We start from the raw sequence: 72,089 nt of genomic DNA, 5'->3' as shown, positions 1-72,089 counted from the left end.
TATGAGTTAATTCATTACATGGTTATGTTTACTATTCAACATAGTTAGTTTACTTTCATATGCCAGTTATAAAGTTGTTAAAGATATTTAGTTTTGGGAAAAAGTTTGTGAAATACTGATGAACACCCCCCTCTTAGTATTTCCTATTTCTAATAGAGTCACCCACAAGATTATGTTCTATGATAATAGTACTAATTGGTTAAGAATATAAAAATGGAGAATAAAAGGCTTACTTACACCTATAGGATTATAACCCAATCTACAAGCACAATGACAAGAGCATACTACTCACAATATAATCTCATTTTTGGCCCTCATTTGGGTTCAATGATCTCATCTCAATTATAGAAAGATGGACAAGAAATTGATTACAATAGAACTAACAAAAAAACATCTCTTATGCCTATAAAGTTCTAATAAAATACCATTCAATTCTCCTCACACCATCCTTTCACCACCACTCTACTCTTAATTATTAAATGATCCCTCATTTATATTGATTGTTAAGAATAAACATCTACTAGGTTGACAAAGACCTATTACAATAAAAGATATAAAAAATATGCTCAAACATTAATGCAACCCAAATCAAATTAGTTAAGACTTAAATAGGACCCAAATATTCAACCAAAAAAACACTACATTATCACTAATGTAGCACTAAGAATCACAACACATTACTCCATCAAGTTAGCTAGGACTTGTTGTCATTCTACAACATACACCCCATTTTTGACTTCTGAAATGGTGACACCTTTTTTCTAAGGCTCATAGAAGCTCATTCATTAGAATAGGGAATATTCCAAGGTGCCTTAGGGAGTAGAAATTTTATAGTTTGCATTTAGGAGTCTGGTTAGTTAGCATCATTTTTAACTCCTAACACTAGTATATTGATTTTTATATTTTGTATAGGTCATCATGACATCCTCATCATCCATAGCACAAAAATTTACCATGGTATTGCATGTGCATTTTCAAAACAAATGCCTTGAGATTTCAGACAGAAGAACTAGAAGGAGTTTAAGTCTATGAAAATGTTGGGCTATAAAGAGGGAATAAATCATTAAAAGGAGAAAAATAAGTACACTCGAGTGCTCCTAGACCATGTCTGAGAAAAACCTAAAAATCATTTTCAAAACTGAGAACTTTGTTTTTTGGGTGAATTGAGCACCTTCTCCTTTTTGAAGGTGCACTTTTCACAAGGTGCATAGGTGTGCAAGATGCACAAGTACATAAGGTGCACATTTCAATTTTAAATATCCATAAGTTGGAGGACTCCAGAAGGTGCACATGTGTGAAGGTGTGCAATTTTAAAATATTGAAGACACATAAGGTCCCAAAGATGCTAAGGTGTGTAGGTGCAACAATTTTAGAATGTTTTGAAGAACAAAGTACATAAGTGTACAAGGTGCAAAAATGGGCCTAAATCATCAAAAGGATCAAAATAAGTACACAAGAGTGATCTAAAACCACATTTGAGTAAAACTTGGAAACCATTTTCAAAATTGAGAACTTTAATTTTTAGGTGAATTGAACACCTTGCACAGTTCCCTGAAGGTTCACAGGTGCACAATTTGAAGATTTGGTGAATGAATTGTCTCTAAAGGTGTGTAGGTGTGCATATCTAAAATATCTAGAGGCCTCTAAGGTCCCCGACATTACCATGACTTCCTCATCTTCTACAGAAGCTAAGATCACGCTCAAACCCATGACTTTCAAGTTTTAAGGAATGCCCAAGAAGTTACACTTAATGATTTCCATAGGGAAGTGAAGGTAAAATATGAAGATTCAAACTTGTTAAATCCTCAAGAAATAACCTCCACCATCCAAAAGTTCAAAGGGGAACATCCGTACATTAGTTTGGTTGAAGGTCAACAAGACCCAGATGATGGAAACTGAAAATTGTGGAGTTAGAAAAAATATCACTTCGAAAAGTTGTGGAGTTAGAAAAATTCTCACCTTGGAAAATTGTTGAGTTTGAAAAATTCTCACTCTTGGAAATTTTTGGAGTTTTCTCACCTTGAAAACTTGTGGAGTTATAAAAATTCTCACTCTTGGAAATTTGCGGAGTTAGAAATTTTTTTGTCAATCTTTTGGTCCTATCATCAAGGTGCACAGAGGTGCACTTTTTCAAGGTGATTTTTTTAGAGGTGCATGAAACTAAGAGGTCCACCAAATTTTTTGAAGATGAAACTGTGTGCTGATAGTTAACTACCAGTTGCTATTTTTGAGCATTCCATGTATCAGAAATATGTTTTGATGATAGTTCAACTCCTAGAAATACCTAGAGAAGGCTAAGCTTACATTTTTAGAAGTCCCAATGACTCTTAGATCATCTCATGACTTCTCTCTTCTTATCTTCTTCTTATTTTATTGTTTTAAGTCATGTAAAGACTCGTGCACCTTTAATTGATATAAACAAGGGTGGAGACCTACTTAGCACCATTTAGAGAGTTAGTTTGTATGTACAATTAGTTTTATTTTATTAGTTTTTTATTATGAGTTTGCATTAGAAGATCTCTCACTCGTAACACAAAATGAGGAGGGGATTTCTTTTAAATACATGGATGTACTATGTACTCTAGGTATTTATTTTGATACAATAATATATTCTATTGGTACTTTCATTCTAAGTGTAGTAAATCTTGACAGAGTGTTATTTTTGTGAATGCATGTTCATGAATAATAATGGATCTAATGGTATTATTGCGTTGTTATAAATGTGGGATCTTTTATTTCTGGTATTTTCCTTATGTTAACGAATTGGAGAAAGGATCATCTTTTTTCTTACTTAGCATTTTTTCTTGTGTGAGCACACTTTCTGTGGCTTCACAATTTGATGAAATGTGAAACATTTTTTGGTTATTATTGAAATTCCCATCGATTATTGCATCAATGGAGTTGAGGAAGTGTTTCTCCTAATTTCATTGGTTTCCTACTAGATCCTTTTGATAATTTAATTTGCAAATGTGTTGTTACTTTGGTTTATGTCCGTTATTTCCCTTTCAGTATTTTTCTTTAATCTCTCATTACTCTATCTTTGTTATTTTCGTTTCAAACACTTGGGTAAAATATGAATTAATATATTTGCATTGATAAATTTCATTCATCATAAAATAGAAAATACAAAAATATATTTCCCTTTTTGGTTACATTTTAGCAAAAGTTGTGCAGATTGGTGGGTACTAGCAAAGGCCTCCTTGTGAACATACACATTTATCTTCAGCTGAGTTACCCAGTAGGTTAAAAAAAAACCATCCAAAACCTTGGAGTTGGTCACTGATCAGCTTTCCAAGATAGAGTTTTGAAAGGATTTCTATGTTAATGCATTGTGCAAAATGATCACTCAACATAAGTGGCGCTAGAAGGAGGGCCTAAAAACTATTCTGCTCAAAAAACCAAGTTGCCATGTGATAGTTTTGCAGTTTTGGATGTTCTATTATTTTTGAAGTCTGTCATTGTTAGAAGGTGCACTTTTAGAAGGTGTTCTTGTTGAAGGTGCACTTTTTGGAGGTGAGCTTTTTAGAGTAAACACAAACGGGAAGATCTTGACCAACTATCTCCCTTTCAGCAAGCATTGAGGTCTTTACTCAACAAGAAAGAGTTCTTGGAACTCAATCATTTTTGCAAGCCTCACAAAAATAAAGGGATACCTAGGCTCCACCCACTCACATTACAAATTCCATCATCATCATCCACTGTACATTCTACTTTACCCCTTCCCATCATTTTGCACCATGGCTTTCTTCAATACCCAAAGTTCACCTTTGAACCTAACTGGTCCATTACACGACTTGCCCAAAAATCCTCAAAAGTTTTTCCCATGGTTGATCTATGGAGAATCAAAAAAAGAAGAAGATCATATTAAATTTTTTGAGGAAATATATAATCAAAACAAGATTCAATATATGGACATGGTTTGTTGCCTTTTCCTTTACACTTTTGGGGGAAATAGTATTCAATTGGTAACTCAATTTCTCACTAGCATCAATAAGAGATTAGAACTCTTTTAAGATAAAGTTTCTAGCACAATTCAAGGTTTATATTGATCTATCTATCTTACATCATCAATTCATCTCAATTAATAGGGATCCCCATGAGACTATTTCATTATTTAATCATCACTTTTATAGGATGTATCAAAGAATGGAGTTTCCTTACATTGTACCACAAGAGGGTACCATCTAGATCTATTTGGGAATAAGGGATTAATTGACTTCTATTTTTCTAAGAAGGATCCCACCCAGAGACATTGATACCATTAAGAAGGTATTCAAAGATGCTATTACATTCATGAAGTAGGTAGATTCCCTTGGTGGAGGGAACTTTGTGTCTTCCTTCACTTTGAATAATATAGTAGCCATACTATCATTTCTAGAAGGAGTGTCTACTATGCCCAATTAAATGCCCCTATTGAATCTAGTACCTTTATTGTGACATGTTACTACTGCTATAATACCAACAATTACATATTCAGGGTATGAGCCCCAAAATACCATATTCTTTGAGCAAAAGACTTCTCCACCTACTAAACTTGAGAACAATATGGCTGTGTCTCTTTTATCCAATGAACTCATCAAAATAAAGTTGAATTCCTTGAGAAACTAAGAAAATCATCTAAGAAACCTTTTTTCCCAAAATAATAATTCTCAAAATCAAAGCAAAAATTATGACCCCTATGATAACACCAACAATGAGAATAATGGTATTACAAGTATGAGTCCAAGTGAAAATGGATATGGGTACAAGCAGGTTTCAGATCAGCCTCCCCAAATCATGGAGGAACAACCTTTGCAATCAATTACAATGGTATTTGAATCATATGATAAATCTTTAGGAGGAGAAAATGATGAAGATGAGTTTGTGTTCCAATTCAATGAAGAGAAAGAGCATGGACACTATGGGATACATGTTTATTGCAACAATAGTATGAACACACAAAGTTTGAAAAGTAGATAAGAATCTCTAATGGATGATGGCTCTCTATGGTTACATCATATTCCTCTAGACATGCAGGTTTGTAACACTCCAATTCATTATGAGGCTCCAACAAACATTAACTTGATAGTTCAAAAGCAATTACATGTAAAGGATGAGGTTTTGAAAGGTTTTATGGATACCATAAAATGAAATTTGAAGTATCTTATAGAAGATCAAAATCCAAATGTTCTTTTGCTTCCTAACTATTGTCACCTCCATCAAAGGATTCATTCAAAGTTAGAACATTCTAGTTTCTAAGATGTAGTATCTAATGTGTTAGTACAGATAGCTCAACACGTTGAAATTTCTAGAAATAATAAAATTGTTTCAAGTTTTGATGTTGCAATAAGTGTGGATATCCTAGGAAATTTTGAGGATGCATAAAAATTGGAAGTTCCAAAACTCCATGGAATTGTTGCAAAAAATGATGGAAATGTACAAGATCTCAAAGTCGGTGAGATTTTTGAAATAGGAAGTCATCAAGAAGAAGATACCAATGCTTCCTATTGTGATATTGATCCCCCATTGGATAATGATAAGATACTTCCCTCAAAATAAGATATGTCATTAGAAGAGATGGATATAGTGCTTAATTTGGTCTTAAGATTGATTGAGGAAATGTCTATTTATGGATATTATACACATATATCAAACTATGTAATAACCAATTCATGTAGTGTTCATCCCTTTGGGTTCCATTCAGAAGTAAGTTATCCTGATTTCTTGTTAGCTTGGGAGATCAGAATGAAAGGTAAGTATGATTTTGAACATGCTTCTTTGGGATATGAGGGAGAAAAAACCTTGATTAATGATATTAATGAACCTTGTATTTCGAAAGGAAGGCTTATGATTGAGTTTGGTAGTCCCTGGGATCCTAGAGGTGATAACTCATGGTTTAAGGATAATGATGGTGATGCTATGGACCATAAACAAAATGTTCTATCTTTTGGGTCTTGTTTTGTTAGCTATATTACATCATCGACACTACTATTTCCATGTGCATGTGGAGTTGTGTACCATGAGATAAGACCACTAGAAGGAGAAATTATAATGTGCGAGTGTACCCCTATGGTGGGGGACTCGATAGATTAGGTGATATCTTTCCATTATCTTTCTCAGTTTGGTGATTTTCAGTTTGAATATGATGCTAAAGGTAAGAAAACATGTTTGTGGATTAATCATAACCATGGAGAGTTATCGCTATTTCTAATTTTGAGTGATTTTCACCCAAAATTTGAACCAAGATTGCCCAAATTTTATTTTTTTGAGTACAAATACAAGTCAATGTTTTTTAGAACTATATGGGTTGGGTTATTACTATCACACATAATGAGAAATCTACTGACAAAGACCCCACATTCTTATTATTTAGGGTTTTCTGTATATAAGTTTTTATTTTTTATTTTTTAGTCTTTTTAGTTAGGTGTTAGGTTTCTTTGTTTTAAGTCTATTTTGTTTGGGTTTTAGTATCTTTTTTCTTCTTGTTCTTTTTTAGTATTTGAGTTAGGGAGTCACCATGTTTTTTTGGGGCTATTCGCAACATATGGTCCATCCCAACTGGTCTCAATTTTTGGAAGAGGTGTCTCTTTGTCAAAGCATTTGGATAACTTTGTTTCTTGTATGAACTAAATAGATGTTTGTCATAGGTAAACAAGACTTTTAACATTAAAATTAGATTCTAGATTGATTGCTTTCAACACTTTTACAAATTTAAAGAATTGGTCATCTAGGTTGCTTTCAACCCCGGTGGATAGTGGCTAAGGGATAGTCAAAATTATTCCAGTTTAAATAGAGGATTTCTCTAGGGGCTTATTAAAATCACTTGTTAGCATGTGAGTTTTGCAAAGTTCATTAAAAGAGAAACACACGAGTCATCAGATTGGAAAAGGTCCATAAGAAATGAACAACAACACCTTGATCATATAGTCTAATCAATGTCAAGAGATTTTTTTTAAAAATGGTGTCATCAAATAGGACTCTAGAACTTGGTATGAACCAAAATAAGGTGATCAATGGGATCTAGCACATTATAATCACTGGCTCACTTCAAATAAACAAAAATTTCAAGGAAGGTTCAAGTAGAAATTCATGAGCTCCATAAAGTTGACAAATGGATCAAAAAAAATACAAAGGACAAGTAATTGATGACTCATTGAGAACCCTTCAAATGGTTTCTCACATATGGTCACATAGTGATTGGAAATTTGTTGATGGGATTTCTCAAACTCTCACTAGTCAGCAAAAGATTCTTTCTATGTTACTACATGCTTGTGGTGGTTGACACTTAGGAGTGTTAATGAAATTAAGATAGTGAACACACACTGAGTGTGAAAATTGGAAACCTCAAGTTTCTTGTTTGAAGTTCTCAAAAGCCACTAGTGATATCTAGAATCAAGTTGCAAACTTGATATAGGTTAAAAATTGCTTGCTAATAAAGAAATGCCTTTTTCAATTTTTCCTTTTGTTGGGGCTATTTGTTGTGGTTCCACAACACACACTCCATTTTTGACTTCAGAAATGGGGAACCCCTTTTTTGAAGGCTCATAGAAGCTTGTTTGTTAGAATAGGGTATATTTCAAGGTGCCTCAAGTAGTGGAAATTTGGTAGTTTGGGTTTAGGAGTCTAGTTAGTTAGCGTAATTTTTAACCCCTAACACTATTATACTAATGTTTATATTTTGTGTAGGTCATCATGGCATCCTCATCATCCATAGCACAAAAAATTACCATGGTATTGCATGTGCATTTTCAAAATAGTTGCCTTGATATTTTTGATAGAAGAAGTAGGAGTTCAAATCCATGACAATGATAGGATATAAAGAGGGTATACATCATGAAAAAAAGAAAAATAATTAAACTAGAGTGCACCTAGATCCCATCTGAGAAAAACCAAAAACTATTTTAAAAAATGGGAACTTTGATTTTTGGGTGAATTGAGAACCTTAGGCTTTTTGAAGGTGTTCTTTTCACAAGGTGCACCTTTTGAATATGCACTTTTTAAATGTGTTTTTTCTCAAGGTGCACTTTTTGAATGTGTACTTTCTCAAGGTGCACTTTTTGAAGGTACACATCTCACAAAGTGCATATGTGCACAAGGTGCGCATTGCAATTTTGAATGTGCATAAGTTGGAGAACTCTAGAAGGTGCGCATGTGCGATGGTGCACATGTGTGAAGGAGTACAATTCTAAAGTCTTGAAGATGCCTAAGGTTCCAAAGATGTTAAGGTGCACAATTTTGCAAAGTTTTGAAGAACAAAGTGCAGAGGTGTGCAAATGAGACTAAATCATCAAAAAGATCAAAATAAGTACAAAAGAGTGATCTAAAATCCCATTTGAGAAAAACCTAGAAACAATTTCTAAAACTAAGAACTTTTATTTTTGAGTGAATTGAGCACCTTGTGCACTTCCTTGAAGGTGCACAGGTGCACAATTTGAAGATTTGGTGAGTGAATTGTCTTTAAAGGCACACAAGTGCACAATTTGAAGATTTGGTGAATGAATTGTCTTTAAACAAATGCAAGTGTACATATCTAAAATATCTAGAGGCCTCTAAGGTCCCCAACATTACCATGACTTCCTCATCTTCTCTAGCAGCTAAGATCACACTCAAACCCATGACTTTCAAGCTCCAAGGATTGCCCAAAAATTTACACTTGATAATTTCCATAGGGAAATGAGGGTAAAGTATGAAGCTTTAGACTTGTGATCTCCTAAAGGAATCACCTCTACCATCCAAAAGTTCAAAGGGGAACATCCACACATCAGTTTGGATGAAGGTCAACAAGACCTAGATAATGGAAACTAAAAATTGTGGAGTTAGAAAAATTCTCACTTTGAAAAATTGTGGAGTTAGAAAAATTCTCATTTTGGAAAATTGTGGAGTTAGAAAAATTCTCACTCTTGGAAAATTGTGGAGTTAGAAAAATTCCCACCTTGAAAAATTGTGGAGTTAGAAAAATTCTCACTCTTGAAAAATTGCGGAGTTAGAAAAATTCTCATTCTTGGAATTTGTGGAGTTAGAAAAAATTCTATCAATTTTTTGGTTCTATCATCAAGGTGCACTTTTTAGAGTTGTGCTTCTTCAAGGTACATTTTTTAGAGGTGCAACAACAATTTTGAAGATGAAACTGTGTGCCAACAGTAAACTATTAGTTGGTGTTCTTAAGCATTCCATGCATTAGAAACACATTTGATGACAGTTCAACTCCCGTAAACACCTAGAGAAGGCTAAGCTTGAATTTTTAGAAGTCCTAGTGACTCTTAGATCATCTCGTGACTTCTCTCTTCTTATCTTCTTCTTTTATTATTTTAAGTCATGTAAAGACTCATGCACCCATTAATTGATATAAACAAAGGTGAAAACCTACTTAACACCATTTAGAGAGTCACTTTGTATGTAATTAGTTTTATTTTATTACTTTTTAAGTATGAGTTTGCATTAGAAGAGCTCTCACTCCTAATAGAAAAGGAGGAGATATTTTCTTTTAAATACATGGATGTTATGTGTACTCTAGGTGGTTATTTTGATGCAATAATATATGCTATTGGTGCTCTCATTTTGAGTGTAGTAAATGTAGCCTGCCTAGTTTGCATTTTTGCTATCATTGCCGAACTCTTTTAGGCTAGTTTTATGTTTGATGATTAGTACTATTGTTTTGAGATTATCAGATATTTTTTTACATTGAGTTTATTATATGATGAGATTACTTGGGTGAACCCACAATACTAGGTACCACTTTTGTGCGAGGAAGAAACTTCAAAAAAATGACAAATTTTCGCATCTCCATTTCTTGTACGTTCGCGCGAACACCCTAGACATGTTTGCGCGAACATGTTTTCGCCGAGTGTTCACGCGAACATATTGTGCCATGTTCATGCGAACAAGTACGCAGCAGATGTTCGCTCGAACATATATTGACAAAATTTTCGACAGCTTAAAACGTCTTCTTCACTTTTCCAAATTCATTTTTACGGCGATCACTGTTCATTGAGCATTCGGGCGAACATGTGACTTGAGCAACTTCCGTCGACATCATCTTCTCATTTTCGTTCTCATTTTCATTATCAGGTACGTCAAAATAATATTAATTTAATGTTTTCAACATTTTTTAAGTATTTTTTTTATATTATCAAAATAGATTTTAATGTTTTCAATGCATTCTTTTTGTGTTTTTAAAACATATTTGAATGTTATATAGTTTTTAATAGTTTTGAAAATATATTTGAATGTTATTTACGTTTTTAATAGTTTATAAAACATATCTAAATGTTAATTTAATATTTTTATTGTTTATTTATATTAATTTAGAAAACAGAAAAATATTATGTAGAAAACATTAGAAAACATTAGAAAACATTAGAAAAAATAGTAAAAAATATGTAATATAAAATTTAGGAAAAATATTAGAAAACAAATTTAAAAAAAAATTACGAAAATATTAGAGAATTTATAATTTAATATAAAATTTACAAAAAAATTATAAAAAAATATTACAAAAACATTAGAAAATTTATAATTTAATATAAAATTTAGAAAACAAATAGTTAAAAATTAGAAAATTTTTTAAAAATATTTTAAAAAAATTGAAAATTTAGAAAAAACATTAAAAAAAAGAAGAAAATTTAGAAAAAAATATTGCAAAAACATTACAAAATTTAGAAAACAAATTTAGAAAAAAAATTATAAAAATATTAGAGAATTTATAATTTAATATAAAAAATTTTAAAAAATATTAAAAAATAAATTTTAAAAAAATAAGAAAAAATATTAATGTCTTAATCTTAGAAGTTTAATTAAATGACATATCTTAAGGGTCTATATCTTGAATTGTACATGTAAAAATATAGATTAAAATGTATAATTTTTTATTTTGAACATAGATGTACATGTATATTTGTTCATGGTTAAAAGTAAATGTATGCACATATTTTTAATAAATTCACATTTTTATCTGTATAATTTGTGTATATGTTAACTATTGATCTTAATTTATCTTATAACTAAGTGTAATTAACTATATTTAATAACACATGTCTTAAGGGAAGATCCTAAATTATACATAGGAATGTAGATTGAAATGTACATTTTATTTCATAAATGTACATGTAAATATGTTCATGTGGTAGATATAGATGTACATACATATGTTTTCAATATTCATGTTTAAATGTACATATGTTATTATTTTTAATGTCTTAATAATTAGAAGTATATAATTAACTATATAATTCAATGACATGTCTTAAGGGGAGATCCTAAATTATACATATATAAGAATGTAGATTAATTTGCATTTCTACCTGTATGAATATAACATACATGTACATCCAAACCCTAACCCTAACCTAACCAAACCCTAACCCTAACCATTATCCAAACCCTAACCTTGACCTTAAAATTTAATTTCTAAACCCAATATTATAAATGATAATAAATATCCTAAATCATAATCTTGAACCAAATCATAAACTTCATATGCTAAGTTCGTGTAAACCTTGACAGTGTCATAAGGTCTTAAATCTTACCCTAAAATTGAGCCTAATTACACTAAAACCCTATTTGAAAACCTAATTGAAGCCTAACTTACATAAAATTAAAACAAGTTGACCCTAATCCTAAATTGTTAAAAATTACATTTGAGATACATGCACATACATGAAGTATGACCCTTGTTTTAAATGATATATATGTAACCCAACTTGAAACCTAAACCTCGAAACATTATTATTATTTTTTAAAAGGGGTAAAAATTTATTCAAATAAAACCAAATTACAGAAGGCCTCAGACCCAACCAACCAAAACACCAACCCAAAACCAATTACATTCTGTCCTTTTCCACTAATTGCTCGAAAGTCCCAACAAGATCAGTAGGAAGATCATCCCTAATAGAAATATCCCAACCAACACCTTTCTTTGATGCCCATTTTGCCAAGACATCAGCCACTCCATTCCATTCCCTAGGAATATGACAGAAAGAGATCCCATCCACAAAGCTACTCAAGTGGAGAATCTCTCTAACAATAGAGGCAATTTGCCAGCTAGATTCATCCACTCTCTGGTTATTTATCATATCACAACAATCTGAGAGTCAGACTCACACACCATTCTCCTCCAACCAAGAGAACAAGCCCGCTCCATAGCCACCTTAATGGCCAAAGCCTCCATCACGTTATTGGATTGAACTCCTTTCTGAATAGAGAATATGAAAATAACATTGTCATCTGCATCTCTCCCAATCCCCCCCACTCCAGCCAGTCCAGGATTCTCACGGGAGGAGCCATCAGTGTCAATCTTTAGGACTGCATCAGGAGGAAGACTCCATCTCCCCACTCTACAAAATTTCCTCTTTCGTGGCTGAGATCTCTTACTGCTACTAGTTCCAAATCCTTTATCCACTAATCCTAAATTCTTGATAATATGAGAATCACCAGGATCTACCGGCTCTGACATATCACATTTAGCAGAGATAGTCTCTTGAAGCCTGGTTAGGATCAACTGCCATAGTTTAGTGGCTCCCAAGTTGGAATTATAGAAGATCTGATGGTTATGCTCCAACCAAAGATTCCACAGAATGAAAGAAGGTCCAATAGCCCAGGCCACTTGAAGGAATTAAGTTTTCGTAGGGGGTCTGCCAAGGCTGTCCCAAAATTTAATAAGAGATTCGACATGAATACGACTATGGCACCACGCCTCCCACCACTTATGCTAGATCTTTCTAGAGAGAGGACATAAGAAGAAAACATGAGAAACATCTTCCCCATCCAACATACATAGGGGACAGAAAGAGGGTCCCTGAAACCCTCTTCGCTGGAGATTATCCCAAGTAAGACACTTATTTTGCGCAACCAACCATAGAAAAAATTACATTTCGGCCAAGAAAATCTATTCCAGACCTTCCTCCACCAGGGAACCACCTGAAATACATTACATTGGCTATCCAACCAAGCATATCCCTAGGCCACACTGAACTTACCTTTTGGGCAAGGACCCCAAGCCAGGATGTCTTTGTCTTTAGAAGAGCTGTAAAGCCTAGCAGAGAGAAGATGCGCCAGTTTAGCCCGAATCTCTAAGGAGACCCCTGTGGGCCAAATTTGTGGATCCTTCCAACTAGCCACCTCCATCAATCCACACCTTCGAATAGTCTTGAAGTGAGCTACCGTGGTCCAACCTGTAGAAGAAAAAACCTGAAACAGAGGCAAAAGGTGGGGAAAACTGGAGAGAATAGGAAGGTGGCCATCCCAAGAGTCCTGCCAGAATAACACACTTAACCCCTCATTATAGATCCAAAAAAGGCCATCCTTGATAAGAGGAGCACCCCTTTTAAGGGTGTCCCAAATAAAGGACCCCTTACCATTAAGCTCAAGTCTAGGAATATCCTGGACCTCCACTCCTAAGAAATACTTATGGGTCAGAATCTTGGCCCAATCCTGATCTTGATTCTTGCACCATCTATAGTATAACTTTGCAGCAAGAGCTTTGACACCGAGAGCCATACATTTAAGGCCCAGACCCCCAGCAAACTTAGGCAAACAAACTGTGTCCCAGTTGACTAAGCTCCATTTAGAGGATTGGAGATTGCCTGACCAAAGGAATTGTCATGACAAAGCATCAAAATCTTTCAAAACTCCCATGGGAGGTGTTTGCACTAAACACCTATAAATAGGAAGAGCCTGAATCACATTCTTGAGCAGGGTAACCCTCCCAGCAGATGAGAGCCACCTATGAGTCCAATCACTCACTCTGCTAATAATATCAATCAATAATTTCAAACCTCAAAACATTATCATTTAAGAGTAATATAAATAATTTATTAGGTACCCTTTAATTGAATTCTCTAATAATACCCTCCAAAATATAATAAAATCTTAGAATAACAAATTAACTCTAACCATAACCAAACTCTCAACTTTAAAGTTATCTTATACTTATATGCAAATTAATCTAGGTCTAGATGTGTTACAGATTATCTAGGTCCATGATGTGTGATGTATGTTTAATTAAATGTGTATAATTTTTAATGTTAAAAATAAAAAAGTATTTACAACAGACAATTTAGCTCTTCATACATTTTCACAAATATGGCTTCACACGATATGCTTGATGCAGCTTCTGGTGTGACACCTGATGTAGTTCCTATTGCGGCTCCTACTACGACACAGGTTGATGCGATTCCTATTGTAGCACCTAATGCAGATCCCGATATGGCTCCTCGTGCAGCTCGTGGTGGGGCTTGTGCTACAGCTTTTGGTGGGGCTCCTCATGTACCTCGACGTAGGGCTCGTCGTGCAGCTCATGTTCTAGGTCCTAGTGCGGCTCATATTCCAGGTCAGGCTGCACCTGCAACTCCTGCTGGAGGTCCTGCTGCACCACCTCCATGCATCGATATTGATGCATTATTTGAATTTTCAGAGCATGAGGTTGCTAGACTGCAACACTCTATATTGAGCTCTGATGATGGTGTTTATAGAGACATATGTACTATGATATGTAGGAGTTTACAGGATTTGACAGCTAGGTTTAGAGGTCACCATTCATTTACTCCTGCCATATTAGCTTCCATATCTCTGGAGCTTAGGGCTAAGGTTTTAGGAGATGCATCATTTGATGACGTCAAGAGGGTAGCCCCCAAAGATGTCATCGAAAGAGAGTTATTTCCAGCTTATGAGGCGACACAGGGTAGGGTGAGAGGCTATAGAGTCACACGATGCAGAGACCCTATTATTGCTAGCATGATCTATCCACAATTTTTAGCTGCATATGGTCGTTATCCTAATAATGACCAAATACCCCTTTATTTTGCACAACAGTTGTACGCTGAGTTCCGTATAGGGCTCAATGTCAACTACTTGGATATTCCTGATTATTACGAATAGGGGCGTGGTTGGGTGGTAGATCGTGACCAGTACTACAGTGTAGATCGTTTGCCACCTACAGATCTTAGATAGTTTGTTGGACCGAGGATGCCTCCTGTGATTCCTACACATGTGCCTATTGCAGATAGAGTTGTCATTGCTTCCCAAAGGGAAGAAATTGACACTATTGGGCACATTGCATCTGCGGCAGCTAGTATCACATTAGATTCTATTGGTCGTTATCTTCATAGTCGACGTCCTCGTCCACTTGGTTGACCATCTTCACAGGCATCTAGTAGCACTTCAGGTGCCTCCTCTAATGATGCATATAGAGCTGCTGGGCTACTACTACCAGGCGATATTCATGGTCTTTCAGGACAGCAGACACATATGGATATGTCATTGTATTTTTTGGAGGATATGTTGCACTTTATTAGGTATATTTTTGATACACAGAGGATTCCAGTACATGCGGTGATGGATGTTGTTAGACAGCATCAGAGCCTCGACACAGTTCCACAGACACAGGCCACCACACCAGTGACAAATGATACACCTGTGCGTAGCTCACAACATTCGGCACCAGACTCAAGACACTCTATAGATGACTCAAGCATAGGAGTTGGAGATGTCCATATCACAGCTGAGGGCCTGGATGATTTTGGTGAGCAGTTGCGAGGCCTATATGAGATTGATACTAGTTCGACCCTGGGTCTTTCATCATACATGGACTTGTTATTTGGACCTGGTAGCAATAATTCTACACCAGATGTACTCAGCTAGTTACACAGTCCACTTCACTCAGATTTACTAGCAGTTGGACATGGAGTTTCAGGCTCAGGTGCATCAGTAGATGATATGATGGAGTCTGCTAATCATCCTCCACCTCCGGAGACCCAGGTACATATATAATTTATTTTTAATTTTAAATATTTATGAAATTAAAAAATATTTTCATTTATTGAAAAATTTAGTTCAGATATATATGCAGATATTTAATTTAATCTTTAACTCGTAATAAATCATGTAGGCACAGGTTGCTGAGCACATGGTTACACATATTGTTGGTTCAGGGCATCATATACATGAGAGAGATGATTCTATTGAGGCACTTGGTAGTGCTCAGGTACTTGAGTTTTAAATAGTTTGTTTAAAGTTATTTAAATATTTTGAAAACTAGATATATATATCTATATATATGCAAATTTGTATTTAATTTGAATGTATATGTACATGATGCACGTGTGTATATATATGTTTTAAAGATAGAACTCTAACACATGTATGTATATATGTATATATATTTGCAGGGCTTGGTTGATGTGCCTCGGTGAGAGGATGTACATGAGTCTCGATCAGAGGGTCATTCTGTTCGTATGCGTCTTGAGGGGTCCTTCTAGTAGTAGATCAGATTTATATATTTTTTGATGCATATATATTGGAGGTCCAGTTTACATGTATACATGTGTATTTCAGTTCCTTGATGACATCCATGTACTTTCACTTTTTATTTGATTATTGAGTATTTCAGTGTTAGATACCATCACTTGTACGTATATATGACTTTTTATATTTTTCTACATACGCATATTTATTCGAGATTTATAGTTTGCATTTCAGATACATAGAGATATATTAGATCTGTAGATGTTTATTCTTGAGACGTGTATATGTGTACAAGTTGATAAATGAATTTAAATTATTAAATTCATCCATGGTACAATTAATTTAAATTATTAAATTATATAATTTTTTAATAAACTAAATTTGATAATTAAGAACTTATGATCATACAATTAAAAATATATTTAATTCAAGATGAAATTCAATAGTTTGAAAAAAAGTTGATATTTAAGAATTGTAACATAGATAATGAAATTGTGTAAGTTCGAAATTGTAACATAGATAATGAAAGTGTTGAAGTATAAAAAATACATTGAGGGTACTATGCAAGACAAGCAAGCAATGTTTGAATTATATGATGCAATCCCTAATTTGTGTCCCAATGAACTAAATTATTTTGGAGTTCCTGGGAAACTTAATTGTGATTTCAAGCAGAACCTCTCCCCCCATGACTATTCAAGAAGCACTTCCGCAAATAAAAAAGTATTGGCCTTCATGGGATCAGACGACAAAAAAAATTCCATAGACTCAAGACGATGTGGCACTGTCCTTATTGATCAACTGAGAGTTATAATTCAGAATGCACGAGGGCAACTGCAAGATAGTGCGCAGAAATATATACTTCAAAAGTGTGAAGAGTGGAATTTGGTATGGGTGGGGCCAGGTGACCTCGTCCCTCTAGAGCTCCATGAGATAGAGCTTATATTAAAATTTGATAGAGATCACACTCGTAGAACTTCTTGTCTGACTGACTGCTTGTGTTGTTTGGGTAATTCATTCCAAACAGATACAGTTGCATATCATTTATCAGTCTTGAAAGCATTATATCCTGATGGCGTCAGAGTACTTTCTCTATTTTTTGGTATTGGTGGAGTAGAAGTTGCTCTTCATTGATTTGGAATACATTTAAGTTGTGTTGTATCTATTTTAAATTATGAGTTTCCTCACATTGTGATGGAAGTGAGAGAAATAATGCACTCAAAAGCCTCAGCTAGTAATTTTTCCTGATCAATGTGTAGGCTCATTTTTTTTGTAAATAAATCAATGTTAATAAACTACCTAAAAAATAGAAAATTGATTTTAACCAGAACAGAATGTTCTCTACTGATTTTAAATTGTCAAATCAAAGGATTACATACCCTAACTAAGAATAGTAATTTTTTTCATTTTCAAATTAATTTTATAAAGGTTTACAATCATACAATACTTTTTTTTTAACGAGAGTTCAATTTTTAGTCATCCAACAAATTTTTTTGAACCAAATCTAAAGTAGTTTGTCGTGGAAGTTTATCGTAATAATAATGTTTCTAATCTTCTTTAACAGATGGTTTTTAATTATAACTTTTGGAGGACCTCCATGGGCTTAGAAAGTATGCGTTTTGTTTTACAATGATACAAAATCACCATATTTATTGTTTGCAACTACTTGAATTTCCTTGGAACTTTTTAAGGTGAAGTTAATTCATCCATGGTACAATTAATTTAAATTATTAAATTATATAATTTTTTAATAAATTAATGAAAATAAAGAACTTATGATCGTACAATTAATCTAAACACATTTAATTCAAGATGAAATTCAATAGTTTGAAAAGAAGTTGATATTTAAGAATTGTAACATAGATAATGAAATTATGTAAGTTCGAACTAACTTCTAGCCTATTTATATCGAGTTGTTAAATTATTAAATTCATCCATAGTACAATTAATATTATAGTTTTTTAAATAAACTAATGATAACTGAAACTCAGATATTCAGATTAAAAACACAATTTCACCAAAGTTGATATTCACAATTTCACCATAGTATGTAATTGAAAACACATTTCACCAAAGTTGATATTCAGATTATTATAAAATAAATCTCAAAGGTCTAATCAACCATGATGTACACTTATAACATGCAATATTTTTTCATGATCTTCACTGTCTAGTCTCCACTTGCGACGTGCATGCTTAAGTTTGACTGGATGCAGACAAAGCCCTGTAGCAACGACCAGGTGGCTATATTGTAAAACTTTGTTGTCAGGTTGATAATCAACAAAGTGTATTCCATATTGGACTATTTTCTCTTGCTTCAAATATGTCCCCTCTATCACAACAGAACCTATACCACAAATTTAAGTGTTTTAAAATTTGGCAGATATGAAGTTACCTAAATATATATATTTATTTAAATATATATGTGCATGTACATATGTATATGTATAATTTACCTATGGGGAACAACATTCCATCACTTTCTTCAGGGTCATATAACTTTGTCCTCTCTGCAGTACATCACAATAAATAATAACTGACACATTCATGATTTCCAGGCTCAGCAATCACTGCAAAGACATCTCCTGCATAACAAGTATACATGAATGCATGTGTACAATATATATAAGACAGTTGAAATTGATAATTAAATAAAAACTTGAGATTAATTTTTATGATGCTCACCCACTTTTACCAATCCAGAGATATGATTATAATCATTAGAAATCAATGGAATATCATCAAAATTTTCATCTTCTTTATCAAATTTATTGGTAACATCAAGTGGTACCGAAATCCATGCACCTGTATATCCATGTGTCTGATTGATGCATTCTTCATAGTTTTCATCAATGCAACTATCACAAAAACATGAGTATTCTCTTGTCTTCAATGTCCAATTGCAATTATCTGTACTCATGACTGAATGTAAAGAACGTGTCTTTTCTATCCTCTTGCAACCATGCATGTTTTTTCTATTGACACCTGAAAGTTCGTTAAATTGAAAATATAGAAAAATTAAATTTAAACTTCAACGAATTCAAAAATAAAACTTAACAATAAATTTTTATAATTTAATCGTGCATAAAAGTTAAATAGACATACACATCCATACCTGTTATCTCCCAGAAGACTCTATATGGTGTCTGTCGACTCATTGTTGATGATGTCCCAACCTCATGTAATGCAAAATGAGTCTTACACCATTCAACAACATCATGTGCATCATTTACACAAACTCCTTGATAATTCATTTGATATTTTTGCAAAACACGTTTGATGCAAGCTCCAGCACCATCATGTTCACCTTTTCCATGACCACTCTCAAAGAAATTCCATGTTTGTTTTATATTCTCGTTGCGATGATATCTACACAATGCATAAAATGGTCTAGATGATTTAAACTGCGCGGCACATCCATCACACCAAACATAATGTTTATCAACATTTATGTTTCTTTCTTTCAAATAAGAAAAGAACGTATTGAAGCAATGTTCTACATAGTGAATGCCATGTTCTTTATCATCACTTATATAAAAATGATATTCCTTTATAAATACTCATACTTGAGCTATACTTTGAACACCATCCAAATCTAACTGTGCATGTCTATAAAAAACATGTACCATAATAGTGACCTGCTTATTAAAGTAATAATCTAATTGAATTTCTTTCTGATGAACAAACGAATAGTTTTTTGCAAAATCAACAACTGATACAATTGTTCCAAGTGGAAAATTGTCTCTCAGAGTTTGAAACTGTTGTGCTTGCCACTTTGCAAAAAATGCATGACAAATCTAAGGTTGAATCAATTTCTTAAATCTGTCCATAAATGTTAGAACAGGAAACTCCTCTTCAACATATTCCAACCTTTTTGTTTCTTTCCCCAACTTTGTTTCATTCTTGACATACTTGTAACTTTTGCAATTCAATATTTTTGTTACATCAATATTTTTAGTTTTCAAAGGAAATAGAGCCAATTCACCACATGTTTCACATAATCCTTTGATGCAATTTATTTGACTAGCTGGATCATCTATGTTGTCACACAAAATGGATGATATAAACTCACTTCTCCTACTAGGAGGAGCAACATGAAAACCATATGTGTCTTCTACAAACTTTCGAAATACCTGATAGTGGAGATCAAACTCAATATGATGACGACAACAACACGTTTCAAACACTTTGTTTGACCTCACAAAGTATGGCTTCAATTTTTCAAACAATGTTTGCCCAACTTTTACATTAGGATGTTGACTACAAAATGACACATATAACTCATGCTATGTTGTGTCCAACCAATGTTTTGTATGATGTTCATATTGACCAGGTGCAATCCTATGCCTGATAACATCTCTACTATTTGATGAAGGACGAGTGTTATCAATCCAAAATGATATGATTAATTTTTTTAATAACTCTTCAATCCTATCAGAACGAGGTGCTCTACACATGATTGCCCAATTGCCCTCCATAGTACTGTCATCCACAATTAATCTTCTCTTAACATATTCTCTCATTATTTTCCTACTAAAACCCATTTTAGACGAAATTGAAGATATTTGTCTATTTTGGGTCATATTCTTACTTACAATAGACATCAACATCACTTTTCTTGCCGCAGACTTATCTTTAGTTCGAGAGTGTTTTCCTATGTTTCTCAAACCTTGTTTAACATTTTCAATCAAATCAGTTTGCATGTTAGAAAATCTTCTCTTTTTTGATGTTGTGTTTACACCTAACAATTTCAATGCCTCTTGCAACTTTTTTTGTGTAAGCAAAAGTGAAAGCAACTGAGCTTGTTCAAGTGTTTCAGTATTATCAAATTGACTCATAATTTCTCTTATCTTCTTCTTCTTCATTGACCTTCTCTTAGACAAACTTAATGGTTGAACACTAGCTGCAAGTTTTTTCAATTTATCTACATCCATTTTAAGTAAATGATCTAAATTCTTATGATAAATACCATACTTTACAGATTGGACAATATTTAAGAGTTCATCCATACTAGTTCCTGCACTTGATCTTGACCCTTCTCTGATTTCTATTACTAGAATTTCTACAGGGACTGATCTTGAGCCTTCTCCAACATCCATTATTTGAGATTCAACAAGGAAAGATTTTGACCCTTCTCCGACTTTTGTTATTTGAACCTCTGTAGGGACTGATCTTGAACCTTCTTCAACATTCATTATTTGAGATTCCGTAGGGAGTGTTCCTGACCTCTCTCCCATAGGCACTACTTGTACTTCTGTTGAGCCTTCTTCAACATTTCCTTCACCTTGTCTAATTCAATGATAACGTGCCACAGTTTTTTGAATATTTCTTTGTTCTGCTTCATCAGATCTTTTCCTTGCATATTTGTTTTGCCTTCCTCTCTTGTTTCCCATTATAAAATCAAAAAAATAAAAATTTATCCCTTGCCTAAAGATAAATTTCGTGCAGTAACCAAATAAAAAAATCACTATACAGATTTGTCTGTCGCTGTCAGTACTTTTAAATTATTTGATAGAAATCAATAGAATGCAGTCGTCTGCAACAAGACATAAATATTTTTCATAGTATGACTAAAATCTATGAGTCGCATTCTTTACAAGTAGCAAAGCACCAAATCCTTCTTAAGCCATCATTGAATCACAAACAAATAACATGGTATGAATACTATAATGTTTGTCCTAAAAAATAAATTTTTCTTTCTTATAAAATATATAATTGTTTTGTCTCTTTAATTTTTTCGTTCTTATTGTAGGACTAGAAAAACGGGTTAAATGCATAATATACTATGAGAAATCACAAAACTCAATCAACATACATTAACACCCACTAGTCTACCATGAAAGCCAAACTAATAAAAAAAAGTAAACACAAGGTTAGAAACCCCCTCTTTTATTTGTAGCTCCCATGTCCTTTTTTCTACAAATGATGTAGCTCCAAAGTTTCTTAAAATGCAAATTTTGAGTGTTTTGAGTGATTTAGAGTGTTTCTTAAGATCTTGGGATGCAATGCACGGTGTGAAAGTGCAGATTAGGGTTTTGGAACCTAGAATACAACACCTAATTACCAAGTGCACCCTAAAACTACCAAGTGCGCCCTGAAACTACCAACTGCGCCCATGAAGTGTGCAGTCCGTAAAACAGGGTTGCAGTTGATAAAAGAGGTCAAAACTTGATAATTAAGATGTGGGTATGCAAGATATGAGTGTTTTTTATATTTTTAAGTGCTTAGGGATGTTATGCAATGTGAAGAAATGTTAAATGACCTAGGGTTTTGATATGCAAAGTACAAATGTCCTAGGGATGTTATGCAAGTGCAAATGCAAGGTGTCGGTTTGAAGGTATGCAAGATGAAGATTTTGGTGTGCAAAATGAAGGTTAGGGTTATGTTTTGGACTTGGTAAGGATGTTAAAGGTAGGTGTACGCAAAGTGGACTATGCAAGGGATGGTTTCCTAGGGTTGATAATGACATTTAGGCTATGCAAAATGAGGATAGGTGATCAAGAAGACAAGTTGGTTGATGGACAATTTGATAGGGTTTGATAGTGAAAATGATGTTAGGGTTTGAAAAATTCAATATGAGGGGGATATACCACTAGGGTAAGTCAAAAATGACATTTAGAAATATGATTATGCTAATGATAGCTCGGTATACATAAGGTTTTTTGAATTTAGGTGAAATCTTTACAAGGTATTAACCTAAGAGTTTAACGTTATGACAATAGACTTTGGATCTTGATCAAAAAAATGACAAAAAAAGATAAGATCAAAATGACAAAGCCAAATCTACCTTGACATAGGTAGCAGTTGGAAAGCTGGGCTGAAACTAAGGGCTTTCTAAGAGCTATGTTTTCCAGATTTTTTGTTGAAAAATGGGTCAAACTTTACTAGTGCCTCTATAGAGATGGAGAAAAGGCCCAATTGGTGAAGGGATTGAGAAGAAAAGGGATATGGAGATAAAAGGAAGAGATAAACAAAGATAGTGAGAATGAAATATATAACTAAGAGAAGGTAGAGAGGGAGATATAGGGATAGAGATGGATAAAGGGAGAGATGGAGAAGAAATATGGATATAGAGAAGAGGTGTATGTGGAGAAAAAAATGGATAGGTGATGAGAGAAGTGAAAGGGGTATACAGAGATGGAGGGATGAATATAAAAATGAGACACAAGTAAATAGTGTTTGTGTGTGTGTGGGAGAGGGAGAGAGCAGTGAGGGAGAGACACATTGAAGGAGTCAATTCAAATGAATGCTCAAAATGATGTGTAGGACATCCAAAATGATGGTTAAAGTAGTCAAGCTGAGGGTTAGGTATGCAAAGATGCAAGATGGAAGATGCAAAGTGATAATTTTTGAGGTGAAATGCAAAGGATGCAAGCTTAAATGCTAATGATTGCAATGTGAATATGAGGGATACTAAAAAGGTGCTATATGAAGTCTATATGATGCAAGTATGAGGCTCAAACTATGAAGAATGCAAGTGGATGCTATGCAAGAGTGAAATCTATGTTTTGCCAAGCACGTTTAGGAGCACAAGTTGCTATGTTTTCCAAGGTTTGAATGTATTGAACCAAAGTTTGTAATGTTTTGACAATGTTTGATATTTTGACAAGGTTTTGCAAATTTTCAAGGTGTAAATTTGAATGTTGGCTTTTATCTTGATTATGTTTTACACACACGCAAGACACATTAAGACAAGAATAGCTGTTGTTAAAAGTGAACAATCACACCACAACCTAGGCTTTAGGACTATATCCACTGAATTCCTACTTGAACCAAAGTTCAACTGTGCTTATCTAGAGTGGACAACTTAGGACCTTGGCACCATAGGCTCCCCCTTACAACGCACTCACTTCTCGGGGCTACCAAAATCCGCTTCCCAAGGGGCATGACTTCCCAAGGGATTGTTGTCTCTACTAAGGACTGCGAGAATGTAGGATGTCTTCACGGGCATGGGTGACCCCTTGAGCTAGTGGATAGAAAGGATTTTGGCCACTAAAACATGGTTTTTAGTAAGGGCATTCCGTTCAACAAGTGAGTGATAAACTTCCTCAGAACGTCTCCCAGCCCTAAGAACTGGGTTTTGACGCACCACAAGGATACTGGAGGAGAGCTATCACTCAGCAATACCGCCGACACGAGTTTCACCGTAATCGAGTTTTATATAGCAGTTGGAACGTTGACCTAGCTTTTGGCCCATTACCACTCTGAGGTCGTCCCTTGGCATACCCAATATCGAGTATCTTGGTCCAAGGCATGCCTCCTATAGAAGTTAGATGGATTTCTCTTACACCCAAGATCCACGAATGGCGAGGGGAGAGGATACGTCCAATGCAACTCCTAGGGATTTAAACATTGCAAATACGCTAGGTAGAAAATAAAAAGTTCATTTTAAGAACCAAACGAAGTGTTATTTAATCTAATAAATCCACACACATGGTTTTGACAAACACACAATGGTCTTCGACAACGTCCTACAAAGCAAACATTAGTAGTTTGTTATGATCATGTCTTCATCCCACAATTGCCACATGCTGCAAGGAGACCGTTAGTAACACAAAATGATCTAATCTATGTTCTAGAAGGAAATGAAAAATTTAGATTATTTCTTTATAGAAACTGAGAATTCATAAAGAGTTATGACACATTTATTTTTATCGAATGAATTTGATTTGAAAATAAAATTAAATATTTTTTATTAATTCAAGTTATAAATTAAAAAATTCAATTAAATGTGAACGAAGATAAGAAATATTGATGAAAGCGTGAACAAAGATAGGAAGAATATTAATTTGCAAATATTGAGAAATCTCTCACCTACCTTTGATTTATCTGTGGACAAAATTTGTGACAAAGACAGGCCTACAATGCACTATTAGGCTGATACTAAATACGGAGATTGATGGTACAAAATGACATCTATAATGAAAATTTGCAATCAATGATTGAAACGTGAGACATGGTGGTTTTTGTTTCACGGATAGAATGATGTTTCATGCATGTAGGCGCAGGGGCCATTTTTGATAATTTTTTGGCTTTTTTGATTGTTCGCACGAACACGAAATTTTTAGCTATGTTCGCACGAACATAGCCAGATATTTTTTTGACCATCGTGAAAGTGCAACGAACATGTTCGCTTGAACATGTGTTCGTGCGAACATGCATAATATGTTCGCTCGAACACAGTGCTTGAGCGAACGCTCAAAATTAGGAAAATTTTAACTCATTTTTCATAATTTTTTTAATTTTTTGCTCTTTTGACTCCCATAATTGTAGGAGAATGATCTCCTACTATAAAATAAAAAATTTCAAAATGTGATACTCGGAGCAAGCTTTCCAACGACTATAATTTTAATACATATTTTAGTCGTTAAGACTTTCAAATATGAGTTTAACTCATTATAGGTTCATTACCGATTGAACATCAACCGACTTCGACACTTCGGGAAAATTAGTAAATTAGGTCAATTTTTTTTTGAAAAATATGTAGGCACTAGCTTATTGAGATACCTTACTATTCAAAAAAAATAATTTAGGTTTATGATAAATTGACTTCAAATTATCTGTGTCAAACGGAACGTATGTCTAAATTACGATTCGTGTCATTTCAAAACTTCATAAACTATACAATATTCAACAAAAATAAATCAAACCAAATGCAGACATTGGATATTGATGTTACAAATCTAACGCTGAAAGAATTACTTCATTATCACTTCTAGAAAAAAAGTTATGTGTGTCAAATAGATTGTCACTCTTTAAAATATTGAATTTTATTATGTACCACTTTTCAGAGGAGATAAAAAAAATTGACATAATTTTTTTTTTTTTTTTTAGATTAAAAAATATAGTTACAAAGTAGGAACAAAGTATTCAAAATCACTAGTTTATGTAATCTTGAAATTATTTATAGTTTTGGAGATATAGTCACTTGAACGTGACGTTTGTTGCAAAAATATTGATTTTAGTGTCAAAATTGGTCAAAAAGTGGAACCCATTATTGTGGGATCACCCACTTGGTACTCTATAATTCATGTATGCATGATGATTATTCAGTATTTTCAGTTATTGATGATGATTAATTAGATGGCTTATTATCATATGTGTTTTCTTATGGATACTTACCCCATATTGCATGTGTATGGTGTGTGTGTTTGTTTTCTTTATGTATGACATTTGTGATGTGGTTAAGGAAGGGATTCATAGTCACCTACTAGTCGAGATCTACATGATGCACCACTTCTTACCATTGCCTATTTAGCTTAGAATATTGTGTTTGTACATGCATGAATTTTTATGCAGGTTTCAGGTATCAGATATTGACTTTCCTGAATTGCCAAGATGAGCGTACCCTATCACATTATTTTAATGGTAAGAGAGGAGAGATAAATTCTTAAGTCCAAATCCTAAACCTTTAAGCCATTTGTCCTAAGTGAAAATTAGGACAAGTATCTGACTCGAGTACCCTCTAAATGTGTTGAATGATGTTAATTCATGATTATAACCATTTAGTTTGATTTTGTATGTATTTTTCTATGATGGGTTTTCGTATTTTACTTTATGAGTCTTTGGTGGATTTTCTATTAATTAAGTCTAATTAAAAGATTAAATTAATGATTTAATTTAATAGAAAATTATTATGACATTTTAATATTTAATTAATTGAGAAATTAATTAAATAAAAAGAATTAAATTTGGAGATAAAAGTTATAAGAATAAATTTAGAATGTGATAATATTTATTTAACTTAATAATAATATATTTAGAGTTTATTTTTAAATAAATGCTAAATATTATTGTTATTTAAGTTAATAAATATTTATCAAATTAAACGTTCAAAAATAAATTAAAAGTAAAAAAAAAGATTTTAAATTATGAAAAAGTTTTAAGTTCACATGATTTATGCATGAGATTAAAATAGAAGAAATTAATTAAAAAGATAAAACTTTTGAACTTAACAAAGATATTTTAATAATGTGCACATGAGATTTAAAAGTTAATAAATTAAATAAAAATGAAGTCAAGTGGAAAATTAAATAAAGTAATTTAATAATTCATTTGACGTGCATGAAAAGATAAAAGAAAAGATTAATAAAAGTTAATGTAAAGTTGAGTCAGGTGAGCACAGAGTTCTCCTGGGTGAACACACAATTAGTGCTCCGATTTGAGGAGAGAACTCTTTATCACAATGGGAGGGTTCATTTTTGAAAAGATGAATTTGGATGCAAAATTTTGGAAGCGAATTTTGGAAGGGAATTTTTGGAAAAGTTTTAGAGAGAGAGATTTTTGGATAGAAGCGAATTCTCTCACAATCTTTGGGTGGTTGCATGTTAGAATCAGGATTAGGTAGGGTCTTGTGTTTTGATCACTAATGGAATTATGCAATTTGATAATCCTGTCTTCTTCGTGACTATTGAAATCAATTCTCTAGATTTTGTTGCATGAATAGTTGCTCTCTTGTTCTGAATCTATGATATCCTTATTGCATCTCATCCGTATAATATGATTGAAAGAAAAATAATCCAGTTTAGAACCTCGTCCATAGGTAAAAGAAAATTAGAATTATATTCAAGAAGGGTTTGAATAATATGGGAATTTTATGTTATAAATTTGTTTGGTTCATTGTATTCTTCCTATCAGAGTATAGGTGAGATTTATGTAAAAATAACAATAAAACAAAGTATTTAATTATACATGTATGGAGGGGGGGGGGGAATTGGTTTGTTTATGTAAAAATCTTTCTTTAAAAAAAATACATTTATAGTTTATCATAACTTTTTGGGGGTGGTTATTTTAAAATTTTTTTCATAAAAAAAATTAAAAAATATATTTATGGGGAGGAGGTTTTACCCACCTTCCCTTGCCTTACCTTTTGTGTAGGCGGCTATTGTACGCAGTCATGCCTGTGACTACAGTCACAGAATGATTGCGAGAATAGCCATGCACCAACAGCAGGCCTGCGATTATATATCACATGGCTTGTTTTTAAATATTGCATTGTTTATTATTAATTTTTTATAAAGTTTTAAATATATAAAATTTAGTCTATATAAATTATTTTTAATATATTAATTAATTAATTTATGTGATATTTAATGTGTATTAAATAATATTTAATACATATTAATATTAAAGAGTTTTTAAATTATAAAATGTTAATAAATAAGTATTAGATATTATATTATAGTTGTTTAGTATTAATTTAGATTATATTTTAATAAACAAATTATTTAATGAATTTTTTTTTTTTTAGATTGCAGGAATCGGTGCAACACGACCCCCCTACAAACTGCAGTGCGCTTGGTAAACTTTTTAACGTGACTGGTAGCACTGGCGCGACACGCCCACCAGTACCACGAGGACGGGGGAGACTAGAACCCGTGACCAACCCCTTGCAATAGGGAAGATTTAGCCAACCGAGCTAGGGCCCCCGCCCTAAATTATTTAATGATTTTAATTAAGTGACTTAAATTTTAATAATATCTAATTAAGTCTTAATTAAGTTATTATTAAAATGTTTTGGAATCGTAGATGCGAATTATATACTTTATTAATTAATGTAATTAAAACATGATTTAGTTAGGACTAATTAATGAGGGAAGTTGTTGCTTTAAGTTTTAAATTTATTAAAATTATTATAACATTGATTTTTATAGGTCTGTAGATTATTTTTTTCTTGGAAATTCAACAGGCATTATTTTAATAATTTAAGTATTTTTAGAAAATTGACTTAAATTAAATGCGAAATTGGACTTTATAAATTGAGAATAGGAATGAGGTAAATTGTAGGGGTTATTTGGTAAATTCGTAGGAAATCAAAAATTTAAACTGAAACAAAAACTGAAACTTTGTAATTGACTCAATCATGTGTTTTTTAATACAAACAAAACTGTGAGACTATCTTGTTTCTATGTACTATTTATGTTTTGGGGTTTGACCTAGTTTTGACTAGTTAGGTTGTTACTGGAGGCTCAGGGGTTATGAGTTTGTGATGTTATGCAGATGTGTTGATCTCGATCTTTTAAACCCAACCATGGTAATGTAATGGCATGCTCTATGATGTGTGTGTGGATTATTAATTGTTATTGCTTTCCAATTTCCTTGTGTGAAGCTGAAGTGTATGTATATGAGATACCTGACTTAACCATTTTTGAGTCATCAATCAGTTATATTTGATTTTATTTCCAGTTGCTTTGAGGGGATTGAGGTGTTTTGGATGATTTATTCTTGATGATGTCATGTTGTGACATGTTTGACTTGACCATTTTGGAGTCTTCGATCAGTATTATTATTGGGATACTTTTTGGTTGCTTGTTGAGAATCGATGGATCTTGTGATTTATCTTTGATGCTTTTCAGTTGCTTGTCGAGAACTATTGTGATTATTATGATTATTGTTTGGGCTTTCTAGTTGCTCATAGAGAACTGATGTGAATATTGTGAATTATATTTTGATGCTTTTCAGTATCTTGTATAGGGCTAAGGTGATTTTTATATGATTATTGATTTGTGCTTTTATTGAGCCTAGGGTAGGTTATCTATATGTAGTGTTAGGAAGTGGCTTGCAATGGGGGATGGGGGCCCTAAGTGGTTCCGGGGATAACCCATTGCAAGTTGTTTAATAAGTGATAATATTACACTAAATACTAACTTAAATGAACCTAATAAGAGTTAATTGTATGTTCTCATCCATGCCTCAAGTGCTAATATAGACAAGGATGGGAGTAGAGAGAATGCTTGGTTACAACCTTGCATTCTATAGTATGCTTTATTAGTACGGGAGGATACTAGTGGCCATAGTGGGATCACTAGGGACTTAGGAGTCCTAAGGGACTACTTAGGTAACTCTGAGTGTGATCTGTGCAATGACACTTACCCACTTACATAGTAGGTTTCCTACGTGTCTTGTGTGCCTCTGGGTCTAGATGTCGATCTATGTTGGAACCTTTGAGTTAGTATACTTTTAAGATTTTTTGGACTTAAAGAGTAGTTGTGTTATGTGATTTGATATCCTATTTGGGACTTGAGATTATCTCCTCAATGTGGTGGGAGTGGTCCATTTAAGTTACATGTGGTCAAGTGGTAGTGCTTTTTACTCTTACCATTGAGATCCATTCATGGCCACCCTGGCTAGAGCTTCTTGGGATGCTTTTTTATCATGTTTAGATAATGTTATTTATTGATGCATTTCCTTATATTGATGATTGTCATGTGATAGGTGATGTTATCTACTTTGTAGGATCATCTTATGCTTTATTCTAGTATGATAGATTTTCTTATGTTTATGTTGTAGTATGTTTAGTAGTGACGTCCCTATTACAATAGTACTGACGATCTATTTAGTGGCTTGGGATGTTACACATGGGGGATGGCTAGGGCTCATGATAGTCTTATGATGCTACTAATAGTTGGGATGAACCGTGCACTTAGTCAGTTGTGTTTTATGATGGATAGTTGTGTTTTATGATGGATAGTTGTATTTTATGATGGATGTTATATCTTTTATGTTGAATGGATGTATCTTGTATCGCGACTGGTTTCATTTATTTTATTGTACTTGTATCATGGATCCAAAGAGGATGTTGTATTTCTATTTCTAGACATGTATATTCTCTTAAGCCTTTCATACCCTATGACATGTACAGTGGATGATTGAGCATTCAAAATTAATTTTCCAAGAGGCATTTGAAACAAATGTATATTATGGACATTGGACTTTTAATTATTCTTTCATGTGGATGTGGTAGTTGTTAGACTTAGTATTAATTTAGATTTAAATGTGACTCAACATCTTGGGACCCTTAAGGAATGTAACCTGTTATATATGCTTTTACTTGATTGTATGTTATTGCTTCCACTACTATGTGTTTGATGTGAATGATCTATCTTTCATGTTTAAAAAAAAAAAGAACATTTAGCAAACTTAGTAAAACTTTAGGTTAATTCTTTTGGATCCCTTAGCGAGGCATTACAATAAATCTTCTCGGAGCATGTTATTTTTGTGAATGTATATTCATGAATAATAATGGAGCTAATGGTGTTGTTATATTATTATAATTATGTGATCTTTTAGTTTTGGTGTTTGCCTTATGTTAACAAATTCTGCTATTGTGACTAATTGGAGAAAGGATAATCTTTGTTCATACTTAGTATTTTTTGTCATATGAGTGCACTTTCTATGGCCTCAAAATTTGATGAAATATAAAACTTTCAGAAACTTACAATTGGAAATTATTGTTTTGTCATTGATGTTAAATCTATTGATGAGACGTATTGCTAGCTAATCTAAATGTCATATCTATTTGATTGATGAAGAGGATTTGATAGGTTTCTCATAACAATAGCACCTAGAGGAAAGATTGAGTCATGAAAATGAAGTTACAATGGATATTTGATTAGATAGACCTAATAAAGAAAAGTGATTGTTTATGTTAAGATAGCTAAACAAAGCCGAGCAAAAGTATAAAATATAGTTAGTGTCGAGTAATGCTAGTGTCAACCGAACTATAGTTAGTGCTAAGAAAATCTAATGTTGACCAAGAATTAGCATTGACTAAGAAAGATAATTGATTTTGAGCTAGAAGGATTTATAGTGACTGAGTATTTTAGTGATGACTGAGTACTAGAATTCAGAGATTGCCGAGTGATAGTATAAGAATGAATTTAGGAAAATCATTAGATCAAGCCAATTTAGTTGATTTCTTGGGAGATGTAAACCACATTGAAGATAAAATTGATATGTTGTATCATTGAATTCAATACAAGGATTAGGTAAAGATGTAACAACCAAATTCTAGAGAAATTTCTAGAAGAAGATCAAGAAGATTGATAAATATAGTGAATCGAGTTGAATCTGATCATAAACCCTAAGATCTAGAATGGATGTAGAAAATAGCAAAGCACAAGTTTTAAATTTAAAGAGATATAGAGCCAAAAAAATGGAGAGAGTGTGTGTGAGTGTGTACATGTGTGAATGCAAAGCTTGTATGTGAAGAGAGACATATAAAGAAAGATTGATAAAAAACACATGAGTGTGAGTGCATGTAAAGCTAATAGAAAAAGATTGCAAACATGATGTTGTTATTGATAAGTACAATAGAGAAGAAGACTTAAGTGTTGATGAGAAGAGTGGACTAATTTCTTGAAGGATTTCTAAGAAAATCAAGATCAGAGATGTTAGTGGAAGGCTTATTAGTAAACCAAGATAAGGACCAAATAGATATTTGAACCTACGAAAGTGAGTTGTAATTACATAGATCAAAACCTACTATTTTCTTTCTAGTCATTGTAAATAGTTTGTATTAAAATCCTTTTAATAGAGGTTGACCTAATAGTCATTTGAAGACTTAATAGTTTGTGTAAATCCTTTGACTAGGTGACATTATAAATGGAATGATCAAAGTCCTCTTACAAGGCCACTCCTAATAGGGTGATTGAATCCTCTAACTAGGTCATATTTAACAATGTGTTTTGTAACTTTTAATAGGGTTGGCTCCTAACATAGCTCACTTTGAAGAGTAAAAAAAAGTGACATATTGCTAGTGATTTTTTCCAAATTGGGTTTCCACATTAAATCCTACTATCAAAACTATGATGAATGCTTTATGTCTTTACATTTGATAATATTTTCATTATGCAATGCAAGTTATGTTTGTGACAATTTTACAATATAGAATGAGAAATAATAAGATAAGCAACACAATGAAGTGTTTATTGTTGTATTGTTCAAGTGGTACATATTGAGCTTGAGTAACTGATTCAGCCCCCCTCTTAGGTATTTGAAACATTTATAACAATTGGTATCAGAGTACAATGCTTACATAGAAAATTTTGAAAGTACTTAAAGCTAGAGATCATGACACTTGAAGGTGCTTAGAGAGATGTACCCAGGCTAAAGAAGGAGAACTTTCCTAGATAGAAGACCTTGTTGAAGTTGCACATATCTAGTATCAGTGATGCTAACTTCAATTTTCTAGACAATGAATATGTAAAGGTGACAACTACTCCTCTAATTGCTAAACAACTGAACCATAAGCTAGAATATAACCAAGCAATGTTGGAGATTTCCTCATCCCTAAGTTATGCTGAGTTTGATGGCCTAAAGACTATGACAATGCAAAGAATATGTGGCATATATTGAAGGACATATATGAAGGTGATGAAAATGTTCTAAGAGAAAAATTAGAAAGCCTGAGAGGTAAATTTGATGACATGCGAATGATGGAAGGTGAGAACATAGTAGAATACTGCACAAGAGTTAAAGAGGTTGTTAATGCTATTCAAGATGCAAATGGAGAAATCAAAGATGAAACAATGATAAGCAAGGTATTGAGGACTCTACTTGCTATCTATACCATTATAGCCTCTATAATCAAAGAACTGAGATGCACACTAGGTAACAATTTTACCTTAGAAGGTGTAACTGGGAGACTTACTACTTTTGAGATGTATAACTTTGATAACTATACACCTACTACTATTGAATCTAATTTCAAGACACAACTAGTTCTTAGCAAGAAGAAAGGTGTCATGTCCCCTTTTCAAATAATTAAAAAGAATAATCTTTTCTAAGGCAGGCAGGCCCAAAAAGGTGAAGTTTCAGAAAAAGGGGATAATCTTTGGAAGCTAATGGACTAATAAATGAAAATTATTATTAAAATATGTTTTATTAACCCCTCTTGGACATGAGTTAGGGTTATGCCCTCTTTTAAGGGGTTTGGAGGCTTTTTGGGCTCATTCCAGAACTTGATTTTTGCTCATTTCTTTGTTGTTCTTCAGAGGCTGCCAAACCTGTGGAGAAGGAGACCCAAGAATGGGAGTTTGTAGGTTTCTAGAAAGGCTAAGGATGGGATTTTAAAGCCATTCCATGTGCATGCTCATGCAGAGCTTTCCTTTGTGCTGAACAGTGTAGATTTTTGGGTTTTCGAGTGTGTTTTTTGTAAGAGTTTGGTGTTTCTGGTTGAGTATTTCATATCAGCTTGGGTTGCTACTGTATTTCAGACTTTTGGATATTAAAATAGAGCTTAATATATTTATTTGTTCATGATTATACTTCTGTGATAGATTATTAGTATTTTTGTGGTGTTTTCAAGCTATTCTTTGTTATTTTTGGGAGCTCGATGAGCATTGTTTTTATCCTCCATTTGGGAGCTGTTGTGTAAATTTTATACAGATTTGGAAATGTCATTTTTTAGGCTATTATGCTGCTGAAATTTCTATAAAAATTTCCACTTTCAGATTTATTAATAATATGTGAAGCTGTGAAGTTTTTGGCACTATTTCGGGCATACCCAATTTGGGGTTTATTGAGAAATTGCTGGATCTTTGAAATATTGGTTGTTTGATTTTAAAGATCTGATTAGAGGCTCGAAATATCATATAAAATCAGTAAAGGGACATTTCAGTGGTATCAGAAATATGATCTTGCCAGCCTGAGGGTTTGTAGAAGTTTTCATGTCAGTTTTGACAACTACCCAAATCTTGCATGTCATAATTTATGGTTGCATGTTGCTTCTAATCAGCTTCATGTAAAAATTTATGGTTGCATGCTACTTCTAATCATTTTCATGTTAGTTCTTGGTGAATTTGGTGGTTGCATGTTGCTTCTAATTAGCTGCATGTCAAAATTTATGGTTGCATGCAACTAAGTGAAAGAGAAAAGGGATATTTGCAGCGAGAAAAGAATAAAGAAATTTTGATCAAACCTCCAGTTGAAAGTAAAAGTAAAAAATCCAAGGAAGGAAAGTATGGCTGATCTAGATGAGATGGGAAAGAAATTCTTCCAAGACATCCAAGCAATCTAAAAAATTATATCAGTCATACGACCCCTTGCTTGCAAAGTGTTTGATGAAATGTCAAACAACTAAAGTATAAAGATTCTTGGTGTTTGAAGAAGTTATAACCTATTGGAGTTACACTCTACTTTATCCAGAATGGACAGGTATAGTACACAGTCTTAGAGGACACAATCTTGGACAATTGATATCCAAAGTCAAAATAGTAGAAAGGATGGTTATTTAGACATTCGAGATAAACTTAGGAAAATAAGCCATGACATGTCTAAATAGTTGGTTGAGCACCACCGTATGATGAATGACATGTTGTCTGACCCAACTAAGGTGGATAAGTTGACTGGATTTCTATTTGGAAAATTTTCTCACAAGGCAGATGACACAATTACCAAGAACTTGCATGAGGAGTTTGAGAAACTAGCTTATAGCCAAGCAGAGGTCTCAGATTCTACTCTACCATAGGAGGTAGTGGGAAAGGATATTACACAAATTGATAGTAACGATCAACTTGATACTCAAATTGAGACAATTTTATATAGATTGTCAAAGGGTGATGTCACAGGTATTCATGATGATATAGTTACAACAAGCAATGACTACAGCGTAGTGGGTTTAGATGATGATTATGAGGATGTTGTTGTGCATGATGGTGAGATACCTAGTAGAGATGAGCAGACATTAAGCATTCATGACTTTTCTAAGAAAGAGTACCAGACACAGTTAGATGCTTTATCACATGAGTTTGAGGCAAGTAGTACTTCACATGATTTGTCCAGCCAGCTGAAGGTGAACAAAGATAGTATTGTGACTTCATTATCTCATCATGACAGGATGCGAGATATGATAGAGGATCACATTCAGATGATTCAGTTACAGGGTAGACGTAAGGGAGTTCAGGAAAAGTCTTCTTGTGTTGACTTACAAGCGATTAGGGAAGGAATGGGAACGATGAAGTTGAGTTATTTACATCTTCTATCAGATCGTGACCATCTTCTTAGCCTTGTCAGAGACTATTCAGATTCCTTGAGGAGGAAGGAGGAGGAAGTTGACAGGCTTTCTCATGAGCTTGAGGACACTCGAGCTTCTTTGGTGAATACTCCATTGGCATTACAAGACTGGGAGAGACATGGGGATAAGCATGGCATGGAGTTGAGTTTAGTTTCATCTTGCACTCCTGATACTCAGCTTTCTGTGAACAGTAGATCATATGTGGTCCTTGATAATGTTGCGAGTTCATCTTGCATTCACATCAAGATATAGGGACAATGTCAGATAGGTATGTAGAGTTAGTTGGTATTGGTCATATTACTCAGGTGAGGAGTTTGCTTGAGTTACCAGCTGATTATAGTTTATGGATATGGACTCAAGATTGTTATATTGGCATTTGGGATTCAGTTGACTGGAAATCTCTAACACTTTTTGGTAGCAGTGATTGTTTGGGTGCTATCATGGATTTGATTAGCAGATTGCACGGTGTTGTCTTTTCTTGTGCCAGGAGCTTATCCAATGTTGGTATTAGTTTTTATACACCGGTGTTGGGCTTTGTTCATATATCCAGTTGACCATTTTTGCTAGAATGTGTTGATGATCTTTCATATTTGGCAGTGTGTATAGATGAGTCTCAGGATCATATTGGCATTGATGACATCCAGGAGGATGCAGTGGGTAGTTTTGAAGACTTAGTTTCCTTGGTGGTTTCTTTTTGTATAGAGGAGTTGGATAGCAGTGCTATAGTTTTTGATACTCCGTATGTTGATATGAGCTTTGGAGTTGATTCACATGATATGGATGGTAATACTCTAGAGACCAGTAACCTTGAGGATACTCCTTTAGATAGTGCGTTAGAGGAGGTTTGTAGGATACAGTCTAGCCAGTGCCATCATGTGTCTAGTCAGTTGAGAGTTAGTGAGCGAGACATTGGTATTGCTTGCCAACATTTCGATGCTATTTGTCAATTGTTAGCAGTTTATGGATGGGGTTCTCCTACTAGTGATGAGCAGGGAGGCAGTTATCTTTCCTTCATAGAGTTCCACTCTTTACGGGAGGCTTTTCAAATTTTGAGATAGGATTATATGCAGTTGGTAGCTGATAGAGATTATCTTATGGAGTGGGGTAATACAACATACAATGCATTGTTGGCCAAGGAAGATGAGGTGAGTGAGCTTACTCAGCAGCTTGAGGTGACTTCTGAGATTCTTGAGAGTACACAATTGGCTTTCAAGGAGACACAGTTTCATTTGGCTAAGGTGACCATGGAGTTAGAGCAACTACAGTCTTTACTAGATTCTGTACAGTCACAAGCTGTAGTGTTTGGTGATCTGAGGATATCCATGGTCGAGATTGTCAAAGACAGTGGAGATGGGGATGCATCCATCCTTGATATTAACATTGGCATATCGAGTTCATCCCCACTAAAGTCAAGTTCAGTTGAGTTGGGTGCTGGAGCAACTTGTTGTGGTATGCCTGACATGGTGGTGACCTCTAGTACTAATGGCACGGAAATTAGAGATGTTGTATCAAAGGCCATGTGTGATGTTGGTGAGAAGATAGTTGACATGGTTCCTGTTAGTAATACTACTCCCTTGGCGATATCTTTAGAGGTAGTAGTCAGTTCCAACTTGGTTAGTGATCGATTGCAGTTAGTTACATCTGGATTGCATTCTGAGCCACTAACTGAGATTGGCGCATTCTATCAACATTACATTGTGAGGTATGCTCATCAATTCACCTTTGATGACCATGTTGATGAGATGATGATACAGAGATGTACTTTGGAACTCCTAGTGCTTATCATCAGTTATGGGATAGTTTGACACCTGGAGATGAGAGTTGTGATGGGCATGACATGGCGATAGGTTCTACAATTGATAGCTTGATAATACATGACTTAGAGCAGGAGTTTTGGAGTGATGCTTTAGCGGGTGTTGTTATTGATTCTACTCCTTTGGCTATGACATCTCTTGACTTAGCTGGTGATCATTCATAGTGGGTTGTATCACTTGTTCATGGTGAGCTGTTGACTGAGGTTGGTTTTTTTTATCGACGTTATATTGCAGGGTATGTACATCAGTTAGCATTTGATCCTTGTGTTGAGGAGTTGATGGCAGGCAAATTTGGTTTGGGTTCCATTTCTTGCTATTTATCTTGTGATGGCTTTTCACCATCAGGGATACATGGGAGTTATGGTTATGAGATAGTGGCTGGTGATCTGCAGAGTTGTGTTGACTATAGGAGTTGTATAGTGTGTGGATTCTCCATACTTGGTACAGTTTCATTCAGAAGCATTCACCATTGTTGCAGAGTTGGATTCTACATTTCGTATAGGCCAGTGAGATGTGTTGATGGTATTTACTATGTTGGTAGTTTGATTTGTCCACTTTACTTGAGTTTTGATGTTCTAAGAGTTTGTGTCTCGTGGGTTTCTGACTGTGGAAGTTGTGACTTTGGAGTTTGGTTGAGCAGTAATTGCAAGTTTGATTATGGATTCCTCTTGGTTATATTGCAGAGAATATTGCAGGAGCCTTTGTTAATTGACAATAGTATAGTTCATGACTACATTTGGGATCCAGGTGGATTGATTGGTTTATTGTTTAGCCATTGCTTGAGGACAAGAAATATTTGGAAGGGGAGGACTTGTCATGTCCCCTTTTCAAATAATTAAAAATAATAATCTTTTCTAAGGCAGGCAGGCCCAAAAAGGTGAAGTTTCAGAAAAAGGGGATAATCTTTGGAAGCTAATGGACTAATAAATGAAAATTATTATTAAAATATGTTTTATTAACCCCTCTTGGATGTGAGTTAGGGTTATGCCCTCTTTTAAGGGGTTTGGAGGCATTTTGGGCTCATTCCAAAACTTGATTTTTGCTCATTTCTTTGTTGTTCTTCAGAGGCTGCCAAACTTGTGGAGAAGGAGACCCAAGAATGGGAGTTTGCAAGTTTCTAGGAAGGCTAAGAATGGGAGTTTAAAGTCATTCCATATGCATGCTCATGCAGAGTTTTCCTTTGTGCTGAACAGTGCAGATTTGTGGGTTTTCGGGTGTGTTTTTTGTACGAGTTTGGTGTTTCTAGTTGTGTATTTCATATCAGCTTGGGTTGCTACTGTATTTCAGAATTTTAGATAAATATATGTATTTGGTCATGATTATACTTCTGTGATAGATTATTAGTATTTTTGTGGTGTTTTTGGGCTATTCTGTGTTATTTTTGGGAGCCCGATGAGCATTGTTTTTATCCTCCATTTGGGAGCTGTTGTGTAAATGTTACAGAGATCTAGAAGTGCCATTTTGTAGGATGTTATGCTGCTGAAATTTCTATAAAAATTTCCACTTTCAGATTTATTAATAATATGTGAAGCTGTGAAGTTTTTGGCACTATTTGTGGCATACCTGATTTGGGGTTTATTGAGAAATTGTTGGATTTTTGAAATATTGGTTGTTTGATTTTAAAGATCTGATTAGAGGCTTGAAATATCATATAAAATCAGTAAAGGAAAATTTCAAAAGGAAAACATGTGAAGAGTGATAGTGATAGTTCTGATGATGAAATTGATAAAATTTAAGCTAGCGCTCATTGCAAAAAGGTTTGGAAGAGGAAGAGGTAACTACAAAGGTAAATTACCTATCACTTTTTTTCATGCAACAAAGTTGGTCATATTGTGTCCTAACAAAGATGAAAAGGATGAAAGAAAGGAAAGAAAGTACAAAGGAAGAAGAGATGAAAAATACTACAAGAGAAGCAAGGATGAAAGGGTAAGAAATCTTGTTATATTGCTGAAGAAATTAAAGACTGATAATGAATTTGAGAGTAATGATGATGAAGTTATCTATGTTGCTATGAAAGAAGATTTTGATGAAGATGAGAAAATTGCATTAATTTCTTATGTGAACAAAAGTGATAGATGGATAGATGATAGTGGATGTTCTAATCATATGATTGGTGATAAAGACAAATTTGAAGATATTAGTCCATATAATGGTGGATATGTTAAATTTGGTTATGATATTCCATGTGTTATAAAAGGTAAAGGTATTATTCAATTGAATAACAAGATAACATGTGACAATATTTACTAGTTTAAAGGACTTAACTACATTTTTTGAGTGTTTTACAATTGAAAAAATTAGGTTATAGAGTTGAATTTCACAATAGAAAGGCCAAGATACATGATGGTGATGGTAAGCTAATTGGAACTAGTGAGTAGACAAGAGGTAACTTATTCTATCTAGACCTATCAAATGAGACATGTTTGTTTGTAACACAACAAGAAGATGTTTGATTATGCCACAAAAAATCATGTCATGTGAATTTTAACAATTTGGTGAATATCAGTGAGATGAAGAAAGTAAGAGGGTTGCCTAAAATAAATAAGCTTGACAATGCTATGTGTAAACAATGTTAATTTGGAAAGATGACTAAGTGTAGTTTCAAGAGCAAAATATGTATTGCTAATGGTATTTTGGAGTTGGTTCACATTGACCTATGTGGACCAATTGGTGTTCAAAGTTATTGTAGCAATAAATTTTTCATTCTATTTATGGATGGCTATTCTAGAGTGATGACTATGATGCTTTCTTGAAAGCTAAATTTGATGCTTTTCAATTATTTAAGTGGTATTTAGCTAGAGTTGAAAAAGAAATAGGGAAGAGTTTGAAGTGTTTAAGATCTAACAAAGATGGTGAATTCATTTCACATAGTTCAATACATTCTGCAATCATAGAGGAATCAAAAGATAGATGTCAGCACCAAGGACCCCTCCTCATAATGGAATAGCTGAAAGGAGAAAAAAATCAATAATGGATTGTTCAAGAACATTAATGATGGAGAAGCAGGTATCACAAAAATATTGGAGAGAAGAAATTAGTACTATTATTTATACTCTAAATAAATTACAAGTCAAGAAATGTACAAATGCTACACATTTTGAACTATGGTATGGTTATGCTCCTAATGTTTAGTATTTCAAAATATTTGGTAGTAAATGCTATATAATGAAAGATGATCGAAATGGAAAGCTTGATGCAAAAAGTGATGAAGGCATATTCGTAGGATATTCCACTAAAAGAAAAGCTTATAAGTGTTTAAATTCTAACACTAACAAAGTTGTGGAAAGTGCAAATGTGAGAGTTGATGAGTTTGTTGAAAAAGGTAACACTTCATGTAATGAATAAATTTAAGACTATAGTACATTCATCTATGTGGATGATGATGCTCCCAACACTCAAAGTGAATATACAAGTCAAGTTGCTAGTTCCCATCAGACAAGAAATGATGGAATGTAAATACAAATTGCCAAGTAGCAGAGAGTGGGTATCGAGCAATAGACTAAAGATGTTGAGTCATAGATAGGTAATGCCAATCATCAGATAGAAAATTCTGAGTGTGCATAGCCTATTTTAGAACCAGAGAAAGGAAGAGAAAAGAAACTTGAGATTAACTTTCAAGATGAACCTATAAAAGATCAAAGAAGGAAACTACCAGTGCTAGCAAAATATGTGAGAAGACATTACAAACTTGGATGAATCATTGGTGATGCTAAATCAAGTGTTATGACAAGAAGAAAACTCAAAGATAATAGATTCTTACTTTGTGAGTTTGAGCCCAAGTCAGTTAAGGATGCTTTAGACAATGAACATTGGATTTAGTTAAACAACGAAGAAATTTACTAGATTGAGAAGAACAATACTTGGACTTTAGTGCCAAAACCTAAAGACAAAAATGTTAGGACAAAGTGGGTTTTTAGGAACAAGATCAATGAGAATGGAGAAGTAACAAGAAATAAGACAAGACTGGCATGCAAGGGTTATGCTCAAGAAGAAGTTGATTATGGAGAAAAATTTTCTCTAGTGGCAAGACTTGAAGGAGTTAGAACTTTGCCTGCATACTGAACCTACAAAAACTTCAAGGTATATCAAATGGACTTCAATTATGCATTTTTAAATGGTATACTAGAGGAAGAAGTATACATTGAATAGCTTGAAGGTTTTGTAGATCCAGATAATAAGAACATGGTATGTAAACTAAACAAAGCCCTTTATGGATTGAAGCAAGCCCCAAGAGCATGGTATGAAAGATTACACAACTATTTAGTGAAAATTGGTTTTGAAAGGACAAATAATAACAATAACCTATATTTGTAGAATGGTAAGAATAATGAAGTGTTATCTGAAATATCTGTTGATGATATTATATTTGGAGGAAGAGGAGCTTTATGCAAATCATTTGCTGATGAAATGAATAAGGAATTTGAAATGTCTAAGTTTGGTGAAATTAAATTCTTTTTGGGACTAGAATTGTGTCAAATGAAGTTTGGTTTTTTCATTACACAATCAAAATATATCAAGGAGATACTAAAGACTTTTGGTATGGAAGATTCTAGGCCAGTGAGTACACCTATGTCTACTAAACATAAGCTATCTAAGACTAATGATTTTACTGATGTGAACCAGAACCTATACAAATCCATGATTGGGAAATTGTAATGTTGTTCACAACACACCAAATATTGCTTTGGTAGTTGGGATAATTTTTAGATTTTTAGCAAATCCTAAAGAGAATCACATGATGGCAGTTAAAAGTATGATGAGATATCTGAAAGCTATAGAAGGCTATGGATTGTATTACAAAAGAAATGATAAGTTTGAACTAAAGGGGTTTACTGACTCAGATTGGGCATGAAATATTGATGACAAAAAAAACACTAGTGGAGGTGAATTCTTTCTAGGAAAGAGATTGGTGTCATGGACAAGCAAGAAGAAAAATTGTATTTGCCAATCTACAGCTGAAGTTGAGTATGTGGCAGATGTAGTGAGCTATTCAAATATTATGTGGATCAAACAATTATTGAAAGGTATGAAAGAAGAAATCATAGATCTAGTAGTTATCTATTGTGATAACACAAGTGCTATCAACATTTCAAAGAATCTAGTGATGCACACTAATAGAAAGGACATTGCTATCAAGTATGACTACTTGAGGGAATTAGTTCTAGACAAAGAAGTAAAGCTAGAATACGTGAATACCAAGGAATAGATTACTAACATATCATAAAACTCTTACCTGAAGATGATCATAAATATCTTAGAGGTAAAATAGGGGTGATTCCACTAATCAAAGCTACCCAAGCAAGTAAGGTGCATTGGATCACATATACTAATAAGAGTATCCTACACAATTATGCAATACAACTTTACTTTGGGAAGTAATTTCTAAGGTAGATAACTCAGTACAACCTAACAGATTAGTCACAGACAGATGATAAATATCAACCAGACATGCTAAATCTACATAATTTAGATGTATGAAGACTTTGAAGTTGAGACAACTACACATCTTTGGCATTGTTGTCAAAGAGGGAGAGATTACTTAAGAAGAAGGAATTAATACAACAAGATAAGAGGGAGAGATCACTTAAGAAGGAGAAATTACTCCAACAAAATAAGAGGGAGAGATTACTTTAGCGAGAGAAATTTACAAAAGAAGAGATTACAGAAAGAGGAAGTAATTATTCCTACAAGAAATTTTAGAGAGAGTAATCTAGAAAAGAATTAGACTATCAATAATAAATCTTTTGGATTTTATTTTAACTAAGCTACAATTAGTATTAAGATGTTTGAGATATTGCCATCAATTCCAAAGAGGGAGATTGTTGGAAACTTACAATTGTTGTTTTGTCATTGATGTCAAATCTATTGATGAGACATATTTCTACCTAATCTAAATGTCATATCTATTCACATGATGAAGAGGATTTGAAAAGTTAATCATAATAATAGCACCTAGAGGAAAGGTTGAGTTACGAAAAGGAAGTTACAAAGGAAATTTGATTAGATAGAATTTATAAAGCAAAGTGATTGTTATGTCAAGAAAGATAAGAAAAGTCAAGTAGAATTATAAAATATAGCTAGTGTTGAGTAATGCTAGTGTCAACCGAGCTACAATTAGTGTCAAGAAAATCTAGTGTTGACTGAGCATTAGCATCGACTGAGAAAGATAGTGGATGCTAAGCCAAAAAGATTTATAATGACCAAGTATTTTAGTGATGACTGACTACTAGAATTTAGTGATTGTTGAGTGACAATATAAGAATGAATTCAAAGAAATCCATAGATCAAGCTGAAATAGTTGATATATTGGGAGATTTAAACCACTTTGAAGATAAGATTGATGAGTTGTATCATTGAATTCAAGGCAAGGATTAGGTAAATACCTAATAACCAAATTCTAGAGAAGTTTCTAGAAGGAGATCAAGAAGATGGACAAATACATTGAATTGAGTTGAATCTAATCATAAACCCTAAGATCTATAGTGGATGTAGAAAATAGTAAAGCACAAGTTGTCTATTTAAAGAGATATAAAATTGAACAAATGGAGAGATTGTGTGCATGTCTGAATGTGAAGCTTGTATGTGAAGAGAGACATACAAATAAAGATTGTTCAGAAACACATAAGTGAGAGTGAATGTGAAGCTAATAGAGGAAGCTTGTAGACATAATTATTCTATTGATAAGTACATTAGAGAAGAAGGCTTAAGTGTTGATGAGAAGAGTGGACTAATTTCTTGAAGGGTGTCCAAGCAAATTAAGATTAAAGATGTTAGTGGAAGGCTTATCAATAAACCAACATAAGGACCGAATAGAGGTATGAACCTACAAAAGTGAGTTGTAATTACATAGATCAAAACCTACTATTTTCTTTCTCATCATTGTAAATAGTTTGTATTGAAATCCTTTTAATAGAGGTTGACCTAACATTCATTTGAAGACTTAATAGTCTATGTAAATCCTTTAACTAGGTGACATTATAAATGGAATGATTAAAGTCTTCTTACAAGGCCACTCTTAATAGGGTGATTAAATCCTCTAACAAGGTCACATTTAATAATGAAATTTGTAAACTTTAATAGGGTTGGCTACTAACAGAGATCACTTTGAAAGAGTGAAAGAGAGTGACATGTTGTGGGTGGTTTTCCCCAAATTGGGTTTCCACATAAAATCCTAGTGTCAAAACTATGATGAATGCTTTACGTGTTTACATTTGATAATATTTTCATTATGTAATACAAGTTATATTTTTTATAGTTTTATAGTATAGATTTCTTGACAACATGATAATTAGAACAATGAAGTGTTTATTGTTCTATTCAAGTGGTACATACTGACCTTGAGTAACTGATTACCCCCCTGTCAGTTATTCTAAACATTTCTAATAGAAAAATCTTTTGATTATTATTGAAGTTCCCATTGATGATTGCATTAGTGGAGTTGAGGAATCATTGAGCTCCTAATTTCATTGGTTTCCTACCAGATCCTTCTAATAATTTAATTTGCAGACGTGTTATTTCTTTGGTTTATGTCCGTTAGGAATTTCCCTTTTAGTAATTTTCTTTAATCTCTCTTTACTCTATCTTTGTTAATTTCTTTTCAAACACTTCAATAAAATAGGAATTCATATAGTTGCATTGATAAACTGCATTCATCATAAAATAAAAAATATATCTTTATTTGTGGATACATTTCAACAAAAGTTGTGCAGATTGGTGGGTACTAGTAAAGGCCTCCTTGTGAACATACACATTTATCTTCAATTGAGTTACCCAATAGGTTGAAAAATAGCCATCCAAAAACTTGGAGTTGGTCATTGATAAGCTTTTTAAGAGAGAGATTCAAAAGGATTTCTACCATTAAGCATTGTGCAAAATGACTACTCAACAGGACCAAATAAAGAAATACCCACATGCTACCAAAACAACATTCATGATCTCCTGATTCAATGTGGAACAATAACATGATCATTTTTGAATCGAAGAAAACCAATAAGAAAAAAAATTCCATCAAAAAAATTCACATTAATGCTAACTCTTGTCAAATCCAAACTCATTTTCAACACCAATAATCAAGAACACTATACAATTGAACCCTAATATAAAAAAAAGATATATTGATGTACTCTTAATCATGAAAAATAGACATAACTATAGACATAATGATAATACCATCTTTGTAACCTTTGAACCATCAAATCCAATTCATTATGAACCAAATACCCAACTCTCGTACACAATAACAATGCAACACCAAAAAAACCATCAATTCAACCAAAAATAATCAAACCAACATGTGAACCTATGTAAATTGATGAGCATAAACTAAAAACACACTATAACCTCCAACATGAATAAAAACTACAAATCTCCATTGTAGTATGTGAACCACTCAAATCACCATACTAGACACTACTCAATACACTATCTGCAATAACAAAAAGTATGTTGGTATCAAAGACAAAAAATTAATGTCAACACATCTCAATTATCTCTAAAATTCTCAACCAAACTTCTAACAATCTCCCCCTTTCACATTTATGATGACATATGAAGTGAAAAACTGTTCAATGGACAAATTCATAATATATCCACCTGATCAGTCTAAATATGCAACTCAAACAATTTCTCATATCTTCAAAAAGTGTCTCTCCCTATAAATACTAGCATTGTAAGTAGCATAATTTTCACATCCATATCTTCCACTTTGACATCAATGGATACCAGTCAAAGGATATCAAATCTCTAAATAAGCTTCAAAGGTTGACTAATAATATGCAACACCAAACCACATAGGACCTGAACCCCTTAAGGAGAAGTCCCTGACACACCAATATAGGGAAGTAATATTAGGATAATGCACTAGGTTGATGCCACAAATATAATCTTACCTTGAACTAGGAGGGGCTATGAACCCAAGTTTACCTCAGAGATAAATGTATCTTTTGGTAAAGTATTTATGAAAATGCTAGAAATCTTCTCTTTACTAGGCACATAATCCAATTTGACTTCCTTCTCATTCACTTTGTCCCTCTATAAATGATAATTAAAATTTTATTTCTCCTTGAATTTTGTATTAGATTCTTGCAAATTCCAATCAAACTTGAATTGTCATAGTAAATAACACTTGGTTCATCAATGCATACCTCAAATATTTTAATAATTATTTCATCCAAATGACTTATCAATAATTATTAGTAGTTAGAATATATTCAAATTTAGTAGTATATTGTGAAACATAATCCTACTTTCTATTTCTCTCTTATCATGATGATGAATCACGTGGTGTGATTCAAAATATTGATAGTAAAAAAATCAACACAATCTAATCTAGAAATTATTACCAATAATAATCCTACTTCTTACTAGCCTAGGAGATTAACCTTTTACCCAAGAAAAATTCACCTCTAATAGTACTCTTTTTTCCATCCATATTTCCTACCCAATCAACACCAATATATGTACAAAGTATGAAATCTCTATCTTTATCGAACCATAACCCATAATTAATTTTTCATTTCAAGTATTTAAAAATTCTTGTTATAGTTGTGACATGTGACTCATCCAAATCGATTTGAAATCTAGTCACAATACAAACAACATTTATTATATCCTCCTCATTATGTGTCAAATAAAGTAATCCACCAATCAAGGACCTACATCTTATCTTGATTCATTATCTTTAGTTAGTTTGCGACTAGTTACCATAGGAGTACCAAATTCTTTATTCCATCACAAAATTCTTCAAAATCTCTTTGATATACTTAGATTGTGTAAGGGTAAGTGCACCAAGTTGTGGTGCCAAAAAGGTGACAAATTGTTTTTTTTTTTCAATGTTCAATAGCACGTACATACTATAGCACACATGCGCTATGGCTTGGGAAACCCGAGCCATAGTGCGTATGCACTTTGTAAAAAGAAAGAATATTATAAATGGGATGCATACCCACAACCCATTCATTTTCACTCATTTTTCCTACTTCTCCTTACTGCAGTGCATTTGCAAATTGCAACAAAACAAGTTTTTCACCACCCGCCTCGCCAATATGCCTCCTCACCATTGAAGTTTGAGATCACGAGCACATCGTATGTTAACTAAATTTCTTTTTGCATTGTTTGATATGTTTTTTATATTGTTTTGTAGGTTTTTTACAATTTTTCTTTAAATTTATTTATTTATTTAGATTTCAATTGATTTCTTATCAGGAAATATCAATAATAAACTAAAAAATCCCCAAGAAGGTCAAAACCCTCAACAAGATAAAAAAAAAAACCCTAAAGAAAATCAAAACCAAAATCCTCCACAAGAAGAACAACAAATTCCATAGCTTGAACCAATTGCAAGACCTCATCTTGGTACACAAGAAAATATAATAAATGAAAGAGAAAGAGACAAAATTGAATTAGAAGGACTCATTGGTTGGTTGAAACAATGTGGACAAACCAATCAAATGAGAGCTCAATTGGCATCGTCCCTCAAATCTATTAAGACCAACATAGCTTCTGTTAGTGGTTAGTTAGATGTTTGGTGGGTTAAGAGGGAAGAACAAAAAATATATTATGCAAATAAATTATCATATCAAGATGTTAAAAAGAAAGATACACCAAAAGGTAGAATATGTGCATTATTTAGAAAACTTGGTGAACAAAACACTATTAGAGAGGGTACTAAACAGTTCCCCATCAATTGGTGCATACATGATGCTATTAGAAATAATTTTTGGGATAGATGGTGGATGATTTTTGATGCCCCTCCTAGCAATAATCATGAGGTCCCCATGTATTTTTTAAGGAAATTATATTATGAGTTTGTCCTTGGGGAGATCCCAAATTATTTTGTTATATTAGACTCTTAGGGTAGAGCTGGGGGGTCATCATTTGAGAGGCCAGAGGCAATTCGTGACCCTAATATAGTTAGGGCACCTATGGTCAAGCCATAGGGTGAGCATGTGACTATTCCTTTAGTTGTGAAGGAACATGTAAGAACAATGCTCTAGGGACTATTAGAGCTTTGTCGCAGACCCTCATTCATTGCATGAGTACATTAGTTGAGGAGGAGCCTTTTACACATCATGGTCACATGTGCACATCATGCAAATCCTTATGTACATTTGGCAGTCATGCTGAAGATGGTGCAGATGATGGGCTAGTGACTGATCAATTCCTAAATGAGACAATTGGCATTGACACATAGGTAAATTATAATTATAATAAACTAATTTGATCACATTTCATATGTATAGTGAATGATGAATTAATTAGCATGTCTTGGCATTGTTCAAAATTTAGGGTCAGAGTGTTGGTGGGCCTAGTAGCGATCCCCCAGCCCCATTTTTTGTCCCCTTGACGAGTCCAGATGTATGTATAGATTTAATCATTTAAATGAATACATATTTTATTAAGTAATAATATGAAGGATTGACAATTTTTTTTATGCATGTGCATTAGTTCTCTACAGGATTGTTGACATTCACTACAGAATCTGAGCCTAGAAACGACACGAGCTTCATAGAGGTACATTTGATTCATGTTAATTTAATTCATTTGATTATATTTGTTTCATGTTTCATGTTAAATTTAATGTGTATTGTATGACATGTAGCTCTTGACATCGGAGACTCCTCCTCATTTTCTACAGTTTGTTGATCATGGAGTGGCTGCAGCTATGGCTAGTTCACAACCATTGATTGAGGTATGAAAGAATTTTCTTGGTTTTAGTTTTTTCATATAATAGTTAGTATTGAAATTTATAATTTTATTTATAAGTGATTATATTTATTCAATTGTTGTAGGGTGTTGTCACACTTGATTGTCCATGAGCCTTCGAGGTGGACTTGCAGAGTGACTATATGATGGCAATAAGAAAATAATTAATTTTGTGTGTACATATATTTGATTTCAATGTATAATAATTATTGACTCATATCTACTTTGTTTGTATCAGCTCGAGTTAGAGAAGAACCTCAACAAGGGGACAAGTGAGCATGTGAGGAGGACCCCATAATCACCACCATCTCCCTCCACATGATGACCGAAGGCCTCTAGAGATTTGTTTCCTTCCCCTCGTGGGAAGGAGAAGATCTAGTTGATAGACATGTACATGCCTAGGCATCAACAGACATATATGTTGGATTTTATGTCAGTGGACATATTTGATATACATTTGATGTATATATGACATTTTATATTTGATGTATGACATTTATTTGATGCATGACATTATTAGACTTATGACATTATTGGTTAATATATGATATTTTTGTTCATGTACGACATTATTGGTTATCATAATATATTATGTGTTTGTTAATGTACATGACATTATTGGTTATCATTTTATATTATATGTTTGTTCATGTATGACATTAAATTAGATATTTTTGTGTATGACATTAAATTAGATATGTTCATGTATGACATTAAATTCAATACCTAATCAGTTTGAAACTTTGATAGAATATTGATTAACAATAAATTTTATCACTGTCTAAGCATAAGTTTATCATTTCCAATATGTCATCATCATATGATTTATGATCTTGTTCATGTTTAAAGTCTTCCTTCTCTATCATTTTTTTATCAAGTTTAATTCAATACCTAATCAGTTTGAATTTTTGATACAATATTGATCAACAATAAACTTTATTAGTGTTAAAGCCAAAAATTTATCATTTGCAATTTATGTCATTGTCATCTTGATTTATGATCTTCTTGTTCATGTTTAAAGCCTGCCTTCTATGTTATGCATCTAAAGATTTATCATAAATTATTATTACAAACATATAACAAATCTGAAATTGAAAACAATACATTACATTAACTCCAAGGTTTAGTTATGATGTAGAGCCTAATAGGATTCTCAATGTTTAGTTATGATTTAGAGCCTAACAGGATTCTTGAGGTTTCATTAATTCCATATGTTAGATCTACCATCATAGAATACCAATTGTAATGGGCACTCACATGTATTCCAATGCATATATTTCCTTATATGCAAAATTGGTCAATGTTGTACCTTATAGAAGATAGAGTTTTATAGGTAGAATGATGTAGAGGTTAGGGTACAATAAGCATAGTGCTTATGTCAATCCAACAAGATAGATTATACACCCAAACTTCTACACCTTGACACAACACTAACACTAAGGGATCATCATTAATCCATACAACTTTACACTAGCAAACTTGGCTTCACACCCATGAATGGTGGATTATGACAAATAAGGTTGATCAGCATGTTAAGGGGTTCATCCCAACACTAAAACCAAGGAACCATGGCCAAATAACAACCCAAACACGAATTTTATAACTCTTTCCTCATAATGCAGCATCTAGGCTACTAGCCCTTCCAAAGACAAATTAGGCAACAAGTACCATATCATCCAAAAGACCTCAAGAACTAATTAGCATTACAAGTACCCTTTATTGATTTTGTTATATCCCAAAAGGGAAAGTGCTGAAGCCATTTACAAGCCTTCCAAAACTAGACTGTTATACAAGCCTAATTGCCCTAATTAGGTCACCTTAAAAAAGGAAGTACCAAAAATCTAGTGAGAAAGACCAAACCAATGATCTAAGGATTAGGTTAGGACAAGGGAAGGAAGATTCCAAAGTTTCACTTATTGGTTCAAACCCCGAGGCATGCAAATTAGCATATTCCATAATGCAACAAAGTTGTCACATGGTAATGCCTTGAACTCATTTGTGCAAATTCCATACAACCACCATTTGCTCTGAACTAGAAAGCACCAAAATATTAATGTACATTTGACAACCTCCCATTCCACCAAAAAGCATAATTTTCTAATTGTAGAAATGGGAGAAATCAGCATTCTTTTCCAAAACCCTAGGTGGTTAGGGTTAAAGAAACTTTTACAAAAAACCTTATATCTCCAACCTTCCAGTGAATCAAGGGCTTAGAATAGGCTCATTGGAAAGGTGACTCTACAAACTTCAATAAAAACTAACTCTCTAGGCCCCTTGATCTATATAGTCTGTACAATACATGACAAAGTAGTGTCTTTGTAGGAAAAATGATGGTTTCTTTATTGATTTCAAAGCAAAAGTACAGTCTATGTCTTCGACCTAATTGTAAGAGCTTATGAAGACCTTCCTCCAATTGGCCCAAAAATTTTTCAAAGGATGTGACCATTGGAGGAAGCCATTACAAAAAATAATCCATATTATTGCATAAATGTTGCATTATATCCCTAGTTATGCAACTTAATTTTCTTTTTATGACTTTATAAAGACTTCTAAAGATCCTAACACCTCCTATGACTTCTAAAAAGACCCTAGGATACTACTAGAATCCTATGACCTCATGAATCAACCAGTTTATAGAAATACCAAAATTGTTCAAGTGTTCATACAATAGGGTCTAAATGCAAGAAAGCCTAAAAAAAACCAAACATGCTAAAAACAAGTTTGAAAAGGCCTAGAAGACCTTAAAACTATTCATTTTGATGGGAGAAGACCTTATGATTCCTTGGTTTGATTGGGTGCTCCTGCACCATAGAATTACTCATTCTTGTACTACACTAGATAAGATGTTCTCTATTATGCATAATGTTTACCTCTAGCATTGTTTATAAGAGTGTTTCAAGGTTGGGAACCACTTTTACATCCCTTGCATGGTTTAGAGGTAATGTCATTGTGACAAAGGCTTACGAAAGGGAATGAGCCTAGTGATTTTGGCATTTACATAGATGCAAAACTTGCTGGTTCAACTCCTTACACTCAACTCTTCATTGAAGTTAATCTTATAGTACTAAGAATAACTACTACAAATTCTTGGGAGCCAAGGGACCTTGAACCTATGCTACATTTTCTAGAGACACAGGAGAAGTTACTACATGCTTCAGTACTTCATAACATTTTGGATCATATAGTGATGCCCAAATTAATAATGGCTATAGATACTTAGGATCCCCGCAGGGAGACTGTGCCAATACATGCACGGTTACATCCTTGGCTTCCATTTTTGGGCCAGCATATGGAGCCTTTATATCCAACCTTTCATTATAAATTGGGGAATGTACATGTAGGTTTCTTATGGCTCATTAAGTGCATCACTTCTTTAGATTTTACTTCAACGCATGATCATTTCAAATTTTCCATATTTTTCCTTATTTATGAGTTGGGAATGGGAGTGTCAATAATTTCATGAAGTCCTCCAAAAGTATCCCCAACAAAATTTTAACTAGCTTGGTCTCATTTAATGGCTATCAGTCAACAATTGGAAGCTCGACATGAATCCATTAACCAATCCAAATGAATTTGACCAACTAAATATATATAAGTAACACTTTCTTATGATTGTGAAATGATTAAAATTACACACAAGTATTTGTTTTAGTTTTATTCTATTTAGTATTGATACTAACTTTTTGTACATTATTGCCAGTGAAAGAAAATAATAAAGCAATCAATTCAACAATATGTGATTTCTAAAACAACTTCTTAGGATGAAACATTAAAGAAAATACTTCCTTGTTGTTAACAAACTAATATATAAAATTTATATGGTAGGTCTAGTAATCAATAGTTTTTCATCATTTTTTAAAGAATCATAAAATATTTATATGTGTTGCCAAATGGTAAGAATTACCTTTGAAAAAGTTAACTAGGATTCAAATGTGCTACAAAATCAATACAAACAAATGAAATAAATTTTGAACTACTTAAAGCCAAGATAGAGAAATTTAACTTCTAATTCCCTATGTAAATGCAAAGAGCTATTATAATTCATTAATTATGTTTGGGCATATCAAAATATTATCCCAGAAACAACAATATGATCCATCCGATAGCAACTTGTGGACTCAAAATTGTTGCAATTAAGGCGGAGAAGAACTTTGAAGAGGAATACTTTTATGGCATCATGTTGAGACAATTATGATGCAACTAGTTCCTATTTCTTTGAATCTAGACTATCTTGGCATTTCACCTATGCTAAAAACAACCCACCTTTAGCCCTAATGTGAGTGGAAAAGATGACATTACATTTCTTTATGAGAATTGGACAAACATGCTCCCAAAAAACTCCCCAACTTCCACCCCAAAATTGGATGAATATTTTTTAATGCTACACTTATGTTGATCCTAGCACTTTGAAAAATAGGGTGTACGTAATAGGATTCTCAAGATTTAATGAAACATTAATGAAGCAAAGATCTAAATACTACAAAGGTTTAAAAAGTTGTTCATCAAACTCACTATTGTTGCCTTAAATATTTTCCTTTGATCTCATTCCTTTGTAATGCCCTTACCTTATGCATTGATTATCATTAACGTTGTTTCTATAGTGATGCATTGATTATTCCTTTGTAAACCCTCATAATGATGTAAAATAGTGATCTCTATCATTCCTTTGATAGTTTTGACACAATCTTATAACCTATGGCACATTAGAATATGTGCTATATTAAGCCTACCTCTAATAAACCCTTAAGATTGTGAGTTATGACATGGAGGAAAAGTTATGAGCCCTTTATAATCTTATCCTTATACACATCACACCATGTTTTCTCCATGATATTTTCAATGTGGGGGAGATAAATAGAAACTTATGAACTCTTGTAAGCCCCTTAATGTGTCATTATCTTTGTTAGTGACTTTTCTATTTGCCATGTTCAAGAATGTTTGAGCACTCAATAGGATGAGAAGAGGTTGGGTCTAGTGTTTACCTAGCCACTTGGAGCTAATAGAACAAATAGTTTGATCCCAGGAGGAAAGGTGAGAGAGATTCTGGCCAACACTACAAGTTTCAACATCACCCAAGATGGCATTGCAAAATCAAAATGAAATAAGATCTCCAAAAAGTGGGAGAGGTTACTATAAGTCTCCGCAACATGGTCCTATAGGAACTAGAATCACATCCATACCTCACACAAGCTCTGAGATATGCCCTATCAAAGATCACTGCCATATGGCATTTAGTGACCCTTAGGTACATTTTGGTTTGGCGTGCCCAAAAATGTTGAAGCATTGAACAGGACAAGACAAGGTTGGTGATAGGGTTTACTCGGCCACCTAGAGCTAATAGAGTAGATAGTTTGATCCCATGACGAAAGGTTAGAGAGATTTGGTAGTTGGCAACTTTATACTAGCCAACACTACAAGTTTCAACAATACCTGAGATGGCATTGCAAAATAAAAATGGAGTATGATCTCCAAAAAGAGATAGAGGTTAGTGAAGGTCTTTGTAACATAGTCCTATTGGAACTAGAATCATATCCATATCTCGCACGAGCTCTAAGATATGCCTTGTCAAAGATCACAACTCTTGATATTTAGTGACCCTTAGGGACATTTCAGTTTGGCCTGCTCGAGAATGTTCAAGCACTGAACAAGATGGGATAAGGTTGGAGATAGGGTTTACCTAGCTACCTAGAGTTAATAGAGTAGATAGTTCAATCCCACGACGAAAGGTGAGAGAGATTTGGTAGTTGACAACTTTGTATTGGCCAACACTACAAGTTTCAACATCACCTATGATGGCGTTGCAAAATCAAAATGTAGTATGATCTCTAAAAAGTGAGAGAGGTTATTATAGGTCTCTGCAACATGGTCCTATAGGAACTAGAATCACATCCATAGCTTGAATGAGCTCTGAGATATGCCCTATCAAAGATCACAACCCTATGACACTTAGTGACCCTTAGGGACGTCTTAGTTTAGCATGCCCAATAATGTTCAAGTGCTGAACAAGATGAGATGAGGTTGGGGATAGGGTTTACCCAGCCACTTGAAGCTAACAGAGTAGATAGTTTGATCCCATGATGCAAGGTGAAAGAGATTTGGTAGTTGGCAACTTTGTACTAGCCAACACTACAAGTTTCAGCATCACCCGAGATGGCATCACAAAATCAAAATGGAGAATGATCTCCAAAAAGAAAGAGAGGTTATTGTAGGTATCCACAATGTAGTACTATAGGAACTAGAATTGCATCTATACCTTTCATGAGCTCTGAGATATGCCTTGTTAAAGATCACAACCCTATGGCGTTTAGTAACCCTTAGGGACATTTTAGGTCAGTGTGCCTGAGAATGTTTGAGTGTGAAACAAGATGGGACAAGGTTGGGGATAGGGTTTACCCAACTACTTGGAGCTAATAGAATTTCCAATTTGATCCCATGACCCTTTTTTCACTAAGTTGCAAATTTGAGCAACTTTTACAACTTTAAAAAATGCAACTTTGCACAAAAAGTGCATTTTTTACATTTTTCACTTGATTCCAATTTTATGACTTGGAAAAGGTTCAAAAATAGTAAAATAAGTTATTTCCAAATGCTCAACCCTTCACCAATTCCCAAACTCCTGCAAAGTTGTTAGCATTTTTGCAATTTTGCTTTGACAACTTTTGCAATTTTTTGCATTTTTGACATCTTAAGTCCTAGATGCATAAAACTTAATCTAATGACCCTAAGGACCTTTATAACCTTCTAAGAAACATAAAAATCTTTTTTTCCTTGAAAAATCACCTATATTTCTCATTTTTATGCCTAAAAAGTGGTCCATAGTGTAATAGCAGAGACTTGGTCCAAAACAACCATACCTGATCTTTTGATATGTTATAGAGGAGTGAAATGGATATCCTAATCTTATATTTATTTTCTTGATGTTATGGAAAAATGTGGAGAAAAATTCAAGAGGAAAACATTTTATGTAAGAGGACAACATTTTATGCATTTTTTCTCTTTTTATATCATCACAAATGGATCAAGGTCTATAGCCTCAATTTTCTCCTTCTTAAAGATATTTCTTCCTCTTTAGTAAGAGACATGGCTCTGATATCACTTTGATGCAATGGAATGAGTAGTGGGAATGGACAAGGTTCCTAGAGTCCTCTTCACTGAAGGTTAAGGAACAATGAGTGTTGTTGTTAATCCAATCGGCCCCAAAACACCTATCACAAGTGGTTGATGAGATGGTATGTTTATCACAACCCAACCACTCCTAGGAATCCCCAATCACAAGGAAAACCTATCACAAAGACAACTAATCACTAGTTGCTCTTAAGGGCATCACAAGGCTTATTTGACACAAAACCCCACAAATACAAATAATGACTAGGGGTGACTTCTAAGCATGGAAAGGGTCTATTTAGGTCCAAAATAACATGAATCCAACATTAGATTCAAACTATGCAACTTTCATTGGCTAGTTGCTTCACAAACTTAAGACTAGGCTTGTAGCCTTGAACATTGAAAATCACAAACATCTCCTCACAAAACAAAGAAAAGAATTACTGATTTGGATACCCTTTTAGGTTTTATAAAACATACTAAAGCGTTGGGATCTCAAGAGAAGTATACAAAAACTGAGTTTTTTAAGGCTCACTTAGGAATGTAGGCAATTAGGCATCCATTAACAAAGGAAGTACCCTAACCCTTGAGAAAAAATTTAATATAGAAATTGGAACATGAGAGGGATCATGTAAGATGATTACATACCAATTTTCAAGCCTCGAAACCTTCTTTGTAGCGAGTTATGGAATATGTTGCTCCAAATATTTAGCATGCACATGGATCTTGCATGCCTACGGCATCAAGTTTTTCTCTCCAGCCTCATTCTTTTGACCTAAAACAAAAAGGAACATAAATTTTTTTTTCCTAACTTGGATTCCACCAAGGGACGTTAATTTTCCATGGTGGAATCTCAAGATATGAGGGAAAATAGATGAAACCCTAGGTAATGGTGCAAAATGGGGACAATAGTTAGTAAAATGGGAATATCTTGAGTTGTAGAGTGAATTAGAACCTCATTCCAAGTGAAATAGAAATAATATTCACACATCTATCCAACCATACTAGATATTTTTACTTATTTGTGATCAAGTTGACCAATGAGCTAGTATTTTTCATGAGTTTGAGTATAATAATCTATCTTTTGTTATGATTGAGTTCAATATTTTAGTGTTCTTGTTGATTAGTGTTAGTGTTGATTATTTTTCTTGTTTATTAGTTTTTATTTGAGTCCATTTGCAAACATATTTTCAATAAAAGTTTTCTTAGTGCAAAAATTGCAAAATTGCAAAAAAATTGCTTAGCAACTTTTGCAATTTTCTTGACAACTTTTCAAAATACAACTTTCAATGGCTAAAACTGACCAAGGGTTGGTTAAATAAGTTGTAAATAGCCTACATAGGCTCTAAGAATTCAAAGAGGGATATATATGGAGGTTTCAGTTGTATTTTCTTTCAAGAATCAATAAAATTCTTGTTGTTCCAGCACTTTTCTTTGATTTTTCGCTTGTACAGAATCCACTAATTGAGGGATGAATCTTCTGTGTTGAAAAGTTGGAGTTACATATTTAGAAGGTTTTGGCTTTGATTTTAAGAATTTATCATTTTTTTGGCAAAATTTATCAAATTTTGTTCCTTGTTGGTCTGTGAAACCCTTGTTTTGAGGGTTTAGACAATAAAATGCCCTTAACTTGAGATTCCACTAGTGGATTTCTCTCTTCTTTGGTATGGAGCAAGTTAGGGTTGTATGTTATCTAATTTTTAAAGTTTTGGAGCAAGAGGACAAGTTGGTGAATTTTGGAAGGAATCCCTAGGTCAAATATTTATATGTATTTGACCTTGTTTTAGAGAGATTAGAGTGGATATAATGATGGAAAGAGTTTGAGGACTTGGTGTCAAAACAAAGTGACCTTTTTTGAGCCTAAAGAACAAAGTAGAAGTGGAGATTTGGTTTCATGCACCCATTCTTGATCATTTGCTTTGAAAACCAAGCCTAAAGTGGCTACTTAGGCCTAAGTAATTGGTGTTGGTTGGGATATGCTGGAGTGGAGTTGGTCTTTGAAACTTTGGAGTTTTTTAGAGATTGGAAAAGGGTACTTGAATCACCATTTTATTCCCTAGGTCATTTGAGGAGTTTTAGAGTTATTGGTAAAAATTAGTTTTAGGAGACCTAATAGGCTACTAGGTCTAAAATTGCAAGTTGAGTTGTGGGTTGTTGGGAGTACAACTAGTGGTTGATTTGCCTTATTGGTGTTGAGACTAAGTTTTCCCAAGCCCTTGCTAGTGGTGGAAAATCCTAGAACAATAAAATCCTCATTTTGCCCATTTTGACTAATCAGTGTGTGCACACAATCTCCATGCATGCATGCCTCTCTACCATGATCCAAATCTTCACCATGGTGCAAAGCACCTAATTGGTGTAGGGAACCAAGACAAAGTTGCATAGAAATAGGTTAAATAATGTAATCTTGAAGAGTCAAGATCACATGTAAGGTCAAATGAATCCTTGGTGCCATTATAAGCCAGGATGTCATTTGAACCAAAGGTCATTTTTTGGTCAATCTAGGTTGTTTTATGTGGGAATAAGGAATTTTTAGTTCCCTAGGAGGTTTTAGGAACATTAGTAGTCATTGGGCATGATTGAGAAGCATAGGTGGGCAATTGGAACAGAAATTGTCAAAAGAGCAAAAAATTGCAAAAATGCAAGAAAAGTTGCTAATTGCAAAAAGTTGCTAAACAACAATTTTTGCAAAATAAGTTGTCAAATTGTAAGGGAGTTGAATGGTCCTCCAAAACATTCAAAAAGTGTTTGTGACCATTTGAGGACATCTATTTAAGGTTTCCACAAGAGGAGAAACCCATTGTATAGACGAGTGAACATCAAACATTGAATAAAACTCAGAATTTCTGACTTTTGCTCTATTATTTCAGTTTTGTATGGCCTGTATATATTGGTAGGAGTGAAATTTTGGTATTTTTTGATATAGTATTGAGTTATTGTTCCATTGCATTTGGTTTGAAGTCTTTATCTTACCTACAACAAAAGTTACATCAGTTTTTATAGAGGTTGGTCAGATTTACCCTAAATTTGAGGGTTTCTTCAAGATGGCCTCCTAACTTGTAATTCCACCATGGGATTTCAATGCCACTTTAGGGAATGAAAGTTAGGAGAGGGTACTTTAAGATGGTAGGGATTCAAAATTGTAGGTGTATGTTACCTATTTTTACTAGCAAGCCCTAGACTAAATATTGCTATATGTCTAGTCTAGATTTGAAGAAGAAAAAAGGTTTAGGATTCCAAACTAATTAATTTGACCTAGGTGAATGGTGTAGGAAGATTAATTGGATGTGAAGAAGATTCAACTCAAAGTGGGTGTTAGTTGGTGCTGGAACAAAGTTAGAGTTTGATCTTTTGGAATCTCTAAGAGGTGGTTAAAGGGTGTCTAAAGAGGTTAAAATATAGTGTGGCCCTTTGCAAATTTTGGGAGTTTGACTGAGAAAGCTAGGATTAGCTCTATTATAAATGCTGGTAACAATTATGCAAATCAGTTGTTGGGGGTTTGAGAACTTTAAAGTTGGGTGTTTTTGAGAGATTCGGTCCATAAAAATTGTTTCTATATGGAAAGTTAAGTTCTAAACCCATCTAGGGAGAGTTTTCCATTTTATGCATATTGGAGAAGTGGAGTCCCTAAGAAGTTGTGATTGATCTAAGTTAGTTGAGAACTCTAGGTTTGAGGGGTGGGCATGTAGAGTGGAGTCCACTTATAGGGTAGCATGGAGTCAACATTAGGAGACCTAATACACTTCTAGGCCTAATCTTGCAAATCTGGTTGAGGGTTGTTGGGAGTGCAACCAATAGTGGATTTACCTTATTTAGGTTGAGTCTAATTTGTTCCAAGCCTTTGCTGGAAGTTGTAAAGCCTAGAACAACAAAATCCCTATTTTGCCCATTTTGTGGGAGTTGGCTCTATTTGCTCAAGTTGGGTTCAGATTAGCTTTGTGTCTTTCTTGGAGTGGTGAGACTTGAAACTTTACTCAGTGATTCCTAGGAGGCATATACACTTGTCAGAGTAGAACATAACATCAATTCAACCCTTGGAGCAAATTTGAAGGTTGTGTGAAATTTGGCTTATTTGTTGGAGCCCTTCAACCACTTAAAGTAGTTGTAAATGTACATTCTAATCCCAATGCCCTATTTTTGAGCATGAAAATGGCTAATTTAACAAAGAAAATCTCAGTATAATAGACTCCTAGACCTTGTAACTTTCAACAGTCATCATTCATGACAGAAAACCCCCAGTTCCATAAGAAATCTATCCCAGACCTACTCAAACCCCAAAATCCCAAATTACCTTCTTTCAAACCCTCAAATCTAGGGTATCACCAATATCACCCTTCCCCAAACTTATAGATCAAATTGGTTGATCATAAACCTTTACATTGATCATATAAGATGATCCAAATCACAAAATACTCCTTTCACATGGCTAGAACTCCCACTGTTGTACCTAAGCACCATTTCCATGATGATTTCTTCACTATTTCAGACTGTGATGACATTCCCATCCATTTTTATTAAAAGATCCCCTTCCATGGATTATAGTGAATCCCAATAGACCATTCCAACCATTATCTAGCCTCTCTAATCATTCGATAATTCCCAACCATGCCTTGTATCAAAACAAGCATTAGTTTCTATAGCAAAAATCAACAAACAGTGATTCTCCAAGGCCCTTACTTCATTTTTTTGCTATAGAACATGCCATTTCAATGTATTGTTACATTAATGAACCCCCTCCCACCAAATTATAGTCACCACAGGGGTGTGAGGGTCACTCCATGTTGTTGGCTACAAATCTAAATGTTGACTGTGGCTACAATGCTAGTCACTAGCACAACAATCCCTTGCTTTAAATCAATAAAAGGAAATCAAGATAACATAACACCAAAGGAAATGTCTTAATGATCCCAAAAAATGGACTTAAAAAATTAAATAATAAAAATTACATTCAATCCAAAATACAAGTTTTTGTTACAATGACCATCATGAGACAGTGAACACTATGAAATGCAGAGAATTAAATTTTTATTGCTGCAAACCATTGCAAATTCATATCAGTGCTTATTCCTCAGGATTCCCTCTTCATTACCATGTTTCTCTTCCCCAAATAGACTCTACACATGTAGAAAATGATAGTAACTACTTCCTAACTATCTCTAACTATGACTTTGATGAACCAAATACATTGTATTTGAGTATGACATTAACATTCAATTACTTTTAACTCCTTAAACCTCACGTGTGCCATTTTGGCCTAAGTTTGCCCATTCTTGGCAATGTATTACAAATTTGACAATTTCATGCTTCCCTTTCATGCTTTGGGTTTATGGGAGAAGATGCGGTCTATGATGCAGAGGTGGCAATGGAATATGTTGCATGAAAAGTCCAAATACAAACTCAATGAAATGCACAATTGAATCCAGTGACCAAAAGTGCCTTCAATAAGTGAAATGGTAAATTATCCACTAACAAGTCTTATGATGTGATCCAATAGCCCTATAATATGAAATCCAAGGTAGTTGAATAGGTTTTAGACTTTCTTCAATGGTTTAGACACCAAAACTTTGATAGTCCTCAAACTAGGCCTAATAGCATGCCTTGTAGCCCTGCAAGAGCACTCACAAGGATTTTTCTTCAAATTTTTCCAAAACACTAGGAGAATAAATTATATATTTTAGTACCCTTTATGGAGTACCTTAACATATGAAAAGGATAGGGTAGGTTTCTTTGGAAGGTATATGACCGTTTTCATTGTTTCTTAGATTTTTAAGGACTAATTCTCATGCATTTACAAAGGAAGTGCTAACCATTCTAACTTCCAAGCTCAAAATATTTGCATAGTGTCATAAATAGGTTAAAATAAAAGTAATATGAAGTCAATTTGACTCCAAGAGGTTTCTAGGTACCAAAGCCCCAAATTGTGTCCTCTAGACCCTTAAATGTAGGGCTTCCTCAATGTCATGCTTCCCAAAGTTTCCTTCAACAAATAAAGGTTGGAACACCTTTTATACAACATTTATATACATGTTCCATCATAAAATAGTGCCCTTGTTTGGATAAAACTCTCTAACCTTCCGCCTATCCTCCAAATTCACTTAGTTTCTTAGTCTTCTTTATGGTGATCACCACATAAATTAATCAGACTTGCATTTCCAAGATTATTAAGATACTATACATGTTAAATTGATATTATTTATGTCAATAAGATTCCATTCTATGAGAATCAGAGTACTACATTCATAGAATGACATTCAAAGTGTGAAATCTACACAAAACTATCTTAAAATCAGATTTTCTAGAGACTGAATAGTACCAACATTATTAACAGTAACTGTAGTAGGGTTTTTAGAACATGAAAGAATTCAAAGATATGAAATATGAATGATCAAAATATTTTCCAAGGCAATCCAATCAATAAGAACTTTGAATCATACCAAAAAACCCTTTAACTTTGCAAGAAATCAACATTTTTTTATTCAATTTGCTGTAGCAGTCCATACCATGGATTCTCTGCCCATACAATGGATTTGTGAAAAATTTAATAAACTCCTATCAACTACCCCAACTGATCCAAATTGGTTGGATGGTTTAATTTAGCTTTAAAAAAAAAAAAAAACTAATTCCCTCCTAAATGTCCATGATAATTATAATTTGAAAATTCAGATTTATAACTTTGTAACTTTTGAATTTTTGAAATTGCTAAGTGATGAAACTTTACCAAATCATTTACATGGACTTGTTAACCTATTAAAAAAACTAGTTTATCCTAAGGACCCTAAGACCTAAATTATCCTTATTTAAGGTATTTCTACCTATTTCCCTAGATACTAAATGCCCTATAGGTCTTAAGGGTTCAAGGTTTATAGAAACACCAATGAGTTTCAAGCCTTTAAAAATGGGCTGATATCAACTTAAAACTAGTCCTAACATTCTAAAACATTATAACCTCCATCATGAGCCACTTAGGAAGGTAGTGCTATGAAGGATCACTATAATGTCTTGTGAAATGCTTTGTACTGTCTTTGTAGAAACTATTTTTAAAGGTGATGGGTATGTTAAGAAATCTGAGAAGTTTCCAATACCTATGCATGTTCTTCATATATTTTTGAAGTGAAGCCCAACTCCCAAAGTCTACTAATCAGTGTGTGTACGTGATTTCCATGCATTCTGCATTTTTAGGATAAATAAGTCAAATGCATACTCAGTTTTAGTTTAAAACCAAAAAATGGTATTTTGGAGTTTACATACCAAAGGTTCGTCATCTGAACTCCTTGCACTTGTATTTGATGATATCTCTATTTGGTCCTGATTTGTTATAGTTTTCACTTCCTTAACTCCCTTAAATTTTCTTCCACTTCCATTTGTAGGTGTGTTCGTAGAAGCAACTTGTTAACTCTTTTTTCTTTGTCCTCCTTTAGTTACAAACCAATATTACAATCACATTAAATGTTGGAAAAAAAGAAATATAGTAAAAGTTGTTAACATAGGAACCATTTTATGGAAGAGTAAATTGATTGTCTATATACTTTTAATTCTTGTCAAATCCATCAATAAACATTTTATATCCTCAAATATCAAAAGTTCCATTTTTTTTAAGTAGACCTAAATAGTCTTTTGGTTCTCTCAACTTAGACATTGGCTAAACAACATTATCCTTAGAGATAACTATATCTATAACTACCCCATTATCATCAGATCGAGACCTGTTTTCCTTCTTACTTTTTGATGATTGCGATCCTCTGCAATCCTAGGCATAAAATGATTAACACACAATGGTACTTGATAAAAAAACACTAATAAAAATTGAGGATGTGATTTGATAATACCATTTTGCAGATGATTTTGGCATCTCACCCTTTATTACTGGTGCTTTGAGTTTATTAGCCCTCTTCTTTTGTGACCTGCAAATGCAGAATTAGCACAGTAAAAAATATAAGAAAAGATTAATCCACTAAAATTAGAGAATGAAAATAATTGAATTTGTCTTGTCATTAAGAATTATCCATTTGTACAAATCCTTGCTTGATGAGTATAGGAAACTTCTCCCATTGTATCCTTGCTTTTGCCAGTTTGAAGTTTCTGGTTACATGCACACAATCACGACTTTACATCACAAAGAATTCACATTCTAACAATTTTCATGTTCTTTTGTTACATTTTGATCTAAACAACAAATTCTAAACTTTCACTTATTGAAATGACTAATCTAAAAATGGCTCCTATTAAAGAATCTAATATAAATTCAAATAATGTATCTAGATTCTAAACAAATCAGAACATAAAATCTATGATTTAAAGTTATCTCATCACTTACACATAATAACAATACCAACCTTGTCATGTGGATAGTCTTGGGGGAGAGGTTACAGCATTGTATTTGGATCCAATTCAATCTAATGAGCCAATTGGATCTGCTCTACATTTTAATGTCTAGAGTATTGTCTCGTGGTCTAACTCGAAAACTTTTCAAAGAATCTTATTATGTGGTTTTCGACCATATTTTATCAAGTGGACATTTGATGTGAGAACAAGGTTTGAATAATTAAGAATCTTCCTCTTTGTTTGCCAATCCTCGAATAACAACAAGTTAGGGTTCTTCATAGAATATCGTGTAAGCCGTGTGCCAGTTACAACCACCAAACTGACATGGTACTCTAAACCTTCACCATCTATAACCAAGTGATCCAATTTTTTTTTTCTTGGACAAAATGAAAATAATAATAATCTATTCCTTCTTCATCATCTTCAGGTGCAATAATAGCAAAAACATGGCCTTTAGTGACAAATGTACAAAATGCAGTCATTAATTCAGAAAATACTTAGGTAAAAGTTATAAAGTTACATATTGAAATTAAAAAGATATATAAATATATATATTACTAGGTTGCACTAGATCAAACAAGTAGTCAAAGTCAATAGACGAATCCATTTGTACCATTTCTAGTGCTTGTGGGGGACAATAGGTGTCAATTGGGTCCAAAACCCTTATATCCCATTTCTCCACCCATTCAGTTGACTCAGAGTCATCCCAATTTTCCTCTGCATATGATGGACAATAGTGTGCTATTTTTCATGTGTGGATACTCCATGAACCTGCATCATAGCTTCTAAAAGAGTGCAACTCACTAGATCCTGTTAGTGTGCAACAATCTTAATATGGTGCAATGTTAGTATTATCTATCAATTAAAAAAATCCATGAACCTTAGACTCACCTTCCTTACCTGGACCCATTGTAGCATTACACCACTGGATGATGGATTTTGCATCTATCAATATTTCTTCATCTTTGTACTTTAGATCTTCATGAGCTAAGGCTGTTTTGATGCATGTGCCTGCACCATCGTGCTCTCCCTTTCCATGACCAGCCTTTGTGAAATTCCACATATATTGAATTCTACACAATCTATGCATCCTTCTCAACCAATAGAACCTCCATGCATTCTTGAATTGAGATGCACAATTGTCTAACCAAATAATGTGCTGATGATATGTGATGCCCTTGTTAGTCAAATTTTCATAAAATAATTGAAAACAACCCTGTACAAACTCTGTAGAATGTGATTGATCATCATTGATGTAAAAATGGTACTCCCTCAAAATCTTCCTATCATCCTCTGTACTTGTAGGTGAATGCATGAATGTTATGTGAACAAATATGAAAATTTGTTGAGAAGTATAATACTTGGTTTGCACCTCATTTTGTGGTTGTAGTGCGTAGTTCTCTATGAAGTCTACAACAAAACAATGGTATCCAGTGGAAATGTATCCTTCAACAACTTGAATTGCAAATCCAACCATCGAGCTCTATGTGTATACCTTGCATACTTGTAAATAATATTTCACAAAAAATCTTCATGAACTCATACACTGGAATCTTTTCAATGACTAAATCACATATTTTGTACTGTTTCCTATATTTTAGATCATATGTCACTATCTTAAATTTTTCGTAATCTACTATTTCATTTCCAATTGCATGTGTACTATCGATATGTTGACAAGTTGATAAAAGTTGCAAAGAACCACAAAATAAGCATGTACCATCCAAGCATGATGTCTTTTAAAATTGTTGGCCATCCCCTATTTCACATAAAATGTTGGATATGAATTCCCTTGAAGATCTTGGTGGCTCATTCATGTCACAATCCTACAAAACAAACTCAAAATGCAAAAACACACATATATGCCTAAAAATATCAAAATGGTTAGAAAACTCAATATGTATCCTACAACAACAAGTTGTGCATGTGTGATTTATCTTGACATAAAAAGGTTTACCCATCTCAAAAAATCTTTTTCTTATTTGAATTTGAGGATACATACCAATAAATTTTGCAAAAAATTGTGTATGAGTTGAGTCCAAAAAATGTTTCACATGTGGGTCATGATTTTGGCTACCCATCCTCCTTCTTACAATATCTCTTTGATTAGGGCAAACACATATGTTATTTTTCCTAAAATCTTCGATCAATGATTTTAAAGCTTCACTAATTTCTTTATCCTTTTGCAGTAGTCTATCGCTAAATGTCCATAAGTCATTTTTAGTTGGATCTTCCAATCTCTCATGCCTTATCATGGCTCTCCTTAGAGTACTTCTACCAATTTTTAATGTTTTTCTTGTCTTTCTCATTAGTTGAGCTTTCTTCATTTGGCTACTTACTATTGTCGATGTAAGTACTTGTCTTATGATATTACAATATTTGGTGCATGATTTAGAACCCACTTTGTCATAAGCACTCATTACATTCTTTAAAATACCTTTTTCATTTGAATCCTCCATCGTTCTTAGCCCAAGAATCTTCATTATAGGCCTAAATTTCAAATTCTTCATCATTTCAACAACTAATTGGCATTGACCTCTAATATTTAATTCTTCAAAAAAAATCTCCACATACGATTAACTTTTCTTTGACAAGTACGCTTGCTAATCTTGTCAGGCATTGATTTCAAAATGTTAGTATCAATATCAATCAAATATTTTTGTCTTCTAAAATAAATTCTAGAAGGTTTTATAATATCTTCCATTCCCTCAACATTTTGAACATCACCATAAGGTTGAGTGTATTGCATACCTTGAACTGAAGATGATGTACCTTGGCAATAAGATGCAAAAGATGGAATATCGCCTACTTGATGTGTTGATGTTGTGTCTTCAACATGACATGATGGACTATGTACATCGTCGGATATTCAAATTAGTGTCTCTTCAACATGAGAGGATGATATGAATCTGTTGTCACTTAGGTTTGCACCCTTTTCCAAGGCCTATGCGTGAGGACAATTTAGTGAAACATGGAAACAACCTCCAAGCTGTGGGACTTGAACTACAAGGTTGAGTCTCTGGAGAAGGTCGGCTTCCTCTTACTATCAGGGCACACCTAACTACTCTCGAAAGGAAAAGGGGAAGAAGGAGATGCAGAAAACAACTCTACCCTACCTAAACTATGGAGGTGATGCACCGAAATAGAGTGTTCAGACCAATTTCTGCCCATGTGTGCACTATTGAACCAAAATGAAACGAAGGATATACACATACAGACTTGTTTTGATCTAATAACCTCATGCAGATTAGGAAACCAAATTGAATAACACAAGGAAAGAGGAATCTCACTTATATATTATCCAGTAGGCAAAAATAGATACAATATGCAGGCTACAGATCTCGACAATACACCAATGAGAGGCAAAAGGGATGCACATACACATTAATGGCTGAAGGAGATAAAACAGAAAATCATTCAGTTTAGAGGCAAAGAGAATGTTACACTAAGAATTGCAGAGCAATATCAGAGAAACTAGAAAGAGTCCCCCTAGAAAAAGATTACAAAATTGCCTTTATAGTTCAGGCATAACTGAGGATTTTGGCTCTGCATTAACCGCTCAACTACTGCCATCAAGTTCCCATACAAAAATATCCGATCAAAGATCACACTCGAGCATGATTTTGAGGTACAAAATCAGATATTCGACTGAAGAAATGCCTTGAGTAGACAGAAATGGCTCCAATGAATGATCCTAACACAGTAGATGGATCGACTGAGACGGTGGAGTGTTTCTCTATGTTTCGCATTCATTTCTGGTAGGTCGGGATTGATCATGAAGATCAGATCACAAGATAAAATTGACCACCTTCGCTTCTTGGTTCATGGATCAGCAGGGGTTAGAGAGTCAACCAGTTCCTGATGCACCAATTGGGCCACGCGAGCCAATCATATCTTTTTACTCTGCCACCTGGGGAGTCCTCCATGGTTGACCCTCTTTATCGGACTAACCGCGCCACCTTTCGGACTATTATCATTAACTGTAACCGCTAGCTGCTAATCGCCAACCTTGACCGGGCCAGTGAGACACGCGTCAATAGGGTGCTATGTCCCCAATGTAATTCTCGCACAACTTTGCCATAGCGAGATGGCGTCCTTCGTAGATCTTCCTCAGATCTGACAGCCAAAAAACCTACGGACCATGGAAACTTTTATAAGGTCAGCATTAAAATATTATTAACCTTGGGAATTAGCCGTTTGGATGGGCTGAATGTTTAAAATTTGAAATTTGATGGGGGAAACAAAATGTGGTAACATTCTGGCGACTCACAAGGGATGCAAGCCTGCTATGCATGAGACCAGTGCCTGCCAAAATTCCATTGGGCCACAGGGTCAAAAAGGTATGAATCTGAGAACTAAAAAACCCTAGCCCCTCTGTGAGAACATTAAAAACCTTGAAAACCCTAGCTCTATTTTTGTAACTGGAAACAAAACAAGACTTCCTTTGCAACCTGAGACTATCAAAACTTCAGGAGCTGGCAACTCAAAAAAGAGAACTACGTGCACGTGCACTTCTTGAAAAATAAGAACAACAGAAAGAACTAAACTACTTATGTACAGGAACTTGACCCTCATCAGAAACAAGCTTTAAGATAAATCCCATTAACTGGAATGGGCAAAACTTCACCATTGGGTCTACTCAATTGAAATGCATTGGCCCGTTTGCAACTGGCAATCAGATAAGGGCCACTCCATAATGCATCAAACTTGGAATGTCTTCCTGGTTTTGCTCTATCTGAGTCCCACTTGAGGACTAAATCTCCTTCTCTGAAGGTTCTGGCCCTTGCCTTCTTATCAAAACTCCATTTCATCTCCTGCTGATGCATTTCCAGGGTTTGCATGGCCTTGTTTCTCTTTTCTTCCAGTTCAATCAACTCTGCCATTCTTACTAACATGGCATTATCTTCAATCAATTCCAACCGATGAGCCAACTCCAAGGATGGGAATTCTAATGAAACTGGGAGTCTAGCCTCTCCACCATATACCAGCACAAAAGGTGAATTCCCAACAGATCTCTTGGGTGTTATCCTATCAGCCCATAAAGTAGTTCTTAGTTTGTTATGCCAGACCCTCTGATTGTCTTCTATTGTCCTCTTCATGATTCTAATCAGATTCTTGTTGGAAGACTCAGCCAAACCATTACCTTGGGGATAGTAATTTGATGATGTGCTCAGGTAGATTTTGTGATTTATTGCCCATGCACAAATTTGGGTTCCAACAAAAGACCTAGCATTTTCTGAGATAATAGTAGAAGGAGCACCAAACCTAGATACAATCCCATCAAGGAATTCAACAACTGATGGTTATGTGGCATCCTTCAAGGCAACTACTTCTGTCCATCTGGTGAAATAATCAGTAGCAGCCAAAATCCATTTATGACCTGCACTAGATGGAGGATTAATGGGGCCTATAAAATCCAATCCCCATTGGGTAAAGGGCTGATCCACCTGAATAGGATGAAGGGGGAGAGCTGGAAGCCTTTGTTTCTCTGAAAAGAAAGCGCATTTCTCACATTTTCTCACATATCTATAACAATCATGGAATAGAGATGGCTAATAATAACCAACCCTCATGATCTTCATGGTAGTTGTTCTTGCAGAGAAATGGCCACCATCAAGGCCGTCATGGAATTCCTTAATCATCCTCTCAGCCTGATCCTCTTCAATGCATCTTAATAGGGTCCCATTAAAATATCTCCTAAATAGGATACCATGAATTACCACATAGGGAATGGATTGCAGTCTGTATTGTCTTCTTTTAGCTCTATCCAATCCCTGAGGGTATCTGTTCCCTAATAAGAAGCTCTTCATATCATCTATCCAGCTCCTTGGACCATTAACATTTCCTTCCTCCTGCTGCTCTGTTACTACCATAGCAACCTCTTCATCAGAATCCTGACCTGATAAAATTTCTTTGCACAATCCTCTCCCTCTTACCAACTTGGTAATCTGAATATCAACATCATACTCCATTACCCTAGTGATCCATCCAGCTCTTTTTTCACTGATATCCTTGCTTAACAGGAAGTCTTTTACACTAGCATGGGGCACTAACAAATGGATCCTATTGTGGGATAAGAGGTGTCTGTATTTCTTGAAGGCTCTGATGACTACAAGAGCTTGCTTCTCAACAAAGCTGTACTTATCTGCATATTCCTTAAGCCCTTCACTGAAGAAGGCTATGGGCTGCTCCTCATCCTTGTCATTTGTTTGAGTCAAGACAACAGAGATACTTGACTCACCACCTAAAGTGTAGACGATGAAATCTTTCTCAAAATTTGGGTTCATGAGAGTAGGGGCTAAGGCTATGGCTGCCTTGATCTCTTCAAAACTCTCCTTCCCTTCCTTGGTGATATTCAGATTTCTCACTTGGTTAACTACCAACTCACTATCTCCATATACTCTCAAGGCTTGGATTCCTCTCTTTTGGGCAAGTAAGAGACCTTGAATCAAAGATTCATACTCGACCACATTATTGGTGCAACTGAATTGGAGCCTAAAGGAGAAGTAGTATCTTATTTGTGCAGGAGAGACCAACATAATACTAGCCCCTGCTCCATTTCTATTCCTTGAGCCATCAAAATACATACTCCATATTCCATTTATATCATCATTAGTCCCAACAAGATCAGGAACTTGAGCATCTTTCTCTATTATGCAATATGTACTAAGGCCTATCTCAAGAGTCTCTGACATAGGCTCAAACTGATATGCATTTGCCCACTCATCCAAGAAGAAATTAGGAATCTCTACTATGGAAGTGACAGGCTCATTTACTATGTCATTTTCATCCATCTCTAGAATAGGGCAATTCATGTTGGTGGGATTGGGGTTGTAAGATTGAGTGTGATGAAGGGCTTGAGGTTCTGCTCTAATTGAGGCATTGGCTCCATATCTGGTCTTAAATGACATATATGACCAATCAGTAGATATGAATCCACCAATTTCAGTAGTGAAATCCATTGAAAGACAGATAGCAAAATAGGGCTTGACTTCAGCAATAGATATGTCTTGAATCACAGTGCAACTAGGGCATGCATGTAGGGCCATCTCCACATTCCTAAGGATACCTATAGTTTTGACAGTGCTACCATCTAATTGTAACACATCCCTAACAATGGGCTCATATTTTATTCC

The sequence above is a fragment of the Cupressus sempervirens genome, chromosome 8 (genome assembly GCF_028749045.1).
Source record: "Cupressus sempervirens isolate cs-2001-9-10 chromosome 8, ASM2874904v1, whole genome shotgun sequence".
Lineage (NCBI taxonomy): Eukaryota > Viridiplantae > Streptophyta > Pinopsida > Cupressales > Cupressaceae > Cupressus > Cupressus sempervirens.
This window is presented reverse-complemented; position numbering follows the sequence as displayed.